We start from the raw sequence: 58653 nt of genomic DNA on the forward strand, positions 1-58653 counted from the left end.
CGATTCCTGTGTTTTTTGTACCTGGGAGTTGGGGTGTCACAATTTATGAGTTGTGAACTCCCACTATCCTGAATATCTTCAATGAATTTGGCATTGCTTGTCTCAATAATGGTATTACTTGAAGGGCAATAAAAGTTGAAACTCCTCGATGTCTCAGAATATCCAATAAAGAAGCAGCTAACTGTTCTTGAGTCCAATTTCTTTTCATTTGGCTTATAGGACCTAGCCTCAACTGGACAACCCCATACATGTAAATGCCTAATACTAGGCCTCTTTCTAGTCCATAACTCATAAGAGGTTTTAGCTAGGTACTTGATTGAGAATGTAAACTGCAGTTATTAACGCCTCTCCCTATAGTGATTTTGGTAAAAAAGAATGAGATATCATACTTCTAACCATGTCTTTCAGGGTCTGATTTTGTCTCTCAGCTACACCATTTTGACGTGGACTCCCTAGCATGGTGTATTGAGTAATGATGCCGCATTCGTTTAAGTACTTTGCCAAAGGCCTAGGATGTTGTTCACCTAATCTATCATATCTACCATAGTATTCACCACCATGGTCAGATCTAACGGCCTTAATTTTCTTATCATACCAATTTTCTACTTTAGCTTTATAAGCCTTAAAACGTCGAGCGCTTTTGATTTTTCATGTATTAAAAATAGATACCCATAGCGATAATAATCGTCTATAAAAATGATAAAATACTGTTGACCATTCCAAAATGTCATAGGGAATGGACCACAAATGTCAGTATGTATCACTTCTAAGATGCCTGAACTTCAGTTGGCACCTATTTTCCTTTTATTTATTTTCTTTCCTTTAATACATTCAACACAAATTTTAAAATCTGAAAAATATTGAGGATCAAGAATTCTAGTTGACACAAGCCTTTCAATTCTCTCTTTCGAGATATGTCCCGACCGCTTGTGCCACAATACAGAGGAATTTTCATTGATCAATCTTCTTTTTGTACCACAACTATTTACATGCAAGGTTTCATTTGTCTTTAAGTTAGAAACGAGAAATTTAGTCTTTTCCGAGATTCAAATGTTGTCAGTACTGACCTGACCAAAATCATGGGCTTCAAGAGATGTGTTGGCCCAGTTATATCACTTTATTGATCGCATTTATTGGGCCTTACAAACATTATCCAAACTTTATATTAAGCAATTATACAATGTGAAATTCCTAATTTATGTAGGTCCATCAATTTAAATAATGCTAAGAAGAATTTCCATTAAAGCCTTTTATATGGATTTTGGGGGGACTTCCCCGTTACATATGCTAGTAATAATAAATATTATGTATTGTTCATTGATGACTTCAACAAGCTTGTCTAGCCATTTCTTTTATCTGATGTACTATTCGTTTTCCTCAATTTAAAAAATCATGTTGAATGCCTCTTTGAACTAAAAATTTAATCACTACAATCTAACTGGGACATTGGTGAATTTCTCCCTCTTATCGGCACATGCTTTACAGTTTCTTCCCCTGGCCATTAGTTAGTTTTTCCCTACATGCACCCATGATGCAAATCAGGATATATAGCTTTCCTAGTTAGATTAGTATTTCCTAGTTTTATTCTATTTGCAATTGTTATTTCCTAGTTAGAGTAGTATTCTATTTTGTTGGCTATTTAAGGATCAAAGGATGTACAATTAAAGGCACTTTTGAATGATTAATGAAATTGCATGTTTGATCCTAAGATGAGACTAGTCTGGTAAGACACCAAAAACTTGTTGATTTATTTTCTTGGAGAGATTCCAATTTTATAGAGAGAGATTTTGTGCTTGTATTCTTTTTTTTTTTTTTTTTTTTTTTTTTTCTGCTTTTCTTGGCATCGACGTGAGGTTGAACTTGGAAGTTGGCATCAATTTTGGCATTAGAGCAAGGATCATTCCTTAAGGAGCTTAGCACCCCCATGCCTGTAACTCGTCATGGTACTTCGTACGCCATGACCAACAATCAAAATCCGAACAACCAAAATTCAAACAACCAAAACCCTTGAACTCAACCAAGACACAGAACAACCCAATTGCAGCACCAAATCAATCAAATCGCCACAATTTTGGAGTAACTCACTCACCAACTAGATGTCATGGATGAGCGTCAAGCTCGAGAGGAGTTTAGGCCTTTCAATTGGAGAGGGTGTGACCCAGTTCGTGGGAGGTGTTTGACGAAAGTGATAGGGATGATGAAGAAGATTCAAAAGATGAAGGTGACTAAGAGTTTAAGGACCGTGGGCCTCGAATCCGACATCACAAACAAAATTTTCACCGAGGTCGTGGTGGACATGGTGCATATTATCAACCTCTTGATGAACTGATTAAGAGGATGAAGGCAGATGTGCTGAATTTTTATGGGAAATTAGAACCTAACGCTTTTGAAGATTGGTTAAAGGAAATTGATGATTACTTCGATTGGTTTGCTGTATCAGAGGATTGAAAGGTTCGTTATGTTCGGATGAAATTAAAGGGTCATGCACGAGCATGGTGGGGAAGTATGGAAAAACAGTTACGCCATACTCGACGTCCATCAGTTTCTAACTTGAAGGAAATGAAGGAACAACTTAAGATATTTTCCCATTGATTATCAGCAAATGGCGTTTGAAGATATGTTACAACTAAGACAAGGGTCGTTGAGTATTGATCAATACACTGACCGCTTCCACAAGTTGACTGTTTGTAGCAAGATTGTGGAGACTGAACAACAAACTTTAGCTCGATATCGTACGAGATTATGCAGTGATCTATGCAAGGAGATGTTGACCGCACGTTTAATTAATGTGGAGGAAGCGTATCAATTAGCACTACATATTGAGAAGCAATTGGGAATTTTGACTGGGAGAAAAATGATGTCAACGGATCTAAGACCGGAACGTGTGTCAACGCCTTCATTTTAGTGGCCACCATTGCTAAAAGATCAACCCAGGGCCGTGGTGATTGGAGACCATAAAGGAAAAGCAAAAGCTTCTAGCGAAGGGCCACAATGTTACAAATGTAAAGGGTTTGGGCATTATGTTGTTGTGTGTCTTACAAGAGATAAAAAGTTAGCCTTCATATGTGAAAGAGAATTATTGGTAATGGACACTGTTGAATAAACGAATGAGGATGAAACCAATAAGGGTAGTCACGGTGATGAAGAACACCTGGGCGCATCAGATTTACCTAGCTGCATGATCCATCGAATGTTGACTGGAAATAAGAAAGAGCTCTAGGCTAAACCCGAGTGGTTGCATACCAACATTTTCCATACACGCATGGAACATGATGGTCGTGCTTTGAATGTCATTATTGATAATGGTAGCGACATGAATGTGATTTCTGAAAATGCCATAAAACGTTTGGGTTTGAAGATTGAGAAGCATCCTATTCCTTATCGGATCAGTTGGGTTAATGAAGACAACTTGGTCCTAGTGAAGCATCGATGCTTGGTTAAATTTTCGTTGGAAAAAAAAAGTGGACAAAGCCTGGTGCGATGTGATCTACCTATGACCGTTTGTCACATGTTATTGGGGCGTCCATGGCTTTATGATCGAAGGCTTTCCTATGATGGGTATGCTAATACTTATTCCTTTAATTTTAAAGGTAAGAAATTTGTTTTGGATCCCTTGCCTATTTCGGAATTTGAGACTCAAAGGGAAGCTATCCCAATGTTGACCATGCGTCAATTGTCCCAAGTCATGCATGATGAAGATATGGTGCTAATGGTAGTAAGGCCCAAAATGAAGCAAGAGGATGGTTCTATTCAAGCAGAACTCGCCACATCGTTGGAGGAATTTTAGGATATTATAATGGATGAGATGTTGAACCAATTACCTCCAACGCGGGATGTGTGGCATGCTATAGATTTGATTCCTGGATCAACCTTGCCTAATTTACCACACCATTGCATGAGCCCCGTCGAGAATGAAGAGCTCAGTAGGCAAATTCAGCAATTGTTAGAAAAGGCTTCATCCGAGAGAGTCTTAGTCCTTGCACTATTCTAGTTTTACTTACGCCCAAGAAAGATAGTAGTTGGAGGATGTGTGTAGATAGCCGAGCAATTAACAATATAACCGTGAAATACTGATTTCCCATTCCCTGTCTTGATGACATGTTGGACTTGCTAACTGGTGCCTATATTTTCACTAAGATCGACCTTCAAAGTGGATACCACCAAATTCAAATCCGACCAGGTGACAAGTGGAAGACGGCCTTCAAAACGAAAGATGGTTTGTTCGAATGGCTAGTCATGCCCTTCGGATTAACCAATGCACCAAGCACCTTCATACGTGTTATGACACAAGCCCTCAAGCCATTCTTGGGCAAATTTGTTGTTTATTTTGATGATATCCTAATCTTTAGCCGAAGTTTGCAGGACTATTTAGACCATGTCAAGCAAGTATTGAAGACTTTGAGAGCTGAACATCTTTATATCAATCGTGACAAGTGTTCGTTTATGAAGACAAGCGCCAAGTTTTTGGGTTTTATAATTTTTGATCAAGGTGTCGAGGCTGACTCTACAAAGGTGAAGTCTATTCAAAATTGGCCAGCACCCCAATATTTTTCAGGAGTCAGGAGGTTTCACGGTTTGGCCACATTCTATCAGCGATTGATTTGTGGGTTCAGCACTATAATGGCCCCAATCACTGAGTGCTTGAAAGCAAATAATTTTTGTGGAGTGCAGAAGCTGCCAAGGCCTTCATTGAAATTAAAGCGAAAATGGGGCAAGCACCAGTTCTTAAGTTGCCTGATTTCTCTAAAATTTTTGAAGTTGCTTGTGATGCCTCACGTGTGGGAATCAGAGGAGTATTGAGTCAAGATGGTCACCCCATCGCTTTTTTCAGTGAGAAGCTTAATGACACTCATCGATGATACTTATTATATGACATGGAATTCTATGCTTTAATTCAAACTCTCAAACATTGGCAACCATATTTGATTCATAGAGAGTTTATTCTCTACACTGATCATGACTCTTTGAAGCATTTAAATTCCCAGAGTAAGCTAAATTCCAGACATGCTCGCTGGATGGACTATTTGCAGCAGTTCGAGTTTGTTATTAGGCATAGGTCGAGAACTAAAAATAAGGTGGTCGATGCCTTAAGCAGGAGACCTCACTTGGTACATATGTTTTCAACTAATTTTGCAAGATTTGATAGTCTAAAAATGCAGTATGCTACCGACGAGGACTTCGGCAATGTGTGGAGTAATCTTTCAACTCATGTGCGCATATCTGGTGGTGAATATTCTTTAAGAGATGGGAATCTATTTTACAGAACACGGTTGTGCATTCCACGTGGGTTTTTCCGCGAGTTCCTAATTACGGAACTCCACGGTGGGGGTTTAGCTGGGCATTTCAGATATGATAAAACTTTTGCTATTGTTGTTGATCGGTTCTATTGGCCTCGGATGCGTAGAGATGTGCATACAATGGTTGATCGTTGTCGAATTTGCCAGATAAATAAAGGAACCAAGCAACAAGCGGAGCTCTATACACCCCTTCCCATTTCAGACAAGCCATGGCAGCACATTAGCATAGATTTTGTTCTTGGGTTGCCTAAAATTCTGCGGCAACATGATTCAATTATCGTGATTGTGGATCATTTTTCAAAGATGTTGCATTTCCTTCCACGTCACAAGACTTATGATGCCTCAATGATCGTTGCATTATTCTTGCAAGAAGTAATCCGATTACATGGTATTCCAGCTTCTATCGTATCTGATAGAGACATAAAATTTGTGAGTTATTTTTGGAAGACATTGTGGACGAAAATGGGGACGATGTTCTCTAGTGTATTTCATCCCCAAACAGACGACCAAACTGAAGTAACCAACAGGAGCTTGAGAAATTTATTACGTTGCCTCGTCGCGGAACATGTCACCAGCTGGGATATAGTACTTCCACAAGCAAAATTTGCTTTCAATAATTATGTTAACAGATCAACAAGGTGCACCCCATTCGAATTGGTTTATGGTTTTCGACCCAGCACTCTAATCGATAACAACTCCGTACCATTGCCCCCAAACCAAGCGAAGCTGCACTAGACTTTTCTAGCTATAAGAGGGATGCTCATGAAGAATGCAAATGGCGCCTTACCTTTCATACAGATTCTTATGCAACTTTTGCAAATGCAAGGCACAAAGATAGGCAACTTAACGTAGGTGATATGGTTCTAATTCGTTTAAGATTAGAGCGATTTCATCTGGGGAGTTTTAACAAGCTTCATGCACGACGAGCGGGTCCTTTTAAAGTCACCAAGAAATTGGGCACCAACGCGTATGTCATTGATTTGCCTTCTGATTTTGGTATTAGCCCAATTTTTAACATAGAAGATCTCACTGAGTTTAAGGGTGATGAAAATGAATTTTTCACATTACCAACTCCAGAGGCATCACAGACACCAACTCTTCGTGTCCTAGAAAATACAGCTACTCGAGATGAGATTGCCTCCATACTTGATCATCAATTTGTTACACCCCGTCAAGGAGGTATTACAAGTTTTTAGATTAGTATTTCCTAGTTTTATTCTATCTACAATTGTTATTTCCGTTAGATTAGTATTTCCTAGCTTTATTCTATCTAGAGTAGTATTTCCTAGTTTTATTCTATCTGCAATTGTTATTTCCTAATTAGAGTAGTATTCAATTTTGTTGGCTATTTAAGGATCAAAGGATGTAAAATTAAAGGCACTTTTGAATGATTAATGAAATTGCATGTTTGATCCTGAGATGAGACTAGTCTGGTGAGACACCAAAAACTTGTTGATTTATTTTCTTGGAGAGATTCCAACTTTATAGAGAGAGATTCTGTGCTTGTATTATTTTTTTTTTTTTTTAATTTTTTTTCTCTTCTTCGCATTGACACGAGGTTGAACCAAGAAGTTGGCATCAACCCATCAACAGGGCAAGGCAATAGAACGAAAATATTGACACAATGTCGATTGAGATGGGGATTTAATTAGTTTCCTCTTCTCTTCCCCATCGCAATGCCTTCCTTTCTGCAGTACTCTTTCTCATCAACCATATAGAATAGGTTGGTTGGAGTTGGCGCTTGATATGAAAACTCAGTATTACTGTGATGGGGGAAAAACCCATTACATTGGGCCTAGGATAGCGGGGAGGGTACGTTGCAGGGAGTTGGGCCGACAATGAGGCCCCCTAAGTCTGAGCAAGGAAAGTAGAAGCCCAGACTTAAATATGGATAGGGAGTTCAGGTCAAGACAGGAGATCCGAAGGAAGACTAGGGAAAAGAGGGAAAAGGAGTGTGACGTACATCACCAGATGGAAGGGACGCGGGACAGGAAATACGCTGCATTCAATGAGGCCCAGAACAGAGGCCACGTCGCATTTAATGCGGCCCAAAATAGAGGCACGTCGCATTTAATGCACCCCAGGGTGAGGGTGTGCTGCATTGAATGCGGCCCAAGACCAGAGCAGTGCACAGAGAAGGCCTGGACCATCGCTACTCGGCAAGGTGACGGCATGAAAGCTACTCGGTAATAAAGTACGCAGAGCGAATCGCCCTATGCTACTCAACACTCCGCTATGGGGAAATCCTAAACGGTAACTATAAATAAGGGTCAACCCAGGGGCAAATTAGGTAATAAAAAAAATGCTATCATCCTTCATACAATGCATCGTTCTTGCTTCCATTTTTTGATCTTCTTTCTTAAGATACTGACTTAAGCATCGCAGGTTTAACGGATCTCGAGGTCCCCTCTCCATTTTGACTGTGTAGGATTGCGCTTGGATACCGGGGGTGAGAAGTTACCCAGGCTCGCGAAACATGAGCTCAACAATTACAACTTAATTATAACGGTCAATATGTGGTACGCACGTAGTACTATAATCTACCCAGAAAGTTTTTCATTCAGAAGGCTAGCTAGCTATATATATATATGAATGTACGTGTACTATATATTATACGTACTTTTCATTACATACCTAGCTAGCTAGTTGGCCCCATATTATGGATTTGATCAGTTTTGGAGCATAATTAGCAATTGGACGAGTGCTCCTTAGATTGGCATTAACAATATACGTTAATTAATATATAACACACGAACAAGACATTATGATTTTATACAAAAAACTGGGCATATGTGCCACCCGAAGTACGTACGTTTATACATATAACATGTAACTCGGACTCGGCCAGGAAACCAATTTTAGTATGGTGCCTGGAATAGTCCTCTTATTCCACATCCATTATTAATGCATGCCAAGAACAGTACTAATGACATTGTCACCAGTACTGGGAGAAAGTAGGGGTGTTTGATGAGATTTTTCCCATGATAAGGGTATGGGATTATTAAGAAAATGAGAAATCTTTCTGAAAATCTAGAAAGCTATATATAATAGGGAAGGCAATCTTTTTATACTCCAATGCGGGAAGTCCTAGAATGGCGAAGGCGCCTCTCTTGGGAAAGAAGTTTCGCAAACCTGCAAGCAAGGACATATGATTTCCATTACCTTAATGTAATAATTCAAAAAGATCACCAAGCTTTTATTAGAAATATATAGTAAACTTATTAATTAATAGTTCGTGTATATATATATCGATGCATGATACCTTATGAGAGCTTGTTCATTAGTTCCAATGTTTACAGGTTCGCAGATTCCTGTCTCCAAATTCACCCTAGCGACTGGTTTCTTGAGCAACTCTTCCCCAACTTTAACGAGATCATTCAAATTCTTTGTTGTGGCTACGTCAACTGAAGATACTACCCCAGTTAATGTATCGTCCTGCATTATTCAAATTCGAAAATCATGTCTATGTTAGTTGAGTGACTAAAAGCCTGCCATGCATGCATGGAAATTAATACATATATATGCGTGTGAATCATGAACATATATATATATATATATATACACACACACACATACCTGAATCCGCAGATAACTTTTCTCGGAATGAAGGTCTTGGAAAACCTGAGAGAGATGGACGTCGACCATATCTGCACTTGCTTGACAAAATACATCAATTAAGGGGGTGGAACCACCGTTGGTTAACCAACCCAGTATTCCCCACTTAGCTACATCTTGCGCCTTGTATTTCTCTTCGTCTTTGTGTGTGCCAGTTCCTAAGGATATGACCAGAAATCGTCCATAGTCTGTTGGTTTTCCAGGAAAGAAGTCAGGACTTTCTCTTTGGATCGCCTTTGTCACTTCACCAATGGCAAGCAAGGCCTGAAACGACAAGCTAGCTAATGAGCTAATACGATCGAAGAAATCTGCTTCCAACATCATCATATTCATCGTAATTTTTATTGTTATCTATTACCTATATAATTTCAAAGCCTATATAAGATTCATGGCACCTTCTCATTACCATTCTTGTGCATAATTAATTTTATCATTAAACAAAGTCTTAGAAGTTATTTTCATTTTTTTTAGAAAAATTCTTCTTATTAGTTACTATTCACCATCCCACGATGTAAACAGTTGTTGATTTGTAGCAAAACTCTTTTTTTTTTTTACTATCATCTCCAATCATGTGCTAAATGACTATTAAGTTCAAATATTTTGCAAGGTCATGATGGACTTTTCAAGATGGAAAAAACTTTCTTTTATCTGTACAATTCAACTTCTATCATCGTGCATAACATTTCATTTTTATTAAAATTCGTAATCGAAGAGGATCATATTTAAACAACTTCACACAATTAAATTGTAACTATATATGTTAAAAATATATTAGGATTAAAAACTTGAGAATTTCTTGCATATCTGGTGGGTGTGCGTCTAGTCATTATTATTAGGTACAATTTGGATCTCGAAAGATACCGGATTATTAGCTGCAACCCCGCCATCTGTAAGGTGAAACTCTCTCACTTTCCCTTCCTGGTCTTTGGTTTCAAAGTAATAAGCTGGAAGATAAGTTGGTGCAGCTGAGGTTGCAATGCATACATCTGAGAGTAGTGCATTTAAGCTTGGGTTTTTCTTTACCTGGTGCATCAAAAAAGAAAATCAAGGTGAATTTTTAGTACTAATTCCCAATTAATATGTTCCAACTAATATAAATCTAAACCAATTACACAAAAGTAAATCCTCAATACAGTAATATGACTTTACGTGATCCGTTAAATGATTAAGAGGATAATTATCAATTAACCTCATAGCTAGAAAAGATGGTTGGCTGTAGTCTCTTGAGATCAAATGTTGGGATGACAACATTTGTCAACGTCTGGCTAATTCTCGTACTTCCGAGTTTTTCTCTAACAAGGTTGTGTAGATACTTCCCGTCATACTTTGGTCCGGAAAGGGCTCCGATAAGCTTTCTAGCAGCAGCAAATAGTGGCCAACTGCATTAATTAGGAAAACATATAATCTTGTTAATAACTAATTAAATAAGTGTCACGATCAAGGATATTATATATAATAATCAAACAGGAAATTAGCTTTCTCCTGATATTAATTAATACGTCCATATCTCAAGAAACCCTAAATTTACCATCTGCTTTGTGGGAAGATTTTAGGGCAGTGGTTTAGGTAGAATTCCTTGATATCCTTGGCAGCAAACAGAGGTCGGTTTTTTTCATTTGGAGCAGTTAGCATGGCAGTTACAAGGCCGCCTGTGCTTGTTCCAGCAATCACATCAAAATAATCCGCTATTCTTGCATCTTCACCATCCAGCTTCTGTTCCATGCAGCATGCATAAACAATCAGCCATGCATTAAAATGATGCGTGAACGACAAATATTATTGTCAAATCTCATTATAAGTAATTTACGTACAGCAATCATGTGCTTATATATATATATATATATATATAAATCAGTGATGCTTGAAAAGTTAAAAAAAAAAATGCAATGAGATCAGATGCGTTGGGTGCTAGTTTTTCTCGGCATGAAACAAAGATTAGTACTATATAGATATATATATCTGCGTGTGTGTGTGTGTGTACATATATATACAACCTGAAGCTCAGATTCTAAGAAACAAAGGATAGTTCCAGGGATAAGCCCTCTTATTCCTCCGCCATCAATGCTGAGAATGGTGGTTACTTCTCCATGAGCTGGTGATTTTAGGGGTTCATTTTTTGAATCCATGATGGAGAGAGGTATGCGGAGATGCAGGCCGAACGTAATGTGAACAGTGTGAGAGAGAAAGAGGGTTTTTAATTTAGACTTGGAAGGAAGCTGCGACTTCTTTGAAGAGGCAGCAGCTTACAGCTTAGAAGTAAAGCTGTGGTGTTGATCTTTTTCTTTGACTCAACGATGGATATATATAGGCCTCCTGCATTCATCCTTCTGAATTAGTTTCAAGATGCAACCGTGTCATCATGCATATATTATTAGATTAATATCAGTACAAAATTATAGAAATTCATTCGATTATTGATGTGTTTAGATATGACCCAACTTAATATTATTGCACTAATGCTTTGGATATTGTTCAAGTTTGGAGGACTGATCGATCAAGGTGATCATTATGAAGCAGGGGAAGAATTGAAAAGTTCATGAATCCAACATAACCTCTTTATTTGCCTCAAAAAATGGTCCCAAGAGGTTACCGCGACCGTACCTACCAAGCGCAAGCGGAGACTTTTAGGTGAAAACTATCCCAAGAATATTAGGTTAAAGCATGAGCAGAAAGGACAACAAATTAGTGCCTAATAATCATCTTTAGTTTGAAATTATTCTGAGGTTGTTTGTTTTCTGCACATACGATGGATTCCATGTTCAATAACATGCAATTAGGGAGAGAATCAACTGATCATGACCATGTTCAACGGAGACACGATAAGTTTCTTCTTGGTCTTATGTATTTTGCAAAACCAACAAGGTTAGTCATTCTGAATCAATTATTTGAATCTAAAAAGAACCAAGGGGAGATCATTAATGGCAGAACTGCACAGAATGTTGATGATGCATGTTGTCTGTACGTTTAGATGACGTATTTTCTCCTTGATAGGAGCATTAACCATGAAGTAGTACATGTTTTCAATGGTCTCTGTTTACTGCTACGCAGTTCTCACTTTTGTAATCGTCTAGATATTTCACCCTTGAAACTGGTTTCTTTAATAATCCTTGTGCAAACTTAATTTCAAATGGTATGCTGATATCAAACTTAAATATTGGATTGTTAGCAAAAACGCCACCATGAAATATCAATAGAGTTGGATTCTTCTCATTCTTCCTGCAGTGGGGTCGTAATAATTAGTATCAAAATAATTTAGGGAAGAGGGAAATGTGTAGGGGCAGCTGAACTGATATCAATATCTCATATATCTGAAAGTAAGGCATTGAAGTGTGGGTATATATATAGTTCTTTACCCTATCAGAGAATGAATTCAAATATATCTATATATATTATATGTTCAACTCTTCTGTTTGTCTATGTGATCAAGTGTTATACATGCATATATATATATATATATATATATACATACATACATGCATGCATACATAGATAATATATAATCCCTTTCCCTTGGACATGATTAATTTCAGGTTATACTGATGATAGACTTGGATTAATGTTAATTACAAAACCTCCATATATAGCTGGAGATCATGGGTTGGGTGGAGTTGTTTGATGTGAAAAGTTGCTAGATCGTCTTGTCTATATATATATATATGAAGATAATTTACATCATACTTTGGTCGTAATAAGGATTAATTGAACTGCATCGACCGTGCTGTCATGGAAGCTGCGTAGCAATGGCACCTCAGAGGAGCGGCGGAACGAGATATTTTTGGTGGGGGCCAACCGATATAAATATAAAAGCATTTAAGTTCATGTAGTCCGCCCCCCCCCCCCCCCCCCCCCCCAATTATGAGTACACGTGCATTACTAAAAATCTATTTAAACACTTGAAGTAAAAAATTAATATTGTAATAGCTCAAAATCAATTAAATAATAAAAAGCCAATCGATCATAAAAGCCCAAATAAAGGATCAAATTTAAGAAAATAAAAAAATAAACTTCATTTTTTATACAGATGAGATGAATTGAGATTAAAGTTGAATAAAATATTATTAGAATATAATTTATTATTATTATTATTGTTGTTTTGGAATTTGAAAAAGTTGAATTATTTATTGTATTTTGTGTGAGAATCTGAAAAATTGTAATAATTAGATGAGATAAGAGAAGATGAGATGAGATAGTTCGTGAAAACAAATGAGGCATTAGATCACTAAGGCCTGGTTAGGACAGTAAGTTGAGATGAGATAAGTTGAAATGGTTTGTGAATAGTAGTGAGATATTTGAGTTGAGATGAAATGAGTCAAAATGTTTTGATGGGTTTTGGAAAATAAGAGAGAAAAAGTTCAATAAAAATATTATAAAGTTAAAATATTGTTAGAATATAATTTTAGATTTTGAAAAATTGAATTGTTTTATGTGCTTTGTTTAGAAGTTTGGGAAAGTTGTAATAATTAGATAATGATTAAATGAAAAAGTTGAAAATTTGAGATTGATATGTGTTTGTCTCTAATGTGTTACACACTTTCGACAAAAGTCCAGTTACACACTCGTGTGGAGGTCAGAAAACCACACGACCCTCTCCAAAGATCACCATCGAACAGTTTGCAAAAGTCAAACATGTGAGTTAGATTATTTAATCTAACCTATTTGGTTTTTATTTTCGTACAAGGAGAGCGCTAGTTGCTGCCATGGAGTGCGATCGCATTTTGTCTCCTACTACAACGAAGCAGTTGAGCTCAACTTTAACATCAATGTGGTAGAGTCATTCTCGCACTACACCTATTCACCAAGGCTACACAATCGAGCGTCTCTCCCGTTAAGCATATCGCCAAGAGTTACGTAGTCGAGGGCATCTCCTGCTACACTCCACTCCCCAAGGTTACGCAATCGAGAGCATCTCCCGCTACACCTATTCACCAAGGCTACAAGGTCGAGCATCTCTCCCGTTACGCCCATCTCCAAGAACTTAGCGATTGAGCATCCCTCTCTCATTTCTCCAATCGGTAAGGTTACGCAGTCGAGCATCACTCTCGCCACACGTTTTCACCAAACAGTGAGCGGTCGAGCTTCTCTCCTGCCTTTCTCCAATTGGTAAGATTACACGGCCGAGCATCATTCCTGCCACACCTTCTCTAAAAAAAGTAAGCGGTCGAGTATCTCTCCCGCCTTTCTCCAGTCGGTAAGATTACACAGTCGAGTATCACTCCCGCCACACCCTCTTGCCAAGAACTGAACGGTCGAGCATTTCTCCCGCCTTTCTCCAATCGGTAAGGTTACGCGGTCGAGCATCACTCCTGCCACACCTTCTCACCAAAAAGTAAGCGGTCGAGCATCTCTCTTGTCTTTCTCCAGTCGATAAGGTTACATGGTCGAGCATCACTCCCGCCACACCCTCTCGTTAATACATGAGCAGTCAAGCATCTCTCTCGCCTTTCTCCAATCAGTAAGGTTACGCGGTCAAGTATCATTCCCACCACACATTTTCACCAAAAAGTAGGCAGTCGAGCATCTCTCTTGCCTTTCTCTAGTCGATAAGGTTACGCGGTCGGGTATCACTCCTGCCACACATTCTTGCCAAGAATGACCATTTTTGGCCCAGAAACAGCTTTTGGGCCCATAAAATTAGAAGTTAAAAAAAAAAAAAGTTAAAAAACTTGATTAAAAAAAACATTACATGAATAAAAATAATATATACATGATACAAATTTACTAATTTAAATTCTAATGAAGTACTACTACAAACTACAAGTCTACTACCTAATAAACTAACAAATAATAATAATAACTAAGCTATTACAAAAATAAAATGGAAAGTCTAAACAGTTACAAAATTACAAACAAAAGAGTGTCCAAGGGACATTGTATCAACATTACAAAATTAAAAATCAAATTTTGTAGTCTTTTGACTGTGACATTTGGGGCAGCCCGGATGGATAGTCTTTTGAGATTTGAGCACATATTCATATTGCAGTAGAGGTAGACATCGTCTGAGTCGTCTCATGTGTGCTACAACAATGAATACTAAAATTAATACTAATAAAATCGAAATGAATATAAATAAATCAAAATAATAAAATAAAAACAACAATTACCAGATGGTCTAGATCCAAACAGATCACCACCTTCTTCGTTGGTCTCCTTAAAATCTAAAATATCCAGAACATAAATATCATTTTCCATTGTCTAACTTTGTGTGCATATCAATGCCTCCACAATTGTAAGAGACAGTGAACTACGGAAAGGATCTAATATGCGCCATCCGGTACTAAAGGCTGACTCCAAGGCAACGATGCTAATAGGGATGGCCAACATACAATGGGCAATCTCAGAAAGGATGAGATATTTCTTTGGTGCTGCCTTCCACCATCCTAGAAACCATCATCATGTTGAATAAGATCCTCTGACTACTAGTTGCCTAACTCTGAAACCACCTCCGTAGATTGACGGACTAGTGTGGGATTATGTGCGAGGGTTTTAGTCTATGTCAATCTACGCTTCTTCGTTGTTCGGATGTCTAGAGGAGGTGTTGGGGTAGGTGTAAGTGTAGTAGATGTAGTATCACCCTTAATTGCATTAAACTCATCATATAATTTAGCCAGGGTATCTCGGGTCATCTCACCAATAAGATCCGTCCATACCTGATCGTGCACAAGTCTCAAACCTGAAAATTTCAGACAGTGATCATGAATAACAACCACATATAACAAAATATTTAGTCTAGTCAAATATCTCCAATACTTGTCATATTTTACCCTCATGGTTAATGTCATCTCCCTCATCCTTAGATTGGAACCCCTACACTTGTCGTCTAATTCTTCTTTCACCCTATATATTTTTTACAAAATTCATGAGATATAGGGTACAAAGAACAAGATAACTTCAATGTGACATCTTAAAAAAGCTCGAGAAAATCAGCAAAAGTAGAAACTACCTCCCAATTATCATCATTAAGCTTTCCTAATCCCTCGTGCTCATCAAAGTATTTGATATATTGAATTTCTTCATCACCCAATAATTGAAAGGTTGCCTTATATTCTTGGGCCGCCTCCAACATCAAGAAGGTTGAGTTCCATCTAGTTGGAACATCAGTACAAAAACCCTTCTTTGATGTTATGCTCACAGTTTTCACAACAATTTTGAATTTCTCTACTCTAGAAGGAGAATACCTCACAAATTTCACAGCCAGTCTAACTCGTGCAACCGAGTCATCAACATCTTTCAACCCTTCAGTCACAATTAAATTCAAGATATGAGCAGAACATCTAACATGCAAATATTCACCACCAAAGAATGTCTTATTTGTCTCTTTAAGATAAGTCTTCAGATATCCCAAGGCGACATCATTAGATAAGGCATTATCAACCGAAACTGTCAAAACCCATGCCAACTCCCACTCCTTTATTGAGGCCTCCAAGGCCTTTCAAATCGTCTCACCTTTGTGATCAGTTATTTGATAAAACTTAATAATTTTTCTATGAATAATCCAATTAGAATCAATAAAATGAACAGTCAAAGATATATAATTGAAATTTTAGACAAAGTTTCAAATATCAATAGTGAGGCAAACTACCAAACCCGTCAATTGGCCCCTCAATATATATTTATCTTTCAAGTACATCTTTTTAATATCCTTTGCCACAGTGTGACAATAATGAAGCGTAAATCTAGGTTCAAATTCTTGGACAAATTCTTAAAACCATCTCCCATCTACAAACTGAAAATGTAGCTCATCTATGATAACCATACGAGTTAACTGCCTTCTACACTCATCAGTGTTGATGTAAAAGTTTATTGGCTAGGATTAGATGACTAGGACCTATTTGAATTATTGGATGAATGTAATTTGTCTTTATCTTTATCTATAAATATTTAAATTCAAAGATAAATAGATTAATAGATAAAGGTTTGTCTTTATCTTTATCTATGAATATTTGAATTCTAAGATAAGTAGTTAAATTGATAAAGGTTCAAAAGACTTTTAATCAAGATTGAATGTTTGAAAAGATAGGAGATATCAAGTGATCTAAATAGAAGATTCAAAAAGAAGATATCAAGCAGAAAGAATTTCGAACTATCAAGAAGCTATCCAGAACAGAAGTTGAACATAAATTAGTTACTGCAGATAAGAGTTATCGCGACATGTCAGCAATCTGTCAGGAGACCTCTTCGCGACAGATTCTATCCACCAGCAGAATCCTACTGAAACTGAAAATCTTTTTAGATTGTTTATTTAAAGGATCCTACTGGTTAGGATCCATAGAGATTCAAATCTACATATTTTCTAGAGCACTTTCTAGTGCATTATTTTGGTGAGAAAATTCCTTAGTAAATTTTCATATTTGTGATCTTTCTTTGAGTGTGATGGTGCTTCGAGCGTGGAGGATCGTGTGATTGGATTTCAGCCCCTAGAGTTCTAGGAGGAAAGACAATATTTGAATATTGCCAGAGGTTCTGGCTGGTACTGCGGTAGAAGACAAACGGGTCGTTTGTCTGGGCAAGTAAGAGAGTCAAGTTGCAAAGGTTTTGTAATTGATGAGTACTTGTAATTGATTTTCAAATAATAAGATTGACTTTCCTGAGTTTGGCTGCTCCATAGGGTTTTACCTTTAAAGAGTTCTTTAAAGGGTTTCCCTTCGATACCAATCTTAGTGTTATGCAATTTATTTATTTTATGTTATTGTTTAATTATTAAATTAATTGCATGTTTGAATACTAACCAATTTGTTGAGTGAATTGGTAGATATTTCCGTGCATTATAGGGATATTTGAGTAATTTCAATCGGCATTATGCTTCGTATACCCCTTTAACGTTAGACCCCCACTACTCTCATCCACCATTTTTTTTAGTCCAATATCTAGTCTAGATTGACTCTTCTCCAGTAAGAATCTTAATATTAGACTCTTCTTTCAATGTTCCTCTAAATGGACCTTTAACTGGGATGTACCATGCTTCCTATAGTAACATCCATATATTTTCCCACAATAATTACATTTAGCTTGGGAGTTATTGTGATCATCAGCCTCTAGTTTCGTAAAATGAGACCAAACTACAAAAACAGGTTTCTTGCTTTGTGTGGGCTTGGGGGCGGGGCAAGGTATACTCCCACTCCCAGGAGTTGGAGTAGGGTTAGGTTCTGGGGCAGGGGTATTGGTAAGGGCAAGGGTACTGGTAGGGGTATCAGAGCTATCAATGAAATCCATTTGAGAAGACATTCCTGATTCCACAACATAATAAAAAATTATAAAATCAATCAACACACGACATAAAAAAATTACAATAATACACCACACATGAAAAAACAAGGCAAAGTACAAACCCAACACAATTTAGAGGTTTTGGATTGGAACCCCTAAATTGATTTAGGGGTTCAATCCTAAACCTCCAAAATAAATTAATTGAAACCCCTAGATTGAAATTTCAGGAGTTTCAACCAAAACCCTAACTCAATTCAGGGTTTCAGATTGGAACCCTAAATCAATTTAGGGTTCCAAATCCGAACACCTAGAAACTACCAACTACAAAAAAAAAAAAAAAAAAAAAAAAACAAACAAACAAACAAAGGCGACATCGATTTCAAAAACATGCACAAAAAGAATTCACAGCACACAAATTCACAATCATTTTCACCCTCCATTTCCGATTCAACCCATCCTTCCTCCGATCTCCAATCCAAAACACAAAAAATAAAATCTAGGTTTGGGACTGGGAGTCTTACCTTTAGAGTTTGGCACAGCAAATGCAAAGTTGCAAAGTTCAAACGACGGTGGACCGATGGTGCTCATGCAGTCGACGGTCGTGCAAGAGAGGGAAGAGATCAAGACAGAGAGACAGAGAGATTGAGAGAGCGCAAGAGAGAGAGTGAGTCTGAGAGAGAGGAGAGTTCAAGAAGACACGACGCGAGAGGGGGAGGGGGGAACTTAACTAAAGTTGAAACGGCGCCTTTTTGTCATGGTCAAAATGGCGCCATTTCACTTACTTATGGGTTTATGTATATAATTTTAATTTTATTATATATATGTTTATGCAGGGAGGGGAAAAGAGGAGCGGGGTGAGGGACCCTGCTGCCCACGCCTAACATTCTCGCTAAGATCTGAGCGGTCGAGCATCTCTCTCGCCTTTCTCCAATCGGTAAGGTTACGCGATTGAGCATCACTTCCACGACACCTATTTGCGAAGGCTACACGGTTGAGCATCTCTCTCGTTACGCCCATCGCCAAGAGTTACGTGGTCGAGGGCATCTCCCACTACACTTACAAGTGTGTCCACTCGCTACAATCGCTGCAAGCAGGTTACCTTTGGGAACGAGCCTCCAAGCTCTATAACTGCCTCGCACTCAGCAATTGCCTAAAATGGATCTAGGGAGTCGATGGGCACCCTAACCACTTAAGCGCGGGTTACTACAAACAAACTCTTACATCCATATCAAAACGGAAAAAAAAACCAACAAAAAATACAGCATGGGGAAAAATCCACTAAGGCCACCAAAAACCCAAAAACGATCACCGAGCACGGAAATATACGTACTCTACTAACGTTAAACATTCACATATAATCACTACGTAAACGTTCTTACAAACAAACTTTATAAGGGCCCATCCTCGATGGCCCTTACTACAAATTTTACAAATTCTTCTTGAGGACCACTCATGAAGATCTCCATTGCATAACAGTGAAAAACTACGAACCAATTACCAGAATTTCTTTTTCTGCAGGTTACCTCCACCACAGTTGACTAGAAGATTCTCAAGGCCTTCTTGATAAACAAGTTGACCTTAAGAATTGATGGCTTCTGTTAGAGACTAAATTGACTGACTCAAACCCTTTTGAAACCTATCACTAAGGGAAGAGATAAAGTTGACTCAGACTCCTAAAAGAAAAAAATATCACAAGTCAAACTGGACTCTATCACTCGAAGGAAATAACCTCTATATAAGGAGCAGCTCCCCAAAAACTCTAATGAACTCTGGACAGGTTCTCTACAGGCTCTCTCCATGCACTCTTCACCAATTCTCTAGAGGGACTCTACTGAGACTAAATTCTCTCATTGTATGGAGCGATATGTGAGACCATGAGATATTGTAAGATCATCACCTGATATAATGGATTTTGCCCTTACAACCCATGGACATAGACTTTTATGCCGAACCACGTAAATTATTGTGTCTCTCTTTTATTTACTTTTATTCACTTATTTATTATTTATGTTATAGATGAATGCAACGAGCACCATACCGAAACCCGAATCACCAACGTGGGTTTAGGATGACTCTTTCTTCCTTTCCGGTTTGTTGTGTAATTTTTTGGCTTTAACAAGTTATTTTATTTCGTTGTAACCACAGTATTCCTCCACCATAAGTGAATCAATAAAATTAGAATATCATCCTCTTCCTTAAAAAAAATTAAAAAAAAAGTGTCAAGTAAAATTTTTGAAAATTTTAGGGAAGTCAAATGTTCTTTATATTGAGGACATGATCTTAGAAAACTATGTATTAAAGAAGGGTTTTAAAAAATTTTGGGGGGCCATATATATACCCCACCCCTAAACGTAGTTCCGCCCCTGCCTCAGAATATATATAATAGTTTGATTTTTTTATGATCTGGCCGTGCCGCGTGGTACTGCGGCGCATCATCATCATGTGCATTTAGTTGGTGCAATATTGCAGCCAAGACCAATATGACTAATATATATGATAGTGGGAGTAGCACGTAGGGGTGATGTGATTTTAATTTCCGATAAGGGTGTGGGATAAAGAAAAGGAAAGAAAATGAGATTGTACGTACCTTTTACATGAAGTGCTGCTGGAAACTATAAATAGCTAGCTAGGAAAGCAACATTTTCATGGAAATAATGATTCTGATCATTTTCGCGTGGATAGTGGTTTCTCTGATATGGATTAAATAGTGCTGCATCTTCATCATGATTAAACACCAGCAACTAGATGAACGGTACTTCCACTTACTATAGTGCTCCATCTCTTGCTTTAGACAAACAAAAGTGGCAATATCACCTAAGCATTTTCTGTGCAAGACTTGTAGCTGAGACTCGAGACTTGTAGTTAAGCAGATCAAAGTCACACACACACACACACGATACACAAATATATATATATATATATATAATATGAAGGTAAAAGATCACCTTTGGCTGATTTCATGTTTTTATATATACTAGTGCAGGAGCAACGTGCTAAGCACGTTTGCCTAGTTTAGGAAAATGATTATTTTAAAGAAATAATGTGGTTCTTATAAGAAAACAATATAGATTTCAATCAATAATTTAATGAATATACAAAAAAAAAAAAAAAAGTCCTAACAAATATTTTTGTGTAATAATTGTTAAGTATTGGATAATAATTACATGTCTGCATAGATTATAAGATTAAAACATAGTTTAATCAGTAACATAGTCCCATAGATAGTTATGATATCAATAGTTTTAGTAAAATTGTTTGTGATAAGTTTAATACAACTTCAACAAAAACATTAGTTTAAAAATTGATTTCCTTGATAATTCTATTGTGATCTATCTTTTTTGTCATCTTGTACGCCATCAGTAGAGATGATATTAAAATTCTTATACTTCTATTACTTGATTCGGTTAGGATTTAGAAAAAATTGAATCATCTACTCTTTTTCTGAAGATTTTTTTGCAAGATTTTCAATATATAGCAATGCCCCTTCTGGCTCTCATGTGTGGAGAACCCATTAAAAGGGCAAAAAAACGTGAAGTTGTTTCAATCAATAGAAAAAGAATATTAAGGCATCACGATCCACATCACCACTCCACAACCACATCCTCGTCGTCCACTCCACCTGAGAAAATACAAGTTATGGTCGCATCCACCGTTCGGTTTCATATAGAGAAAACACAAGGATAGTGAATTCTATTCATCCGATCCTCTAGTCGCATGCTATGTATAAAACCTGACCTCTTACGGTTCGAAATTTTAATACATTTCTGAACGAGTGATAGAGAGGAAACCAGAGAGCGAAGCGAAGAGAAAATGGACGTTGACCCATACTCTGCCACAAGAACCCATGCATAGCTGCCTCTCTACACCGTCCTAAGCCTTACACCATCCTAAGCCCCGCACCTTGCACTTCTGCAATGCACCACTGCACCACCCGCAGCCAGCAAAAGTCGAACTCCACCACGAGCACTCAGATCACACGGAAAGAGACCCACCCACTGAGAGCCACTCCAAGAAAGCCCAATCCACCCTGCCAAAACCTCACTACCACCACCTTGACCCTCGAGACACCATAGCCATGTCCAAGCTTAGAGAGCCTCTGTTTTTAGGAGTCCAAAACAGAGCAGTTGCATCACGGACAACCCCCTCCCCTCCACGCTATCGCCTCCCTAGAAGCCTAGCCCTTTACGTTGTCAACCCCTTGATCAACCCCTGCATGACCTTCACCACTGCAAGCCTCCACCGGAAGCAACCTGGACTAGCTATCGCAAACATGTTCACGCTGCTTTCGCTCTCTCTCTCTGCTCTCTCTCTCACTTCCACAGAGCAATCCTACCGTGCCCAATCATTGGACGCTGCACGTTGCTAATCAAGGTAAGCCCACCGCAGCCCTCTACTCTCCACGAATGGCTGCCTAGATTTTTTTTACTAAACTGTATTTTTTGCCATAGGTTCTTACGCATATATTAGATAGAAGAGAAGTTTAGTTTATGATTATGATCTTGCCCTTCCAGTCATGAATCTGAACCGTGTTTTGAATTTATGTTTTTTTTTTGTTGGTTTTGTTTGTATGAAGGGCCGGGCATATTGAAATGTGCTAGCTAGTGTGTAGATCTGAGAGGTTCTACTTTAGATCAGTCGATCTATTTACCTAGATGTAACGCCCCGTCCCCGAGGGTCCGGAGAGTAAACTCATGTCACCTAAAATCAACTCCAATTATGCGTTTAAAATAAACCAGAGTCTCCATAACATATTAAGCTATTTGTTCAACACAAATATCCATGTTCCTACGTAAGGGCACATCAATGGTGTCTCGTCGTTATACATAATTTTTCCACAAAACTAGAAATATTCATTACTCAACATACCAAAGTCACATAAAATATCAATACTACCAAAAAGTCATTCTCCAAAAGTCATTGCACCCTAAGGCACTTAGTCTTTTATGATCCACAAAACATGCAAATACTCCCTATTCCTGATTCTCAGTTGTAGCATCAAAATTATCTGAAACATATTATGAAGATAGGGGTGAGTTATCAACAACTCAGTAAGCAGAGAACATATACTAGTATGTAAACATGAGCCTTTTCAAAAAGTTCAGTATGCAGAAACAAAGACATTTTATTTTTATATGCAGATCTCATAAAAACATGTTATCAGAAAATCAGATCGACTTTTCAATATTTTCATACTCAAAAACAACAATTCATATTTAAGAATCCATTTCATATTTAAAAACACTTTGGCATAACATAACTGAACAGTTTCATCTTATCATATCATATCATATACCATGTTTAACCCCCGTGGTAGGGTTGTGCTATCCCCGGTGGCCAAACCAGGCAGTATCATGTGGTGAACTTTCCATTTTTCAATCTCGGAGCCCTGAGTGTGCACACAGGAAAGAACACGTAAAAAAAAGACCACTTTGTTTTTAAAGTGGGTGCACTCATATCATATCATGGTGGTACCAACCATATCACGTGAACAGTATCATCATATCAGAACCATATTCAGAACAGATAAGTATGCCAAAATTTTATCATATCCATATCATATCAAAACACGTGCGAAACATATTCATATCATTTCTATTTGATCAAAAACAGATCCAAATCATTTCATATCACATGCATAAAAATTTCAATGATATCATATTCGCTCTTTTGCATATTTCAGAAACATGTCAAATATTGCTCATGTCTACACATTTCATGTAAAAAAAAACATTTCTTTTCTCTTTCATACGTATCTCATGAGGGAATGCAAAACATATACTGAGGTTCATTTTCACTTTTTCTTTTTAAAACAACATGCACATTTTTACAAACCAACCTCAGTTCATTTCTTTTTATGCAAATCTAGCATAGGAACCCCGCTTACCTGGACTTCTTAACTTTTCGAAAATTTCCTCAACAATGCCGAACAAAAATTAATCGTCACCTATAAGATAGATAATCACGTAAATTTCCATAAGTCTTTAGTCAATCTTGTATTTCGATATTCAAGCCAACAACTTCTAAAAATAGCCTATTTTTAATTCCTCAAACTCAAAATTCTCATTATTCTCACCATACCAACATCACTTTCTAAACTCATCAATATCCGACTTCGACTAAACATTTAATTCTAACTTATTTACGAAAGAGATCTTACTATAATTTATAATACAAAGTAACATAACTATAATAAATTCATTATAATTAGAAATTCATACTTTTGTTTAAATAATAATAAATCAAAGATATTCTTTTAAAAGGATATGTTAAAATATTCTTTTTAAATGTTACTTATCAGTCTACTCACTAACTATTCCAATAGAATATAAGCCCTAGTAAAAAAAAATACCCATTTAACAAAATAAATTCATGCGTCTGCGCCTAAATAAAACATACTTTACAACCCACGCAATATACTCATGATTTCAAATCCGAAGTACATAACATAAACTTAATTAAGCTAACACCCTAACACTAACCTTGGAGGCGTACTATAAGAGGACAGCAAATAAAAACAAAACAATATTATTTCCTACTATTAAGTTAACATAATTTACGTATACATCCGTATATAAATACACATATATATATATTTACACCAGAAAATTGATTACTTCCACATATATATACACACATATATATATATATACATTTACACCAGAAAAATAAATTTACGTATACATCTTCCTATATATATATATATATATAAGTACACAAAAAAAAATTATTATTTCACACAGTGCGGCGGAAGCACTTACGGAGAGGTGGGGGAGCACGACGGCGTGGAGCTGAGGCTGGCTACGGCGGACGAGGGTGGCGCCTGGTCACTAGCTGCGAGGGCAAGAGAAAGAAAAGAGAGAGAGACACACGGTGAGAGGACAAGGGAGAGAACGAAAGGCAAGGACCACCACTGGAAGTGGTGCGAGCTCACCGTGGGATGAGGCAGTGTGCGGCGGACCGGGGTGAAGGAATGTCCTCGCCGGCGGTTTCTGTGGGGGCACGGCATGGTGTAGCTCTCGATGGAGTGTGACTGCAGCGGCTTGGATGGTGGCTGAAATGCTCTGTTTTTGATATCTAAAACAGGGGAAACCGAAATCTGCAATGGAGGTTACAGCACGTTGGGCAGCAGCTTCGGTGGCTGGGCAGTGGACGCGGTGGTGATTTTCAAAGTGGCTGAAGAACATGAAGAGGTAGTAGCGGCACTGAAGTTAGGTCAAGGATGCTCAACACAAATATATATATGCTATAAGAAGTAAGGAAATAAAACCTAGAGGAAAAGTGAGGAACGGACCTGCATGGAAATGGAAATGAGAACGTGAGCTTAAACGACGTAAGGCGTGACCCCGTGCGACAGTTTATGGAGCCGTAAACCACGTGCATGAGTGTTAGTGGCTGGGTCTCACATCCTCCCCCCCTAATAAAAATTCCGTCCTCGGAATTTTTTATTATCAAAAGTCAAAACCCGCTTCGAAGAGTTGTGGGTACTTATCTCGCATTTCTTCCTCCAACTCCCAAGAAGCTTCATTAGTAGCATGATTCTTCCACATTACTTTAACCAAAGGGATAGTTCGAGCCCGTAACACTTGTTCTTTCTTTTCCAAAATCCGAATTGGTTCTTCCGCATAAGTCATATCCTCCTGAATCTGAAGTATTTCATAGTCAATAACGTGCGTCGCGTCGGGAACATATTTCCTCAACATGGATATATGAAAAACATTATGGACTCCCGCAAGTGCTGGTGGAAGTGCTACTCTGTAAGCCACTGGTCCAATCCGGTCAAGAGTCTCAAATGGCCCAATATATCTTGGGCTTAACTTGCCCTTCCTTCCAAATCTCATAATTCCTTTTGTCGGTGCTATTCGCAAAAATACTTTATCTCCAACCTCAAACTCCAATTGGCAGCGACGCTTGTCTGCATAACTCTTTTGTCAGCTTTGAGCTGCTTTCATTCTTGCCCGAATGATATCTATCTTCTCTGTAGTCTGCTGGATAGTCTCTGGTCCTAAAAGTTTCCTTTCACCGACTTCATCCCAATACAATGGAGATCTACACTTTCTGCCATACAAAACTTCATAGGGTGCCATTCCAATGCTAGCCTGGAAACTATTATTATAGGCAAACTGGACCAACGGTAAATGTTGCACCCAAGTTCCCTTAAAATCAATCACACATGCCTTCAACATGTCTTCCAAGATTTGAATAGTTCTTTCTGACTGACCATCTGTCTGAGGGTGAAATGCAGTACTGAAACTAACTTAGTACCCATTGCCTCCTGTAAACTTCGCCAGAACTTTGAGGTGAAACGAAGGTCTCTATCCGACACAATGGATACCGGTACCCCATGCAACCTCACTATCTCTCGCACATACAACTCAGCTAGTTTTTCCAATTTATAAGAGACTTTAATTGGTAAAAAATGAGCAGCTTTTGTTAAGTGATCCACAATCACCCATATAGCATCTTGTCCGCTCAAAACTCTCGGTAGGCTTGTCACAAAGTCCATGGTGATATGCTCCCACTTCCACTCTGGGATCTGGAGTGGTTGTAATAATCCTGCTGGTCTCTGATGCTCCGCCTTCACCAGTTGGCAAGTTAGGCACTGTTCTACAAATTTTGCAATTTCCCTTTTCATACCATTCCACCAAAAAGACTCTCTCAAGTCCCGATACATCTTGGTACTCCCTGGGTGAACTGTGTATAAGGAACGGTGTGCTTCTTCCAGAATTAACCTTTTCAGTTCTTCATTAGCTGGCACGCATAATTTACCTCTAAATCTTAAAACTCCATCCTCGGAAACGCTAAATTCAGATTTGTCCCCGTTCCCGACTTCTTCCACTAGCTTCACCAACCCTAAATCCACCTTTTGAGCAGTTTTGATTCTATCTATTAAGGTTGGTTGAACTATCAAATTAGCCAAGAAAGTACTTGTATCACTAGTGATAACCTCAATACCGGCTCTTTCTAGGTCCATTAACAACCTATGTTGAGTGGTAAGGGTTGCAACTGCTGGTCCCACAGACTTCCTACTTAAAGCGTCGGCTACAACATTAGCTTTGCCTGTGTGATAATTGATGGTGCAGTCATAATCCTTGATCAACTCGAGCCATCTCCTCTGCCTCATATTTAATTCCTTTTGGGTGAAGAAATATTTCAAATTCTTGTGATCTGTGTAAATTTTGCACTTTTCCCCATACAGATAGTGTCTCCAAATCTTAAGTGCAAAAATGACTGCTGCAAGCTCCAGATCATGCGTGGGATAATTCTGCTCGTACGCTTTCAGTTGGCGTGAGGCGTATGCTATAACCTTCCCATGTTGCATCAGTACACACCCCAAACCTAGCCTTGATGCATTGCTATAAACTACAAATCCCCCTCTAGCCGTGGGGACTGTTAACACCGGAGCTGTCACTAATCTCTGTTTCAACTCTTGGAAGCTTCCTTCACACTTTGTTGTCCATTCAAACTTATTATTCTTTCTGGTGAGTGCTGTAAGAGGAACTGCTATCTTGGCGAAACCATCAATGAATCGACGGTAATAACCCGCCAATCCCAAGAAACTTCTAACCTCATGCACATTCCTCGGCGTCGGCCAATTAACCACTGCCTCCACTTTTCCCGAGTCCACTGAAATGCCATCTTTCGAAACTACATGCCCCAGAAATGTGATTGAATCAAGCCAAAATTCGCACTACTTCAATTTAGCAAACAACTTTTTATCTCTGAGTATCCCAAGTACTAGCCTCAAATGTTCCTCATGCTCAGATTTGCTTTTGGAGTATACCAATATATCATCAATAAAAACAACTACAAACTTATCCAAAAATTCATGGAACACCCTGTTCATCAAATCCATGAATACTGTTGGGGCATTAGTCAGGCCGAAAGGCATGATCAAAAACTCATAATGGCCATAACGAGTCCTGAAAGCCGTCTTAGCTACGTCCTCTGCTCTGATCTTCAGTTGATGGTAACCCGATCGAAGATCAATCTTTGAAAATACCTAAGCGCCCTGGAGCTGATCAAACAAATCCTCTATACGGGGTAGCGGGTACTTATTCTTTATGGTCACACGATTAAGTTCCCTGTAGTCAATACACATCCTCATCGATCCATCCTTCTTCTTCACAAAGAGGACTGAAGCTCCCCAAGGTGATACACTGGGCCTGATAAAACCCTTATCCAACAGGTCTTGCAATTGTTCCTTGAGTTCCACTAACTCCGACGGTGCCATCCGATAAGGTGCTTTTGAAAGGGGTGTCGTGCCTGGAACTAGTTCGATAGTAAACTCTACTTCCCACTCGGGCGGGAGTCCAGGTAAATCTTCTGGGAAAACCTCTGGATATTCTCTCACCACAGGTATCTGCTCTAACTTCAACTCCTCTTCTGGTGTTTCTACCACGCAGGTTAAGAATCCCTGACAACCATCTCGTAACAATTTCCCAACTTGAACGGCAGATATGACGGGTGGATGCATTCTCACCTTTGAACCTGTGAATCGAAATTCACTTTCTTTTGGGGGCCTAAATATCACTTCCTTTTTAAAACAGTCTATGTTGGCGTGGTAGCAAGCCAACCAATCCATTCCCAAAATTACATCAAACTCAATCATGTTAAACACTATCAAATCTGCTGGCATCAATCTTCCCTCAATTGATAAAGGACACCCTGGTAGAAACTCGTCACAGACTACTGAATTTCCTGTTGGGGTCGCAACTACTAACTTGGACTTTAACTTTCCGGTTTCTAAGGTGCAAAATCGAGCATAAGTCATGGAAATAAACGAATGTGTCGCTCCTGAATCAAATAACACAGTGGCATTATTAGAAAACAAAGAAAGAGTACCTGTGGTCACAATCAACATCATTTATGAACTAAAATTTCCAAATCTTAACCTCAATTCACAAATTAATATCTTAAAACATAACACAGAAGTCATACCCGTGATCACATCATTCCTATCCTCAGCCTCTCCCGGTGTCAGAGCAAAAACTCTTGCAGGCGCAGTAGTGCGCTGGATGTTGCCTCGCGCTGTCCCTTCTGTCCTAGGTGGTGGTGGTGGCCTGTTGCTATCCAATTGCAAAGGGCAGTCCTTGAGATAATGGCTCGATTTGCCACAACGGTAGCATAGTCCCGCTTCCTTCCTGCATACTCCAGTATGTACTCGGTTGCAAGTTCTACATTGATATGCTTGTTGGGTGCCCTGAATCATCCTTTTTCCCAAGCTACTACCATCATTTCTCTTTTTCCACGATCTTGCCCTTCCAGTCATGAATCTGAACCGTGTTTTGAATTTATGTTTTTTTTTTGTTGGTTTTGTTTGTATGAAGGGCCGGGCATATTGAAATGTGCTAGCTAGTGTGTAGATCCGAGAGGTTCTACTTTAGATCAGTCGATCTATTTACCTAGATGTAACGCCCCGTCCCCGAGGGTCCGGAGAGTTAACTCATGTCACCTAAAATCAGCTCCAATTATGCGTTTAAAATAAACCAGAGTCTCCATAACATATTAAGCTATTTGTTCAACACAAATATCCATGTTCCTACGTAAGGGCACATCAATGGTGTCTCGTCGTTATACATAACTTTTCCACAAAACTAGAAATATTCATTACTCAACATACCAAAGTCACATAAAATATCAATACTACCAAAAAGTCATTCTCCAAAAGTCATTGCACCCTAAGGCACTTAGTCTTCTATGATCCACAAAACTTGCAAATACTCCCTATTCCTGATTCTCAGCTGTAGCATCAAAATTATCTGAAACATATTATGAAGATAGGGATAAGTTATCAACAACTCAGTAAGCAGAGAACATATACTAGTATGTAAACATGAGCCTTTTCAAAAAGTTCAGTATGCGGAAACAAAGACATTTTATTTTTATATGCAGATCTCATAAAAACATGTTATCAGAAAATCAGATCGACTTTTCAATCTTTTCATACTCAAAAACAATAATTCATATTTAAGAATCCATTTCATATTCAAAAACACTTTGGCATAACATAATTGAACATTTTCATCTTATCATATCATATCATATACGATGTTTAACCCCCGTGGGAGGGTTGTGCTATCCCCGGTGGCCAAACCAAGCAGTATCATGTGGTGAACTTTCCATTTTTCAATCTCGGAGCCCCAAGTGTGCACACAGGAAAGAACACGTAAAAAAAAGACCACTTTGTTTCCAAAGTGGGTGCACTCATATCATATCATGGTGGTACCAACCATATCACGTGAACAGTATCATCATATCAGAACCATATTCAGAACAGATAAGTATGCCAAAATTTTATCATATCCATATCATATCAAAACACGTGCGAAACATATTCATATCATTTCTATTTGATCAAAAACAGATCCAAATCATTTCATATCACATGCATAAAAATTTCAATGATATCATATTCGCTCTTTTGCATATTTCAGAAACATGTCAAATATTGCTCATGTCTACACATTTCATGTCAAAAAGAAACATTTCTTTTCTCTTTCATACGTATCTCATTAGGGAATGCAAAACATATACTGAGGTTCTTTTTCACTTTTTCTTTTTAAAACAACATGCACATTTTTACAAACCAACCTCAGTTCATTTCTTTTTATGCAAATCTAGTATAGGAACCCCGCTTACATGGACTTCTTAGCTCTTCGAAAATTTCCTCAACAATGCCGAACAAAAATTAATCGTCACTTATAAGATAATCACGTAAATTTTCATAAATCTCTAATCAATCTCGTATTTCGATATTCAAGCCTACGACTTCTAAAAATAGCCTATTTTTAATTCCTCAAACTCAAAATTCTCATTATTCTCATCATACCAACATCATTTTCTAAACTCATCAATATCCGACTTCGACTAAACATTTAATTCTAACTTATTTACGAAAGAGATCTTACTATAATTTATAATACAAAGTAACATAACTATAATAAATTCATTATAATTAGAAATTCATACTTTTGTTTAAATAATAATAAATCAAAGATATTCTTTTAAAAGGATATGTTAAAATATTTTTTTTAAATGTTACTTATCAGTCTACTAACTAACTATTCCAATAGAATATAAGCCCTAGTAAAAAAAAATACCCATTTAACAAAATAAATTCATGCGTCTACGCCTAAATAAAACATACTTTACAACCCACACAATATACTCATGATTTCAAATCCGAAGTACATAACATAAACTTAATTAAGCTAACACCCTAACACTAACCTTGGAGGCGTACTATACTAGGACAGCAAATAAAAACAAAACAATATTATTTCCTACTATTAAGTTAACATAATTTACGTATACATCCGTATATATATACATATATATATATATATTTACACCAGAAAATTGATTACTTCTGCATATATATACAGACATATATATATATACATTTACACCAGAAAAATGAATTTACGTATACATCTACCTATATATATATATAAGTACACAAAAAAAATTATTATTTCACATAGTGCGGCGGAAGCACTTACGGAGAGGTGGGGGAGCACGACGGCGTGGAGCTGAGGCTAGCTACGGCGGACGAGGGTGGCGCCTGATCACTAGCAGCGAGGGCAAGAGAAAGGAAAGAGAGAGAGACACACGGTGAGAGGACGAGGGAGAGAACGAAAGGCAAGGACCACCATTGGAAGTGGTGCGAGCTCACCGTGGGATGAGGCAGTGTGCGGCGGACCGGGGTGAAGGAATGTCCTCGCCGGCGGTTTCCGTGGGGGCACGGCACGGCACGGTGTAGCTCCCGATGGAGCGTGATTGCAGCGGCTTGGATGGTGGCTGAAATCCTCTGTTTTTTATATCTAAAACAGGGGAAACCAAAATCTGCAATGGAGGTTACGGCACGTTGGGCAGCAGCTTCGGTGGCTGGGCAGTGGACACGGTGGTGATTTTCAGAGTGGCTAAAGAACATGAAGAGGTAGTAGCGGCACTGAAGTTAGGTCAAGGATGCTCAACACAAATATATATATGCTATAAGAAGTAAGGAAATAAAACCTGCATGGAAATGGAAATGAGAACGTGAGCTTAAACAATGTAAGGCATGACCCCGTGCAACAGTTTATGGAGCCGTAAACCACATGCATGAGTGTTAGTGGCTGGGTCTCACACTAGATCTATTTTCTCTTGTGTATTGTTCACATATTAGATTTTGATCTTCTAGTTTTTTTTAAAAAAATTGTTGTTGTTTGTAAACTTGAACAAGTTACGACTTTATTAAAAAAATTCATTTTATTCTTTTTTTATATACTTTGACAAGTTAAGTAACGACCTTATAATATTTGTATATATTGTATGTTTTGCTTAGTTTATGGAAAAAAAAACAGTTCTGCCAAACTTCTCCAAAACACAGTTTGTGACAAAATCCTCTCCAAAATATTCACAATTCGATAAAATAGGGAAATAATTATATAACAAATGAAAATACAAAATAAATAACAAGATACACTTACAAAGATTATAACAAAAAATGTCCAGACCCGTCAATCAAAAAACCTGAAAACAAACGACTTACAGAAGTTAATATCCATTCACCAAAAAAAAATAAAAAATAGAGGAAGCCATAAAAGATTGTAACAAACAATTGAAATTTTTTAGTTTTGAAATTATGTTATATAAATAACAATAAATAAAAAAATCTAGAAAATAATATATATGAAAAAGACTTTTAAAATCAATATTACCATAAAGTTGCAAAGATGAAACAAAAAAGTCAAGTTCTAAAAGTCTTTGACATACAAGACTTGAAAACAAATCAATAAAAATATCCCACAGAAAATAATAAGCACTGCAGTAAAAAAAAAAAAAAAAAAAACAGAAAATACTATATGTAAAACCATATACACGCAGGATGATCAAATAAATAAATGGGAAAGAAGAGATGACAAATAAAATTAAGAAGAAATTATTTTTTTTTTCAAGAAAATCACCTGTAATGAAGAACAATGTGCAGAACACAAGATCAAATCAATTTCAATTTCGGAAAGAGGCTCGTAATGGAGTAATCAACAGATCCTTTTAATGTGCAATGTGCAGCTAGCATCCTCTGTTCTCCAAACGACGTGCTTGTTGGGATTACCTATCGTCGGACTGACATAATGACAATTAATGAGTAATGCATGAACTAACGGAAATATGAATGGCTTTTTGTTTTTTATAATTTTTTTTACTGTTCAGCATTAAATATAGTATTTACTCTTTAAATCACTCTTCTTCTTTCATTCCAGGAATCCAGAGGATATTTTGTGCGTGGCCTTCTTTTTATCTATTTTCTAAACCGAACGATTGCTTTTATGATGAGTTCTATAACGGAGTTACACGTTAAATAATTAAAAATTTTAAAAATTTTTTGTTAAAATAGAATTTAACGGACTTAATGAAAAAAATAAGAAAAGTTAATAAGAGAAAAAAATTATTATTTACAATTAAATAATTACTTATTATAATAGAGTAGATATATATAAAGCGAAAGAATATTTAGAAAGTAAGTAAACTTGAACTTTTGTTCTTTGGCTCTTTTGTCGATTAAACTTCATTGATAATAAGTATTGGCGAGCTATATTCTGCATCGGTACAATTTGGAACATTGAGACCAGGATTGCACTTAATTGGTCGAACTGCATGGCAAGATGCCAATTAAAAACCCTGCCTACATCATGTCACAGGAGAATAATCAGTGGTCTACAATTAATGGCACTTAATTATGGTAAATTGGAAATAATGTCAATTTTGGACAAACGGCGTTAACTTAGTTAACGGAAAAATAATAAAAACCGTTAAAACAAGATTTTCTGTTAGATAGCCACTTTATATATATAAAAAAAGACATTATTTATAATATTTATATACTTAGTCATGATGATCATACTAATTTTGGCATGGAGGGTCCGTCAAATATTACCATCTTTCAGAGGTCGGTACGTAGAAATAGCAGGCCGTGATATCTTTCTTAATTAATTATGTGATTTGAATAGGGTTTCATATATAAATAATTAATTGAGCTGTTCATCATGAATATTTTGAGCTCCGATCAAGTACTGCTCAAGCGGTTAAACTTTACTCGGGTGGCCTGTCCAAGTCAATAAGATTGATTAAAGTGTTAAAAAAAAAGCCTGATTTACTAAACCAGCAAAACTAGAATAAACTCACGACAACTACAAGAAAAGTATTTATTTGTGATCAGTTATTTCTTGTAATATGACTATTTTGTGGTAAAATAAGTTGTTTTCGTCGCAAATAATCATTCACAAATGCTCGTTTTTAGCATCATCAATAGGTCCTTGGCTTTTCCATTAGAATAGAAATCCTTTAAAGTAGAACTATTTAGATCTCTAAGATAATAATTAGCTTAAGTAAATGGTGGGGATTTTACAACATAAAAGATTTTCCAAGGAACTCTTACAAATTAACCTTTATTCTATATATGTAAGTAATTATAATATATTCATGTAACACATCATTTGAATATAGCATTTGCAATCACATATAATATTACTCGAAAATTACACATCAAACATGAATAATGGAATTCCTTTCATGGTCGGTTAATGACACATTACAACAAATTTGAAGAATGAAAAGAATTATAAGTTGAATAAAAAATGAATAAATTTTGACTACTACACATATTAATGGAGATTAGAGGCAAGCACATGCTTAATAGCCCGACTTAAAGATGAGGAGCGGCTTGATCAACTTTCAGATTCTCCTTGTATCCAAGTTTTCCTTCTCGACACTTTCTTTCTTGCGAAAGCCTTTTTGCTAATCTGCAAGGAGAGTTTTATGTACAATTAGTTTCAAAATATTATGATCACAAACATGATATTTTAACTAATCATGACAAGTGCATGAGTGAACATTCAAGCATGTTTATCCATACAATCTCAAAGCCTCCTCATTTGTGCCACAATGTTTGACTGGTTCGAACAAACCCGTCTGCAAATTCACCCTTGATACTTGTTTCTTCAATAGTCTCTCCCCGATCTCTACAAGTTTGTTCAAGTTCTCAATCGTAGAGTCATCAACTGAAGCTGCTGTCCCAGTCAATGTGTCATCCTAAACCAGTATTTCATAAAAATAGTAATTAATAACTTGAAATTTTAAACCGCATGCAAGAATTCAAATCCTCATGGATTAGAAGAAATTTCTTACTTGAATTCTAAGGTAATTCTCTTCTGAATGAAGGGCTTGGAAAACTACAGCTAGATTCAAATCAACCATATCTGAACTTGCTTGAGTAAACACATCCACTAATGGAACTGAACCTCCATGAATTAACCAATTCAGAAGGCCCCATTTGGCCGCCATTTGAGCGTTGTATCTTTTCTCTATCTTTCCTGAGCCTGTTCCTATTGAGATCACCAGAAATTGACCGTAGTCTGTGGATTTGGTTGGAAAGAAATCAGGATTTGCATCAAGGATCGGTTTGGTCACTTGGTTTATGGCAACAAGAGCCTAAACCATGGTTCCCAGAAGGCACATAAAGAAACACAAAGAACATCAGCTTATTTTTTGGAGCTTTTAAAGCAAATAAAAAATCACATGAAAGATTATTGTCTATATTATACCGGATTGTTTGCAACAACACCACCATCTATAAGATTGAATTTACTAAAATTTCCATCACCGTTTTGGCGGTTGAAGTGGTGAGCAGGAAGATAAGTTGGAGCTGCCGACGTGCCAATACATATGTCAGACAGTCGAGCATTCAAACAAGGGTCCTTTTTGGCCTGCGTGCATGAACTCAGATCAAGATGTGAAGCATAGCTCGTTTCTTCAACATTTAACGTATTAATAAATAATATTTAGATAAAGTATTGTCAAGATGCATGCATGCAAATTGAATAAAATAGTTCTTTTTAATTTGTTAAGATAAGAAATTAATGTTAAACGTAAATAACTTATAATTTAATATCACAGCTTGAATATTGAAACTAATAATGTTCATGTTTCCACCTCACTTTCTTTGTGTTTAAGTACCCTGAATATTCAAATTGAAATTGTCATTTGGTCACAATCTTCATGAAAGGAAACTAACATCTGGATCTAGAGAGAGAGATCAGACCTCATGTGATGAGAAAATGGTTGGTTGCAGATACTTGATATCAAATGTTGGTATAACAACATTGGTCAATGTGCTATCCAACCGAGTTTCCCCTAGTTTCTCCGTTAGAACCCCATGAAGGTATTTCCCGTCATACTTTGGTCCTGTCAGAGATCTGAATATTTTTCTGATTGCTCCGAATAAGCCACTGCAATCAAAACCAGCAGGTGCATGTATGCTCATTAGTTAATATTTAAACATCGAGAACTTTCAGAAACGCTGTCATGCACAGAATATAGATTAGCCGCTTTAATTATGTATGTGATGGCGGAAGTAGTCCAAAGTATGATCAGGAGTACTACCTGTTCTGTGGGAAAATTCGAGGACCATGCTCGAGATAGAAGGGCTTGATATCCTTAGCATCAAAGAGTGGTCGATTATTTTCATTTGGAGTAGCTAACATGGCGGTAACAAGACCCCCTGTACTCGTTCCTGCAATCACATCAAAGTAGTCTGCAAGTCTAGCTTCCTTTCCATCCAACTCCTATGCCATGTTTACATCAAAAACTTGTTAGTACGTTGTCACGACATTAATTAGTACGATGTATAGATGCATGTATGACATTGAATTTGCATTATTTTCATAAATATATGTTATATTTATAAGTTCATATGATTGATCGAGTTTCATAATACTAGAAACATAGCGAATTGTGCAATAATATCTAATTGGATGCCATTGCAATGATATACGAATAATATTCATAGATATTGTATATGCATGCCTTTTTGTATATTAAACGTCTAAACTACACGTATCTTGCAATATCTTGAGACTTTCGGCCTGCAAACCAAACTATACGTACAGATATATATACCTGAAGTTGTGATTCAAGGAAAGCAAGTATGGTAGCAGGGATGATCCCCCTGATACCACCCCCATCAATGCTTAGGATTGTGGTCAAGTTCCTGCAGCTTGTTGGGTGCTGATCAGGCTGAATCGGCGTTGTTTTTTCCATGGAAAATATGAAAATTAGGGTATGCAAGTACTGGTGGTTGTAAGATAAGATCAAGAAAAGATTGCCTTGGTTGTTGTTAAGAGGAAGATCGAAGCTGAAAGCTCAAGTACTTTCTGTTCTGGCATTTGATCCATCGACAAACCCCTATATATTTATATAGAATAAAATTATATAATAGCCTTAGGCCATCTGGACTTGACCATCTTCAAAATTTCAAATGTTCTTATCTTTTCATTCCCAGTTGTACGTATACTCAATTAATTAATTAAGGTGCGCGCATATATAGCTGAACAAGAATTTCTCCCGTTGAGACTTTCCAATATATATAGTTAATTCAAACATTAATTCTCTTAGACTATATATAATATTCTATGATCTAATCACAGCTAGAATATAAGAATTTCTTGGGATATTATATATATATATATATATATATATATATGATGACCCAAAAAATGGTAGAAAAGATTAGACACGTAACTTAATCAATTTACTCGTGCATCACGTGTTTAATTAATTGATCAACATCCCATCTGGGGCAGGAAGTAATAACTTGATGAGCTTAATCAACCTTAGCTTGCACGTAAATTTGGTCGAAGAAATTAATTAAGATTTAAAAATATCCTTGGCATGCTCGTACGTAGTTAAGGATCCCAATCCGGTCACAGTTAAGCTTTTTGGTGCATGACCTGTCGCCAACCATGCATGCACGTCATATCATCATCATGTAGTAGTACTAGTCCTTGTTTCTATTTAGCGGACAATTAATATATAATTAATTAATTCAACATGTCTAGATCATGAGATCATGATCTGCAGCAAACTGCATGCATGCATGCATGTTTGGTTATATTAATTTAATTTGGGATTGCTGACCTGTTCAGAAAATTAGTATTTTTGTCTATATATCCTAAAGGTCTCGGGATATATTTTCCAGGAAAGTCTGTCAGTCATTATATACTGATTCACCCAGATTATCTTTGGCCGCCATGGTTGACGTCCGATCCCTTCATTACAGGATTGATTGTATCAGCTAGGCATGCAATATATTCTTTCGTCCTCAATCTGTCTGCAGTAATTAATTTCAACTTGCAGCCCACTAATTCCAAGTTGACACGCCTCAGAGTCTTGCATATATGATAATCACTTTGACACTTTGTAACGTTAGGAGATAGATCAGCTAGAGGTAGAGTGAAAGACACTACAAGAAAATTATTTATTTACGATCAGTTATTTTTAACGATATTATTATTTTCAGTTAAAATAAGTCTATTTTCGTCACTAATAATCATTTCGTCGCAAAAAATAGTCACAAATATCTATTTTTCTTGTAGTGAAAATTTTATATATTGCACTAAGTGAATGTATTAGGCAAATGAAACGACACCATGATGAATTTCCACGAACCCTCTTTCATTTATATTATATCTTAGTACTGCTGGGCCAGACTCTTTCATGTGGACATAATATGCGGATCAATATAATCTAATTAATTGGATGAAGTGTGAAATCAATATTCGAACTGAACAGGATTTCTCTTATGATACAAATGCGAAATTACTACTAATTCAAAAAATTTAAACTGATGAAAAAAATTAGATATAATTAATTATATTATATTTTAACAATATAGTCAACCTCGTCGAGCCTCATGATCTTTTTCTTTCCTCGAGCAATTAATTCTGTTTCTCGCTAGTTATCTACAAATTGACCTGGAACAAATGTCACACCACGTTAGCCACTGAACTGGTGTGGATAATCATCCTGTTCTAATGTTGTGCCACTTTTTTAAAATAGAAATTAAGAAAAATAAAATTATTAAAAAATGCAAATAATCTTTTGCAACTTTCTTCCCTATCAAACTAGATCTCCTTATGGAAAAATATATCTTTTAAGTTTGGGCAAAAACTTAAGGGCCTCGAATGTGAGAGAAATAGACGCACGGATGACAATAAATTATGTAAAATTCATTTAATATATATGTCTATCTCTCCCAAACTCTCAAATCCATCCAAGAATTTGAAAGGATCTTATAAATTAATCCCCTTACCAACTTCAAGCCGCTCCTTGTAATGTAGTTTACATCAATCAAGATATTTTCATAATGATTCAAACGGCATGCATTGCATTCAATCCATAACTTTTTCTTATCTTTTTAAATGCTTATGATATTATTATTCAAGAATATTAATGAAAAACCTTAAAAGGAAGTAACCATGCAAAGTGCAAGAATACAAAGGGGCGAAATCCTAGTAGCAAAGGGATGAAACCCTAGTAGAGCAAAAGTCGAGAGAAGGTTCTGGAGAAAATACCTCAATTGTATTAAAATTGCCATGTACAATGACAAAGGGTAGTATTTATATCAGTACATAGGGAAATAAAATACATGTGACTAACATGTGATACAAAGAAGAATAAAGAATTAAAAGAATAAATTTAATTCATGATAAACCATAACATTTTATAAGAGGAGGCACAGGCTCAATAAGCAGAATCTATGCACGAGCAGGTGCAAAGGGTTCATTCAATCCCATCAAAAATTCTAAAACACATTCCTATTAAACATAGGAGTTCAACGTTCATACAGCTCCACAAGAACAAGCAGGAACAGGCTTGTAATTAGTAAGTTCATCCCAGAGGTCCTTACGACGAGTAAAATAATTACTCATCGAAAGTGAACCTTGAGAAAGAAGGAGAAATCGATTTCTATAACTAAAAAATGCGAGGTCTATTTTTATGAAAAAATCGTTCCTTAAGATTTGACTAGATCTCACAAACAGTTGTAAAATACAAGATACTAGATGAAATTTCAGGAGAAATAGAGTTTAAGATCCAAGATATCACCATATTGTTACATTGGAGCCATGGAGAAAGGAGAGAATCTGTCGGATCTGAAGGTTTAGGAATAGATCCAACAATGAATCCAAGCTTGTTCTTCGCTGAGAGAGCCATGGATATTGAACGAGACCAAGCATGATAGTTCTCACCAAGAAGAGATTGAGTGACCAAAAGGACACCAAGATTATCACTAGGATGAAGAAAGTAAGGAGAAGTAGCATCCTCAGAGACGAATTTGAGAGACGGCGCCATGGAAGTAATGAAAAAAGAACGTCTGATACCATGTAAAGTGCAAGAATACAAAGGGGCGAAACCCTAGCACATCAAAAGGATGAAACCCTAGCAGAGCAAAAGTCAAGAGAAGGTTTTGGAGAAAATATCTCAATTGTATTAAAATTGACGTGTACAGTGACAATGGGTAATATTTATATCAGTACATAGGAAAATAAAATACATGTGGTACAAAGAAGAATAGCGAATGATGAGGTGAGCAAGAAGTTGTTAATAGTGCCTGAAATGATAGACAAGGTATTTAATGATTATTTCTAGAAGTTGTTCAAATCCACAACCCAGTGTGATGGGGATATTGAAGCTTGTTTGCAGGCAGTGGCTCCATGTGTAACAGAAGAAATGAATGACAATTTGTCCAAGTCTTTCTCTAGAGATGAATTTAAGGAAGCTCTCAAACACATGGCTCCTTTGAAGTCAGCTGAACTAGATGGCTTTGGGGCTTGCTTTTTTCAAAAGTATTGGCAGATTGTTGGTGATGAGGTGAGCAAAACAGTACTGGCATGGCTTAATGGTAACTCTCTAACACCTTCTATGAATCATACTTACTTAGCTCTAATTCCTAGAGTTAAGGAACCCAAGAATGCCAGTGATTTTAGGCCAATTAACCTTTGTAATGTTGGTTATAAGTTGATGTCAAAAGTGATGGCAAATAGGCTAAAAAAATTTCTGAATGAAGTAGTTTCACCCAATCAAAGTGCCTTCATTCTTGGAATGCTAATGATGTGATACACCGTATTTTAGTGTATTTTAACTAAATGATTATTTTAATTAATTTAAATATTAATTCTCTTGTTTTAAAATTTATTGGGTTTCTCGTTGGTTTATTTCATGATTTTTAAGTTGTGAAATCTATTTTGGTGTGCTTTCTTAATATTAAATATTGTTTTGCATTTAAATTGTTCTTTAATTTAAATTATTTGTTTGTGGGTTTTAAAATTATTGTGTTGTTGGATTTAATTTTTTTTTTCCGTAGTCTTTGTGTTTAAATTATTTTATTTAAATTTATTGTTTTGAAATAACTTTTGTTGGATGATTTTGTGACCCAAGACGTGAGGATTGAACCTCATTTCTTTCCATCACATTTTTTTTCTTTTCCTCTTTTTCTTTCTTCCTCTTTTCTTTTCCCCCCATTTCTTTTCTCCTCTCTCCCCCACGCGCACAGCCCTTCCTCCCCGTCCGTGCGTCGTCCTCCAGCCTCCACTGCTGCGCTCCGCCGTGGTCAGAACCACCCCTCCCTTTCTCTTCCTCTCTGGCCGGTGACCTCCCCCTCGGGTTTTTAGCTCCTCCCTCGCCGCCGTGAGCCCCCACGCACAGCGTCAAGCCGCGGCGCTCTTTGAGCTGGCGCGCCGCCGTCGTGCCACCTCCAGCCACCATTTTTTCACCACATCTTCCTTGACCTCCTAGCAACCTAACCCACCCATCCCTAGCTCCGATTCGCCACCGGTGAAGCTCCACCATCCACATTTTCATTTTGCGCTTTTTGACCTCCAAACACCTCCCACGCCGCCACCCACGGCCAACCACCACCACCATTGACTTCACCGACATCCCTAAGCCATTCTCAATCAATCTCGAGTCTTGGTTTGCCCCCGTTCAAAAGTGGATTTCTAAGACCCACAGCCACAGTGCATTTTGCACTGTTCTATTGCTGTATCGCCACCTCTTGCACCTCCGTGATCTTTCAAAAATTATATTATAGCATTGTAAGTATTTTTTCAAAGAACTTTCGTGATTTAAATGTATTTTTGCACTAACTCATTTTACTGTGAACTGGTTGGTTATACCGGATTGAGTCCGAGGAGTAGGGGGTCGGATGGATTGGATTATGGAGTTGTTTTGGTGATTGGTTTATGATGTGAGATTTATTGGCGGTTTCGGGTTTAAATATTGGTGTTTTGAGTTTGACGTTGGTTACAGTGGATATTGATGATTTTAGAAAGTGGTGATATATTTTGGGATTTTGAGGGTTTTAAGTTTTGAGGAATTAAAATAGGTTATTTTAGAAGTTTGAGCTTAAATATCGAAATATGTGATTGATTGGAAACTTACAAAAATTACGTGATTATTATTTTATAGGTGACGATTTATGGTCGACTCGACATTTTGAAGAAAATTCTGGAAAAGCTAAGTCGTCCAGGTAAGCGAGATTCTTATGCTAGATTTGCATAAAAAGAAATGAACTAAGGTTGGTTTGTAAAAATGTGCATGTTGTTTTAAAAAAGAAAAAGTGAAAAACAATCTTAGTATATATTTTGCATTCACTCATGAGATACGTATGAAAGAGAAAAGAAATGTTTTTGACCTGAAATGTGTAGACAGAAGAAATATTTGACAAGTTTCTAAAATATGCAAAAGAGCAAATCTGATTTCATTGAGATTTTTATGCATGTGGTATGAAATGATTTGGATCTGTTTTTAATCAAATGGAAATGATATGAATATGTTTCGCACGTGTTTTGATATGATATGGATGTGAAAAAACTTTGGCATACTTATCTGTTCTAAATCTGATTCTGAATATGGTTCTGATACGATGATACTAGCTCACGTGATATGGTTGATACTAACATGATATGATATGATATGAGTGCACCTACTTTGGAAACAAAGTGGTCTTTTATATTTTCTTTCCTGTGTGTACACTCGGGGCTCCGAGATTGAAAAATGGTAAGTTTCACCATATGATACTGCCTGGTTTGGCCACCAGGGATAGCACAACCCTACCACGGGGGTTAAACATGGTATATGATCTGATACGATATGACATGATATGATAAGATGAAGATGTTCAGTTATGTTATGCCAAAGCGTTATTTTTTTTAATATGAAACGGATATTTAAATATGAACAGTTAGTTTTTGAATATGAAAATGGTTTTTGAATACCAAAAAGGTCTTTGATTATGAAACAGATCTTTGAATATGAACAGTTGGTTTTTGAATATGAAAATGGTCTTTGAATATGGACAGTGTCTTTAAATATGAATAGTTAATTTTTGAGTATGAAAAGTCTGAAGAGTCGCTCTGATTTTTTGATAACACGCTTATGAGATCTGCTTATAAAAATGAAATGTTTTGTTTCTGCATACTGAACTTTCTAAAAAGGCTCATGTTTACATAATAATATATGTTCTCTGCTTACTGAGTTGTTAATAACTCACCCCTTATCTCTACAATATTTTTCAGATGATTTGAATGTTCCAGTTGAGTATCAAGAATATGGAGCATGGGTGAGAGGAGTTAAGAATGATGGTTTAAGTATAAAAGATTTGTATGAGTATTGAGGATTTTTATTCAGTAAGCTAGTTGTGCTCTGATGATATGATTTGTTGGGAGGTTGATGTTTATATTGAGACTTTGTATTGTCTTTGAATAATTATACTGGAGTATTTGATGTGAATTAATGAGTATTACATATGATAGAGAAAAATTAGAGTATGTACTATGTGGATGGAAAATGGTTTTTAGGTGACATTAGTTAACTCTCCGGACCCTCGGGAACGGGGCGTTACAAATAACTGACAACATAATGGTGGCATATGAGGTATTGCATACCATAAAAGCAATGAAAAGAGGCAGATTGGGTAATATGTCCATCAAGTTTGATATGTCTAAAGCATACGACAGAACTAAATGGAGTTTTTTTGGAAGGAATGATGGAAATAATGGGTTTCTGCAGGAAATGGATTAATCTTGTTATGAAGTGTGTCTCCACTATTAGCTATGCTGCTCTTATCAATGGTAAACCAGATTCTAAGATCCATCCATCAAGAGGACAAAGGCAGGGTGACCCTTTGTCACCCTACCTCTTTATTTTATGTGCTGAGGGCCTCAGTTCCATATTAAACCAGTTTGATATGAAAGGAAATACTAGAGGGGTAACTGTGTTAAGGGGTGGAATACGTGTAAATCATCTGCTTTTTGCAGATGACTGCATACTTTTTGGGAGAGCAAAAATAGAAGAATGGTTGAGGTTACAATAACTTTTGTTTATATATGAAAAGGCATCTGGACAGTTCCTAAATAAGAAAAAAACATCAGTGTTGTTTTGGTCATATGTAAAGCGCCTATGGGTGGTGTTGTGAAGATTAATTGGGAATCAACTTTTGATCGAAAAAATAAGAAGATGGGGGCATGTGTGATTATTAGATATGAAGAAGGGGAAGTCCTAGTCTCTCTAAGTATGCCAAAGTCACAAATCACCTCTCCAACCCTTGCTGAATCCACTACTTTGTGGAGAGTTCTAAATTTGGGTGTTGAGTTAGGAATTGGAACTGTTATATTTGAAGGGAATGCATTGGGAACCATCAAGGTAGTGAACAACACTGAAGATAACTAGGAATGGAATGGTCAGATTGTGGAAGACATCAAAGGATTTCTTGCCAACAGACCCTTTTGGAAGGTCCAACATACTTATAGGGAATGGAATAAAGTAGCTCATTATTTAGCAAGTTTTGCTTATACTGCAAATGAAGAACAAATTTGGATAGAAGATAGCCCGGAGGGTTATCACAACTATGTTTTACAAGACAATACATGTATTGATTAATTTTTAATGGAATATAAAAGTCATGGTTTTATTCAAAAAAAACAAAAAAGGTTAAGTGTACCATTTGATTGATTCTTAAGATATCTCAAGCACCAATTAATGTACATAAGTATTTAATGAGGTACCTTTCAGGGAATGCTAATGTTCAGCCACTTTTATGGAATATATAGCATGCATGAAATTGAAATTTTGGAGATATTGGAATGTATCGGATAGAAGTAATTGCCAACCAAAAATCAAGAGACTCTAGAAATCAATAGAATTGTTCAAACATGATCATTTTCATGTGATTTGATCTGTAATTCTTTTTCTCTATTGTATCAAAATGATTCATTATATTATATATTTTTTTTAATTTTTTTATTAGTTTTTGTCATGGAATTTTCTATTATCCATTTTTTTAAGCACTACTTAACCGCTATATATGAGTCCCATCTCAATTTGATGGAGTTTCTAAAACATTGGTAACGTTAACATTTATTTAATAGTAATTCTACATATAACCGTGAAGTGCGTAAATACTGCATAATCGCTTTGAAAAAGAATAAGGCCTACTATTAAAAAAATAATTTTATTCATATATATCCTATGCTTAGAAGCGCGCCAACTCACAACTAGTATACGTGACTTTATTATTGGCGTCTTAAAAATGCCGGAAACTACTAGATTCAGTTGTAGTTCTAGTAAGTTGGCGCGCTTCCAAAACACCGAAAAGAAATAATATAACTAGCAGTGTTTATACGAAAAGTAGGCAACGTATTAGTGGTGGCAATTAGATAATTAAAAGCCGTAACTAGTTCTACCAATTCCGCCGTTGTTTTATACCGATAAATAAATATTGCCCTGAATTATTTGCCGGTGTTTATTATAAATGTTGTCGGCATTTTTAGAACGCGGGCAAATCACGGAATTTTTGTATATAGCAAGACTGATCGATGACCAAAAAAAATATAATACCCCATATGATATGAATAAAGATAGATGGCATATGAGATTCTACATTGTTTGAGAATGATAAGTTCTTGCTCTTTATAAAGTTTTAATGGAGTTCCAATTGTATCATTGACTAGTCATTTTGTAGTATAGGTCATGTGATTTGGACCTTCTATTGGGGCATTATAAATGGTATTAGACTATTCTAATCAGAAATGTGGGACTTGAACCATGCCACCTATAATGGACCGGCTCGACGAGAATGTCGAGAATTTAAGGAGGGTAGATTGTGATACCCCATATGATATGAATAAATGTAGGTGGTGTATGAGATCCCATATTATTTGAGAATGAGAAATTCTTGCTTTTTATTAGGTTCCAATGAGACTCTAATTGTATTATTAACTAGTCATTTTAAAATATAAGTCATATAGTTTAGATCTTCCATTAAGACATTACAAACAATCTACTGCAGATATTGGGGTTGATAAAATCCTGTAATGAAGGTCGGTCACCCATGGCTGCCAAAGATAATCTGGGTGAATGATCAGTATATATATGACAGACTTTCCGGGAAACTATTGGTCATGTCTAGCCTGATCAGGTTGCGTGTCCAAGATCGAAATCTACTACGTACTATATTTAGGATCGATAAAAATACAGATTTTCGGAACAGGTCAGCAATCCCAAATTAAATTAATTTAACCATACATGCATGCGCGCAGTTTGCTACAGATCATAATCTGATCTAGACATGTTGAATTAATTAATTATATATTCACTGTCCGTAAATAGAAGCAAGTTGGACTAAGTATTACATAACGTATGTTTCTTCGTACGTAGTTGGCAACTCCACGCACCACAAAGCTTAATTGTGGCCAGATTAGGATTTCATTTTTGAGTAAAGCTACTTATCATTCTAATTTTCATCATACCATGATGTGACGTTAGATGATTGAATATTATTTATTATATTTCACTTATAAATCTGTCATCTAATACCATATCACGGGACGATGAGATAATGAGAAAATGGATATATAATGAATAGATGTTTTTCATCAATTAAACAGAAGGTGCATGAGAAAATTGTCTTAATTGATCTTTTTCTACCTTTTTTTTTTTTTGGGTCATCATATTATATATAATATACATCCGGGAGAAAATTCTTATATTCTAGCTGTTATTAAATCATCACAGAATATTATATATATATATATATATATATATATATATATTCTAAGAGAATGTTTGAACTATGGAAAGTTTCAACGCAAGACTAGTACAATTTCTTGTTCGGCTATGTAACTTATAAACATATGCAACTGGGAAAAGATAAGGACATTTGAAATTTTGAGGATGGCCATGCATGGCCAAGTCCAGACCTAATAAGGCTATAATTTATTCTCTATAAATAGGGGTTCGTCGATGGATCAATTGCCAGAACAGAAACGTAAGCTTCGTTCGATCTTCCACATAACAACCAAGGCAATCTTTTCTTCTCATCTTACGACCACCACTTGCATACCCTTTCCCAGATTTTCCATGGAAAAAACAATGCCGATTCATGAGGCTCAACACCCAACAAACAGGAACTTGATCACAATTCTAAGCATCGATGGGGGTGGTATCAGGGGGATCATCCCTGCTGCTATACTTGCTTTCCTTGAATCACAACTTCAGGTATACGTGCAATACTTTGGTTTGCAGGAAAGTTTCAGTTCTTAATGTTATATTAATGTTACCATGTACGTACTAACAAGTATTTCATATAAACATGGCATAGGAGTTGGATGGAGAAGAAGCTAGACTTGCAGACTACTTTGACGTGATTGCAGGAACAAGCACAGGGGGTCTTGTTACTGCCATGTTAGCTACTCCAAATGAAAATAATCGACCACTCTTTGATGCTAAGGATATCAAGCCCTTCTATCTCGAGCATGGTCCTCGAATTTTCCCACAGAACAGGTAGTGCTACTCATATTTTCTTTTTTTAAGAACATGTAAGCGATTTCATATAATTACCCTCTGTTTTAACAGAGGAGAATACCTTCTTACAAGTAAAATGTTGATAAGGATTACGTGAAGAAATCCCAAAACCAAGCTTGTATAAAAGCTAGAACTAAGTATGAACTATTAACAACTTAAAAATGAGACATAAGAAGATCATTGTCTTAAAGCTAGGAAATCCCACCTTATCCAGATTAAGAGTGTGTTTGGATGTTGAAGTGAATTGAATTGAGTTGAGTTGAGATGATAAAATATTATTAGAATATTATTTTTTAATATTATTATTATTTTGAGATTTAAAAAAGTTGAATTATTTATTATATTTTGTGTTGAAATTTGAAAAAATTGTAATGATGAGTTGAGATGAGTTGAAGATCCAAACAAAGCCCGCTTCCAATTAGCTAGTTTCAAAGTTGAGATAAACATAAGAAGTATTGTACTGCTCAACTGCACAAGTATGTACGTGTTAAATTATCATTTATTTCAAAAGTTTAAGCAAGTGGTAAGAAGAATTAGTTTTTTATTATTTATATCATTTTCTTAACACTCTTCCTTACATGTGAGTTAGGCTCTCTCTCAATGAGCGATCCAACACATAAAATATTTAATTAAATAGAGTAGAGTGTAAAGTCAGAGTTCGAACTCAGGACATCTACTCTGATATTATTCAAAATTACTAATTCCAAAAACTTAAACTAATTGGAAGAGATAGAATTTTATTATTTATATCATATTCTTAATAGTATGTTCTAATATTCCTCCTATTTTGCCAACTCCCTCCCTCCTTTACATACACATAAGCATCGCTATATATATTTTGTGCATATATGGTAGTGTTTCTAAAAACTCTCGATATTTAAATATTAACAAATGAGCATGCATGCATGTGCTGGTTTTGATTACAGTGGCTTGTTTGGAGCAATCAGAAAAATGTTCAGATCTCTTCTAGGACCAAAGTATGATGGGAAATATCTTCATGGGATTCTAAGGGAGAAATTAGGGGAAACTCGGCTAGACAACACATTGACCAATGTTGTTATACCAACGTTTGATATCAAGCACCTACAGCCAACCATTTTCTCGTCCTATGAGGTATGATCTCTCTCTCTCTCTCTCTCTCTCTCTCTAGATCCAGATGTCAGTTTCCTTTCATGTAGAATTAGACCGAATGATATAAGTTATTTACGTTAAACATTAAATTCTTAGGATCTCAACAAATTGAAAAGAATTATTTTATTAAAATATTGATCATAATCTGAGTTCATGCACGCAGGCAAAAAGTGACTCTTGTTTGAATGCTCAACTGTCCGACATATGCATTGGCACGTCGGCCGCTCCAACTTATCTTCCTGCTCACCACTTCAACCACCAAACCAGTGCTGGGAATTTGAGTAACTTCAATCTTATAGATGGTGGTGTTGTTGCAAACAATCCGGTATAATATATAATGATCTTTCATCAGCTTTTTTATTTACCTTAAAAGCTCCAAAATTTAAGTTGATGATCTTTATGTGTCTTCTGGGAACCATGGTCGACCAGGCTCTTGTTGCCATAAACCAAGTGATCAAACAGATCTTCAATGCAAATCCTGATTTCTTTCCAATAAAGTCCACAGACTACGGTCGTTTTCTGGTGATCTCAATAGGAACAGGCTCAGGGAAGATAGAGAAAAGATACAATGCTAAAATGGCGGCCAAATGGGGCCTTCTGAATTGGTTAATTCATGGAGGTTCAGTTCCATTAGTGGATGTGTTTACTCAAGCAAGTGCAGATATGGTTGATTTAAATCTAGCTGTGGTTTTCCAAGCCCTTCATTCAGAAGAGAATTACCTTAGAATTCAAGTAAGAAATTTCTTCTGATTCAGGGTTTGAATTTGAATTCTTACACGGGGATTAAGCTTCCAAGTTATTAATTACTATTTTTATGAAATACTTGTTTAGGATGACACCTTGACTGGGACAGCTGCCTCAGTTGATAACTCTACGAAACAGAACTTGAACAAACTTGTAGAGATAGGGGAGAAACTGTTGAAAAAACCAGTATCAAGGGTGAATTTGCAGACAGGTTTGTCAGAACCAGCCAAAAACTGTGGCACAAATGAGGAGGCTTTGAGAATGTATGGTGAAACATGCTTTGAATGTGCACTCATGAATGCACTTGTCATTAATTAGTTAAAATATCGCGTTTGTGATCATAATATTTTGAAACTAATTGTACATAAAACTCTTCTTACAGGTTAGCAAAAAAACTTTCACAAGAAAGAAAGTGTCGAAAAGGGAAAACTTGCATACAAGGAGAACCTGAAATTTGAAGTCAACACTCGTCTTTAAGTCGGGCTATTAAGCACGTACGTGCTTGATTGCTTCCAATCTGCATGGGTAGTCAAAGGTTTTTTTTATCTGTAATTCAGCTTATTCTTTTCATTCTTCAAATTTCTTGTAATGTGTGTTAGTCTAAGTTCTTTTATTTGTAATTCAGCTTATTCTTTTCATTCTTTAATTTTCCTGTAATGTGTGGATCGACCCATGAAAGGAATTGATCCACTGTTCGTTGATTGTTTGAAGCTAGAGCAAACAATCAATGCGTGTTTGTTGATGATCATCATAAATAATTTGTATCAATGCATGTTTGATGTAAAAATTATGACTAATGTTATATAATGTGATAAAAAAATTTGTATTGAAATGATGTGTTACACTAACTGATTAGCTACATATCTCAAATAGAGGCTAATTTGCCATAGTTCCATAGCAAGTATTTCGTTAGTCTCTGATACTATGCTGGAGGTGCTTGCTTCAATCCATAAAGAGCTTTCTTCAACCTGAAAGCATGGTCAGGAAACAAGTGATTAGAAAATCCATTTGATTCTTCTACATATACTTCTTCATTGAGTATGCCATTTAAAAAAGCACTTTTAACATCCATTTGATAAAGTTTAAAATTTAAATGGCTTGCAATTGTTAGCAATATGCGAACAAATTCCAAATGAGCTATTGGTGCAAAGATCTCGTCAAAGTCAATTCCTTCAACTTGGGTGTATCCTTATGCTACCAGTCTGGCCTTGTTTCGAACAATGGTTTCATGTTCGTCTGACTTGTTTTTGAAGATCCACTTTGTTCCAATGAAGTTGTGATCCTCAAGTCTTGGAACTAGCTCTCATACTTGATTTCAATTGAACTAGTGCAATTCCTCATGCATGGCATTTACCCAGCTTTCATCTTGTAAGGCATCTTCCACCCTTTTAGGTTCAACCTGAACTTGGTGTAGCAGGTTCCACTGGATCTATCTCCTATTGATCGATTGAGTTTTCTTCAGCCTTCCCGATAAGGTTGTCAAGTTCCTTCTTGGTCATTTCCTTTGAGTTGTCATCTACAACTACGTTGACTGACTCCATCATTGTCTTAGTCCGTATAAATTGTAAACTCTGTAAGCTTTGTTATTTGATAAATATTCAAGAAATATTCCTTTATCACTCTTGCTATAGAATTTGTGGGCATTCTCTCTGTCTCTCAGAATGTAACAAGTACTCTTGAACACCTTAAAACCTTAAAGTACTTTACCGTGGGTTTTTTCCGTTCCATAACTCATAGAGAGTGAGTTTGGTGCCTAGACGAAAGACTTCACGGTTCAAGATGTGTCCAGCAATGTTGACAGCTTCTCCCCAGAAGTATAACGCCAACTTTTTACTACTCAGCATGGTGCGAACCATCTCTTGTATTGTTTTATTTTTCCTCTCCACAATTCCATTTTGTTGTGGAGTAATTGGGGCTGAGAACTCTTCATATATCCCCTATTCATCACAAAAAGAAGAGAACTTGATATTTTCAAATACTCTACCATGATCACTACGAATACGAGAGATAAGTAAATTCTTCTCTGTTTGTAGTCGTCTAACCAGTTTCTTCGCAAGTTCTAGGGTTTTCGTTTTATCTCTCAACAGAATGATCCATATGTATCTTGAATAGTAATCCACGATGACCATTATATACTTATTTCCACCGAGACTCTCAGTCTGAGTATGACCCATCAAATCCATATGTAACAGCTCATGTGGTCTAGAGGTCAGAATATCAACTATCTTCTTGTACTATGCCTTGGTCTGCTTTCCTTCCTGACAAGCTCCGCACGCCATCTTCTTGTTTTTCAAAATTTTGGACAGTCCACGTACAACTTCCTACTTAGAGATCTTTTGCATGTCTCTATAGTTGATATGGCCTAGACGATAGTGCCACAACTTAGTTTCATCCAACTCTACTTTGTGACAATGCATCGTGTTTACAGGAGAGACTCCATAGCAGTTGTCAGCAGTTCTGGTGCCCTTCAAGATCCATTTTCCAGCACTATTGTAGATTTTGCATTCATCCTTTGAGAACTGCACAGAAAGATGATCATCATAAAACTGACTAATACTTAATAGATTGGCCTTGAGGCCATTAACAAAAATGACATTATAAAGAGTAGGTAAACCAGGAACATCTACACTTCCCTTTCCTTCCACTGTTGTTGTACTCCCATCACCGAAAGTTACGGATCCTCCACTAGTGGACTCAATCTTTTTAAACAACCTTTGTTTTCTGACATATGTCTAGAACAAGCATTGTCCAGATACCACATGCTAATGTCCATAGTTTTGAGTATTGGGTGTGCTACTAGACATATGGCATTTTCTTTCACCACCCACTTGGTCTTGATATTCATATTATTCATATTTTTAGGAAAACACAGTTCGAATAGTTCACCAGGTTTCTTACCTATGGTGTTTATTTGATTGCTCAATTTGTCCACCTTAATTTCTAGGTTCGTATCCGTGCTTGAAAACTTATTTTTATTTCTTTTTTCTTTCTCTTTTCTAAATCTAAAGCAATTTGTCCTAGTATGTCCAATTATTCCAAAAAATGATAAGTAGGGACAAACATACATTTGGACTTACCTGGAGAAGTCATTGTTGACTTGCCTTGGTTCACAGGTTTCTTTGAGACATTTTCTACATTACTTCCTTTTACAAAGGTGATACCTTTAATTGTATAGGCAACAGATGCTTTACAATGTGGATCTTTGGAAGTATTGTATCCCAACACTGTGCGATCGGAACTATCTCTTTGAACTTTCAGTAGTTCATTGAGTTTTTGAGCAGGAGTCTTTTTTTATTTTTTACTTCCTGACAAGCTACCAACTTCTTTTCCAACACCTCTTTCTATGTGCGCAGCCTTGTCACTTCCAATTCCGTCACTTTTAGTGTCTCCACCAAATTGTTCTTCTCATTCTCTATGGTGATTAGGTTTTTGTCAAGCTTTTTATTTATCTTTTGAATTTTCATAAACTCTTCACATAAGTCCTCATATGCTTCCTACACACTTAAATCATGATCAGTAACTTCTGTGGCAACATCAGAATCAATTTCACAAACAACCATGTTGTCGTTAACACATTGTTTGCTTGTATCAGCACAATTAGTAATAGAGACAGAGAAAACAATAAAGGTAGTTTCATTATCAAAGAATGTATCTGAACTTTCAAAGTTAGAATCATCACTCAGAGTAGTATTCAAAGCTTTTACCTTTCTTTTAAAATTTGGGCATTCTATTCTTATGTGACCAAAATCAAAGCATTCATGACATTGAACATTATCTTTAGACTCGGTTTTGTCTTTATTGTACTTTTCAGATTCATTCTTTTTAGTGAAATTCGTAGATTTTTTCATCTTACCAGAATTCTTTTTATTAAACATGAATTTCTTTTAATTTTCTGGACACAAGAGCTAAATCATCATTACATAATCTTCATCATCAAACTAATTTTCTTCATTAGTAGTTTTGAGTGCGATAGACTTACCTTTCTTTCGCTGTGGAAGAGTAGATTCATAAGTTTGAAAAGAACCTACCAATTCTTCTACCCGAATTGTGTTTAAATCATTGTTTTATTCTATGGCTGTCACCTTTGGTCGAAACCTTTCAGGCAGGGTTGTTAGGATTTTTCTCGCAACTCGTGCCTCCTCCACCTTCTTACCGAGATTGTACCTAGAATGAACATTGTCATTGAGTTTAGCATAAAACTCATTAAAAGTCTCATTAGCCAGCATTTTTATCTCCTCAAACTTTGAGGTCAACATTTGTAATTTGAAATTTTTTACCGTTTTGGTCCCTTCATCTGTGGTTTCCAAAATATCACAAGCATCCTTGGATTTCTCACACTTGAAAATTCTCTTGAATTCATCAGGAGAAACTGCCATGAAAACGGCATTTAGACATTTGTTGTTCCAATTACAGCTACTTAATTGTTCTTTGCTCGACTCTTCTGTAGGTGTTGTGGGCCTTGTCCATCCTGACTCCACGGTTAGCCAAACTTTCTCAACAAGCAACTTTAGAAACGCTCTCATCCTTACCTTCTAGTAGGCATAGTTATCATCATCAAAATGTGGTGGTGATGATAGTGTCGCCATGATCTTCCAGGGGAACGGATCACACTCAGATTGAGTGAATTATGCTCTAATGCTAATTGAAATTATCCAAGTACCCTTGATTATGCACGTTAATGTTGAACAAAAGCTAAAATATTAATAATATTAACACAATAATTTGGTTACGAGGTTTCGAACATATTAAATGTAAAACCCTACGGGACAACCAAACCCAAGAAAATCAATTTTATTGATTGAGAGTATTACAAGTAAAATGTTTACAAAACCTTTGTACCTAGACACGTTTACCGAAAACACGCGACCCGCTTGTCTTCTACTGTAGTAGGTAGCCAGAACCTCTGATGCTCTGCAATCTTTGTCTTTCCTACTAGAACCTCTAATGGTTAACTCGAACACGGCAACTTCCCCTTAAAGTATGCTCTCACTCAATCCCACAGACTAAGTTTTTTTAAAATTCTTCTCTCAAGAATTCTCTCTTATATGACCTCTTGAAGTTCTACCCAGATCTTCAAGCTCTCAATGCTCGTGAATATGTGTTGTTCAAGTGTTAATTAAAAGCCTTAGCCGACTCCTCTATAAATAGGCAATGTTGTGATTGATTTGGAGAAGAACTCTGCTGACAGGTTTATCCAAAATCTCAATCAGATACGTTGCTAACAATTTGCGAACATCTTAGACTTGATCACTTCTTCTGGATTGCATCAAGTTCAAATCAACTTTAGTTTCTTCAATAAAGCATGTATCATTATCTCTTCATCTGATTTTTAGACTAGAAACATGCATAGGACCCTTGTAGACTATTATCTTATAATGTAAACAAGATTTGATAAGAGTTACAATTCAAACACTTATCCTTATCGGATAACTTCTATTCAAGTACTCATCATTATCGAATGCAATCCTACAGTCCTATTTAAAATTAAATTCATCCATAATTTGAACTTAAATACACTCACCTAATCCTAGCCAAACATAAATTACATTTACAATCTCCCCCTTTGGCTGATTGATGACAAAAACATATATTAGATGAATGTGATTTAAACATGCAAAAATAACTAACCAAACCACCAGCAAAGATCTCATATAGAATGTTATACTTCATATCAAAAAATTTATCATAGGAAAAAATGTTTGAAGTATCATAATGAGTCTTAACATAACCACACACATATTAGTTTAATGTAGCAAGTGAAAGCAAAATAAGAAAAGCGAATCATTGGACTTCACCATTTGAAGCTTGGTATGCTTATTAATATCTTCTTTATATTAGTGTTCAAGACTTGGTCATATTAACACATACAATCAAGGTTTGACTCACATAACCTCATTGTACCCTTGGCCAATTAAGCGCATAAGGCAAATGAATAACTATTAATTTAGTGACTTTGGATCACATTTTTCGGATTGTTAGATTTTTGGCAAAAAAATAAATTATCAAGGCTTTTTCAAAAGGTTCAAAGGCTTTTTCAAAATATTGTCATTAAATTAATGCTTGGAATTCTATCACGCATATAAATTTGTCAAGCGATTCTTGCAAATTGTTCAATATTATGTAGCAAATTAGATTGTAAAACATCATTTGAATTCCTCATTTTCAATTACATATAACGATCATTGTAACTTTTACATCAAATTAACTTTCAAATTGATTATGACAACTTCTGTTCATTGTAACTCCAAAATTAACAATCATTGAACAATGAATTCCTTTCCTTTCATGGAACATATTACACTAAATTATTTGCAGGATGAAAAGATTAATTTGAAGTGCAAAATGAACAAATCTTTGACTACTACATCATGTAGAAATGCATACGATTAATAGCTCAACTCAAGTACTTTAGAGACGAGTTAACTAATTTGCATCAATATGCAACTTTTCCATTGATTGTATCTTTCACAAAGGTCCCTCCTTTATTAAAGCTCTTGCTGCTAGAATACTCCTCCACATGAAGGAATGTATGCTCCCTAATTGTGCTTGGAAGAATGAGATTTGAGGAAAATACTTCAACCTTACCACTTGAGAAGCTAAGGAATTAGGGTTTTGGATCAGTCTCCAATCTTGCTTGGCTAACATTGGAAGATTAAAACTTTACAAATCCCTAAAACCCAGACCTCCTGCTGTCTTTACCTTCCCCCATTTTATTCCATTTGACCCAATAAATTTTCCTTTCATTTTCTTTCTAGTCCCACCAAAAGGTTTGCATCAGTCTGTTGATCTACCTAAGAAGGGAACTTGGAAGTCTGAAAACTCCTATGTTGTATGTGGACAGATCTTGTTCCACCTACTCAGACTGACTTAAGTTGGACTTTCTTCCCTGCTTGGGATATGAATTTCATTTTCTAGTTACCGAGCTAGTGGTTAACTTTATCCAGAATGCTTTTGTAAGACTTGGTCCTGGATTTTCCAATTAAGGCAGAAAGGCCAAGGTACTTCTCATAAGAATTTGTAGATAAGATGCCAGCTATGATTAAGACGATATCTTGTACTTTTTTGCTTGTATTTCTACTTGAATGAATGGAAGTTTTTTCCTTATTGAGCTTCTAACCAAATGCCCATACATAAGTGTCTAACAGGTCTACCATTCTACTCCACTCCAAAGAGTTTACCTTGCATAAAAGAATACTATCATCTACAAAGAAAATGTGTTTTATATGGAGTTGTCCTTGAGCTAAAGGGATGCCTGTTATGGATCCTAAGATTTCTGCATTGACAAGAAAATTACTCAGAGCTTCAAAACACAAGATGAAAAGATAGGGTGAGAGAGGGCCACCCTGTCTAATCCCTCTTGTTGGTTTAAAAGAATTTCGTGGAACACAATTAATGAGAATAAAGTAAGACATTGTTTGAAGCCCAGCCCATATGAAGCTAAACCCAAGACTTGAAGCCCATCTCCCCTCATACTCCCAAATGGTGCTATTTCATGTCTAAGTGTTAAAAACCCTAACTATATTTTCTTCTTCTTTTCTTCTCTCTCTCTCCCTTCTCCTACGTGTCGTACTATCATCCTTACAACCTGTGAGCTCTGCTTTGCGACCCACGCCTGTCATAAGCTCGTCGACTACACTTCTTCTACTTCGTTCGTCTAAGAAACCCCCTCCGATTTCTCTCTCTCTCTCTCTCTCTCTCTCTCTCTCCCCTTTACTTTATCGTCAATCTAGCAAGCCGCAGTTGCCATCAACCACACCTTGACCCCACACCTCATCTGTCATGCCCATTTAATGCTGGCCACGGTGAGCATTCCCTTGTGAGCCTCTCACTGCTGGTAAGTCGTCCATGGATATCTCTGTTCCTCAGTCCCTCCTTTGATTTCCTTTCTCTGTAGCGACTCTCCCTTTGTCTCTCTTGTAGCTCCTCTGCCATCGCTTGCCTTGTCGTCCAATATTAGCCGTGTTGGGCTCTTTGATCTCAACCTCCATCCATCAGATCCCACCCTTTTTTCCTCTATCCTCTTCTCACCCTATTTCTTTTTCCTAGAATTATCCATGTGCTGTCGTGGTTTGGTGCCCTCAAGTGCTCACTAAAGGTCGTCCAACCACCCACCACCTCCGCCCTACCTCTCGACATCACCCCTGTAAAAAGCCCTATTTTGATTTCACTTTTCTCTCTCTTAGGGTTTATTGATGTCGTGACCAAACACCGCTGGCTTCTCTTTAGTAGACCCTCTGCTCTCACCAAATTGTCTCCATCTTGTTCCTCACTATAATACTACTATCATAACCCAGATCCTCCACTGTCCACTATGTCCTGCGACTGCCACCGCTAGGGGTGGGTAAAATTTGTGAGCTCTGAACTCCATTGGAGTTTCGACAAGGCTTTGACTTTGACTCCATCAGAGTCAGCGGAATTCGAAGTTGGAGTTACTCCTACTCCAGTAGTCAGAGTTCAAAGTCGAAGTCAGAATTCATGACATTACAAAGGCTAATTGGTCTGAATTCAAAAACCTTTGAAGGGGATTTTATCTTAGGAATCATGGCAATGTAGGTTTTATTGATGCTATCCAGCCAACCATTAGTGTAAGGCTGCTACACATACCTCTTTTCCAACTATGCTTCAATGGTTATAATAAAAAGCAGCTGGGAATCCATCTGGACCTAGGGAACTAAGAGGATTCATCTGAAAAATGGTCTGCTTTACTTCCTAAGCAGTAAACTTTCTCGACAAGTAAAGTTCATATCTTCAGTCACCTTGGAATCCATATGTCTGAGGCATTCTTCAATCCCTTCTGGTTGAGAGGTAGTAAAGAGATCTTTATGAAATCTTTGAAACTGAAAGTTGATCTGCTCTTGTGTTGTTACTTCAAATCCCTCCTCATCAACTATTCTTTTGATGGTGTTAGCATTTCTCCTCTAATTTGCACACATGTAATAGAACTTTGTATTCCTATCTCCTTCCCTCAACCACCTCTGCCTTA

At 36.7% G+C, this 58653-nt stretch overlaps 3 protein-coding genes and 1 long non-coding RNA gene across 5 annotated transcripts; 1 reads left to right on the plus strand and 3 right to left on the minus strand.

Moving 5' to 3' along the window:
• Window positions 1-8010: 8010 nt before the first annotated feature.
• LOC121243010 (patatin-like protein 2) lies at window positions 8011-11194 on the minus strand. The gene is made up of 7 exons (XM_041141058.1): window positions 10907-11194; window positions 10441-10625; window positions 10102-10291; window positions 9774-9935; window positions 8874-9176; window positions 8560-8732; window positions 8011-8429 (listed from the first exon to the last, which is right to left on the minus strand). Exons 1-7 carry the CDS (start codon window positions 11036-11038, stop codon window positions 8363-8365), a joined length of 1212 nt encoding a protein of 403 aa, XP_040996992.1. The 5' UTR covers window positions 11039-11194; the 3' UTR covers window positions 8011-8362.
• Window positions 11195-24017: 12823 nt separating this feature from the next.
• Window positions 24018-25146, minus strand: LOC121243011. Its single transcript, XR_005936040.1, has 3 exons — window positions 25048-25146; window positions 24875-24947; window positions 24018-24060 (listed from the first exon to the last, which is right to left on the minus strand). It is a non-coding gene; the product is annotated as an uncharacterized LOC121243011 (long non-coding RNA).
• Window positions 25147-34678: 9532 nt separating this feature from the next.
• LOC121243012 (patatin-like protein 2) lies at window positions 34679-37283 on the minus strand. Its single transcript, XM_041141059.1, has 7 exons — window positions 37056-37283; window positions 36540-36721; window positions 36199-36385; window positions 35702-35863; window positions 35286-35588; window positions 35014-35189; window positions 34679-34900 (listed from the first exon to the last, which is right to left on the minus strand). Exons 1-7 carry the CDS (start codon window positions 37194-37196, stop codon window positions 34804-34806), a joined length of 1248 nt encoding a protein of 415 aa, XP_040996993.1. The 5' UTR covers window positions 37197-37283; the 3' UTR covers window positions 34679-34803.
• Window positions 37284-47291: 10008 nt separating this feature from the next.
• On the plus strand, window positions 47292-50354 carry LOC121243013 (patatin-like protein 2). Of its 2 annotated transcripts, XR_005936041.1 has the most exons (8): window positions 47292-47489; window positions 47593-47774; window positions 48722-48908; window positions 49090-49251; window positions 49356-49658; window positions 49758-49933; window positions 50053-50205; window positions 50276-50354. XR_005936041.1 is itself a non-coding variant. In XM_041141060.1 (7 exons), exons 1-7 carry the CDS (start codon window positions 47352-47354, stop codon window positions 50126-50128), a joined length of 1224 nt encoding a protein of 407 aa, XP_040996994.1. In that variant the 5' UTR covers window positions 47292-47351; the 3' UTR covers window positions 50129-50254. The 2 variants fall into 2 exon arrangements, 1 of the variants encoding a protein (XP_040996994.1); XM_041141060.1 differs by lacking the exon at window positions 50276-50354 and having other exon boundaries at window positions 50053-50254.
• Window positions 50355-58653: the final 8299 nt, after the last annotated feature.

This window comes from Juglans microcarpa x Juglans regia, chromosome 8D, assembly GCF_004785595.1.
Source record: "Juglans microcarpa x Juglans regia isolate MS1-56 chromosome 8D, Jm3101_v1.0, whole genome shotgun sequence".
Lineage (NCBI taxonomy): Eukaryota > Viridiplantae > Streptophyta > Magnoliopsida > Fagales > Juglandaceae > Juglans > Juglans microcarpa x Juglans regia.

Excerpts from the sequence above, each read along its gene's own strand:
- LOC121243012 (XM_041141059.1), bottom strand. The coding sequence starts at position 37,196 with ATGGAAAAAACAACGCCGATTCAGCCTGATCAGCACCCAACAAGCTGC. Across the intron at positions 36,386-36,539 it reads CGAATTTTCCCACAGAACAG|TGGCTTATTCGGAGCAATCA; the intron begins GTAGTACTCCTG and ends TTTTGATTGCAG. Across the intron at positions 35,190-35,285 it reads AGAATTACCTTAGAATTCAA|GATGACACATTGACTGGGAC; the intron begins GTAAGAAATTTC and ends ATACTGGTTTAG.
- LOC121243013 (XM_041141060.1), top strand. The coding sequence starts at position 47,352 with ATGGAAAAAACAATGCCGATTCATGAGGCTCAACACCCAACAAACAGG. Across the intron at positions 48,909-49,089 it reads CCATTTTCTCGTCCTATGAG|GCAAAAAGTGACTCTTGTTT; the intron begins GTATGATCTCTC and ends TCATGCACGCAG. Across the intron at positions 49,934-50,052 it reads AATGAGGAGGCTTTGAGAAT|GTTAGCAAAAAAACTTTCAC; the intron begins GTATGGTGAAAC and ends CTCTTCTTACAG.
- LOC121243010 (XM_041141058.1), bottom strand. The coding sequence starts at position 11,038 with ATGGATTCAAAAAATGAACCCCTAAAATCACCAGCTCATGGAGAAGTA. Across the intron at positions 10,292-10,440 it reads ATCTTCCCACAAAGCAGATG|TTGGCCACTATTTGCTGCTG; the intron begins GTAAATTTAGGG and ends TAATTAATGCAG. Across the intron at positions 8,733-8,873 it reads AAAGTTATCTGCGGATTCAG|GACGATACATTAACTGGGGT; the intron begins GTATGTGTGTGT and ends TGAATAATGCAG.